The following is a 72,089-nucleotide window of genomic DNA, read 5'->3' on the forward strand; positions in this document are numbered from 1 at the left end:
ATTTCTTAATGAAACGTGGTTGAATGATGGTATCAGTAATACTATTCTCAATGAAAGTTCACCACAAGACTTTATTTATTTAAATAAGTGTCGTACTTGCAGGAAAGGTGGTGTAGTTGCTGCCATTTTTAAATCAATATTTCAGTGCAAAGAAATAATATTTGGGGATTTTATCTCCTTTGAATATATGTCATTCTTACTGAAGGGTGATTCAAGAGTTCTGTTTTTAGTCGTTTATAGACCCCCAAAATATTCTGGAGAATTCATGGATGAGTTTGCTGAACTGCTGTCAGTTGTATGCACTGAATACAACTTTTTAATAATAACAGGTGACTTAAATATTCATGTAGACAATAACATGGACAATACTGCCAAAGAACTGTATGCTTTAATGGATACTTTTGGTCTTACACAACACGTGACTGGTCCGACACACACTCAAGGTCACACTTTGGATCTGGTTATCTCTAAAGGTGTTGATATCTCTGCTGTTGATGTAAGAGACTTAGCTCTATCTGATCATTTCTGTGTCTTTTTTGACCTAGAGACTGTAACATCCGTTCCCCCTAGTTATGTGTGTTTAAAGAAAAGGTACATAAATGAGAACACAAGTGCACAGTTTATGGAAGCCATAGCAATGACACCAACATTGAGTGCTGAGACAGTTGATGATCTTCTGGATGAGTATAATAGAAAAGTCTGTAATGTCATAGATGTGGTGGCTCCAATCAAAACTAAGAGAAAACCAAACACACAGAAAACACCTTGGAGGAGGACTGAGATAATGCAGAATTTGAAATCTGACTGTAGAAGAGCTGAGCGTAAATGGAGATCAACAAAACTCCAAATTCATCTAGAACTGTACAAAATAAGTCTGCGAAAATTCAATGATGGCTTGTTCAAAGCAAGGCAGCAATACTTTTCTGAAATTATTGCCAAAAATGTCAACAACTCTCGCACGTTGTTTTCTGTAATTGAAAAGCTCACAACCCCCCCAGATCAGATAGCCCCTGAATTACTGTCAGCTGGAAAATGCAATGAATTTGCTGTATATTTCAATGAAAAAATACAATCAATAAGGTCAAACATCCGAACAAACCAGCAAAATCACAAAAAGCTTGAACAGCTTCAACCACTGAGGGATGAGTCAACTACAATGTTAGAGTTTATTACAGTGAACCCAAAAACAATAGAGGAGACTGTTCAGCAGCTGAATCCATCAACGTGTTGCCTTGACACAATACCCTCAAACTTCTTTAAAACTGTTGTAAAGTCAATTGTCACTGATTAGTGTCAGATAATTAACTGATCATTCCAATCAGGCACCGTACCAAAATCCCTGAAAGTAGCTGCTGTGAAACCTCTGTTAAAAAAGAGAACACTGGATGCCTCTATACTGGCTAACTATAGACCAATCAGAACCTTCCATTCATGGCCAAGATCATTGAGAAGGTGGTCTTCAACCAACTGAGTCAATTCTTAACATTCAACAAAATATTTGATAAATTTCAGTCAGGTTTTCGTTCTCATCACAGCACTGAAACTGCTCTTATCAAAGTGATCAATGACATAAGGTTGAACACTGATTCAGGAAAAGTATCTGTTCTCATTCTGTTGGATCTAAGTGCTGCATTTGACACTGTAGATCATAAAATTTTGTTGCACAGATTGCAAACATGGGTTGGACTAAATGGAAAAGTAATTCAATGGTTTAAATCATACTTGAAGGAGCGAAGCTATTTTGTAAGCATTGGAAACTTTGAATCTGACAGATTACCAATGTCCTGTGGGGTTCCTCAGGGATCTGTTCTTGGACCTCTTCTGTTTAGCCTTTATATGCTTCCTTTAGGACACATTTTACACAACTGTAAGGTTGATTATCAGAGCTACGCAGATGACACAAAACTATATCTATCACTAAACCCAGATGACTATGGTCCCATTGAGGTGTTGTGTGACTGTTTAGAAAAAATAAACTGCTGGATGAGTGAAAACTTCCTTCAACTAAACCATGACAAGACGGAGGTGATTGTCTTTGGTAACAATGAAAAGAGGACTGCTGTCAGCAAGTATCTGAGTCTGGATCTTTAAAAGCTAAAGACCAAGTCAAAAACCTTGGTGTTCTGATTGACTCAGATCTGACATTCAGCATCAGATCAAATCTATCATAAAAACAGCCTTCTACCACCTAAAGAACCTCTCCAGAGTGAAAGGTTTAATGGCTCAGAAAGATCAGGAGAAAATGGTCCATGCTTTTATATCCAACAGACTGGACTATTGTAATGGTCTTCTGACAGGAATCCCCCAAAAGAGCATCAAACAGCTACAGCTGGTTCAGAACGCTGCAGCTCGGGTCTGAACCAGAACAAAGAGGTCAGAGTCTTTACACTGGCTCCCAGTCAGCCTCAGAATAGACTTTAAAGTTCTGCTGCTGGTGTATAAATCTGTGAATGGGTTTGGTCCAGAATACATCAGTGACATGTTAGTCAGGTATGAACCCAGCAGGTCTCTCAGATCTATGGACACAGATCAGATAGTGGAGCCCAGAGCTCACAGTAAACATGGTGATGCTGCTTTTAGTTGTTATGCTGCAAAGAAGTGGAACAAACTGCCAGCAGAGCTGAAGTCAGCATCACATGTGAACATTTTTAAATCAAAGTTAAAGGCACTTTTTTTCTCTACTGCATATGATTGAGAGAGAGATTTTTTGTCATGTTGTTGATGTAATGATGATTTTACTGATGACTTTAATTGATTTTACTGATGATTTTAATTGATTTTACTGATGATTTTAATTGATTTTACTGATGATTTTAAATGTTCTTATTGATTTTAAACAATTGAATGTTTTATCATGTAAAGCACATTGAGTTGCCTAGAGTATGAAATGCGCTATACAAATAAATTTGCCTTGCCTTGCCTTGAAATTAAATTCAAATCCTTTTGAATTTATTTTAATCAATAAATGTTATTTTTAATTAATTAAATTCTGTTTTAATTTATCAGATTTTATTTCAGTTGTAATTTTCTTTAGGTTGATTTTTAAGAATGGTTTGTGTTTAAATTCGGTTGTGTTGAATTTAATTACCTTAATTAAAACTGGTTTAACTTTTATTAAACTTATTTTAATTAATAAATCCTTCTTAAATGAGTTGCTTTCATTTAATTAACTTCCTATTCAATTTAATTGTTTTTAATCAAATTGATTTAATTTTAATCCCACTGGATTAATAATTTAGTAAAATGTGTATTTTACTTTAATCATTTATTTTATTTATTTAAACTCTGTTTTAGTTTAATTTTTTTTGTCAAATTGGTTTAAATCTTGCTAAACCTTGATTTTAGTGCGTCAATTGTATTTAAATGAGTTACCTTAGTTTTAATAAGATTACTTTTTAATGGCTTAACTTCTGTTTAGTTTATGAGCGTTGTGTGTGTGTGTGTGTGTGTTTCTGAGAGATGACAAAATCAGATCGAGCACATTTAAAACCACACGATTTCAGCAAAATGACGGTAAAGACAGCTGTGTCGGAGCACAGTTATCAAGCCAAACGTGTCTAGAAGACACGCTGTAACTTAAATGTATTAAAAAGGCCACACTGGGCAAGTGAGGTTAGCTGGATGCTAGCCGTTTAGTAGCAGGCTGCTGCTGCTATGCTGAGGCTCTCGTTAGCCTGTTATTAGCGAGCTCGCCACGAGGGGCAGTCGCGTCTCAAAGAGGGACAGGAAGGCCTGTCTTCGTCTAAGCACGGCGGTTTGACACACTTGCTTCCGGTTTCCGGAGCGTTCCACACATGTGTTCCAACCAAAATGAGCTAACATGAGCAAATACAACGATAGCTTGTCCGTTTTCAGGAAACGGAAAATTCAGACGACTTACACTTTGCTTGCGTCGGCAGATACTAGAGTTTCAGAGCTCTTCGGGGTAGCAAATTCCTAGTTTGCAGTGTCTCTGCGTATCTTTACGGGTTTTCACAATTCTGGCAACTTACTGTTTACCTTTCGGACGTCACAGTCACTGACGGTGCAGTGATAAAATTTCAACTTTTTCGGGACGGCGGCCTTTCATAACATTAGCGCTTTAAACACAAAGACACTGCGGCCTTAATTATTCAGTTTCTAAGCATTAGCGCGGCGGCTTTGCTTAAAATACAACATTGGTCGGGGCGCGGCGGCTTCCGACCCAATCTGGCAACACGGAGTGTTCAGTTTTTTAGACCGGCTTTTGATTTCAATGATTATTCATTAAAGCTGTGTTCATGGCTTCAGCTGTCCCATCTGGGGTGCCAAAATTAATATGTAGGAGGATGAGTTATTATTAATGGGTTATATAACTAAGAATATTAATTATGATTATTAATATTACTTCAAATTTTGCGGGGTGCCACTCCTTTTAACAGGAGAAATACGTCTAAGTTTTTAGACTAAACTCATCAATGTGAAACCAGGGAAAAGTGAATTCTAACAGCAACATCTACACCATAATCACAGCTTTAATGAATCAGAGGAATCAAAGATTATGTTTAACCTTTTATTCAAAAGTCAACAATTAACACAGTCAAAATATCAATTTAAATGGAATAATTAAATCATGATAAAAATGCATTTCTAGGCTAATAAAAGTGAGGATTATATGTAATAAAGTGAAATCACTATTCTAGGAGAATGCTAGTCGACTAAATATTGAATAAAAATGCAGGATACATATTCGAATAATAAGATCATAAAATCAAAGAATAAAATCATAAAGAGAGCTCATAAAACAAAGAGAGGAAGACAGACAGGGGAGACGAACAAACATGAATGAGATGAACTGTGTGCGGAGCATGTTGTGAGTGTGTGTAAGTTTGTAGTTATGGTAGTATGGATGTGATCTATTGTGGATGAAGTTGCTGATGAAAGTTCATTCAGGTACCTTGAAGATGATGTCAGGGTTGGACCTGGAGGTGCTGTTTTAAGCAATGCAGCAGGACGTGCCACCGTTGAGTTCTGTTGTTTCAACAGAGTGTAGCCCCTTCAGCCAATCCAGGCTTTTCTGGCCTTCACAGCTGGGTTAGAGAATGGCTCGTGGCTTACCCCAATGGGTCGCAGGCCGGGCTTCTTTCGGCTGTTACGCACGTCACTAGATGCAGGATTTGTCCGAACCAAGCAGCTGTTCATTCCAAAAATCTAACTGTTTCAACTAAAAATAAAATGAAATAAGTGAAAAGGTGGGAAGGGAAACGCATTGAGTATGAAACGCCAGCGTCCCAAAACTAAAGTTAGAAGCGGCTTTCTTCCTTTTAAAAGCTTATCTTTGGGACTTGCCTCCTAAGGAGGGAACTTCGTTGATTGGTTTAAAATTGCCAGCATCTCAGCTGGCTGCCTTTGGGTGTGTCTTGGGTGTGTGTGTATGTGAGACAAAGACAACAGGAGGGATGATTCCCAGATTTACACATAAACCATAATAATGAGTTCAGCATATTCAAATAATCTTTTCAACATCATATCTTGAAATATCATGTATTACGAAAGAGTTTGATACCAAACACGACTGGAAAATAGCCTAGGATCACTTTAGGAACCGGTTAATGAATTTTACTTGTAATTACTCATAAACATAAATGTCAAAAATCATGTTATGCCTCTTCTTAACTATATGGTTGCTGTAGATACCTCAAACTAACTTTTGTGATGTTTTCTGGTATTTTTAAGCACTTTTAAATGATAAACACTTTAAAATAGCATTCTGTTGGTTATTGAATTACATGAAATGAGTGGGATCGAACAGACAATATTTGCAATTTCAATTTCTGCAGGAACCCGTAACAATAATCCTTTCTTTTGTGACTTTCCAGTCAAGCACATGTTCTTTGTTCTCATTTGAGCAGGAGAGCTAGGGTTATTCCAACGTCCGGTGTGACCAGTGGTGTGGGTTCGGGAGGTGGCAACATCTGCAGGGGGTCAAAGGGTCATTGGGACAGTTCTTTGATCTTACAGCATCACAAAAGTATCTGTTTGTAAAGGGGGGAGAAGAGGGATGTTCATCCCCCGTGGGGAGTCGTAAAAAGAGTTTGTACTGAATACTTCAAAGAGTTGGGTCAGTCTTTTCGGCTACGGTATTGAGTTCAAAGGCCACATAGTGGGGTTAGCTATGCATCTCAAAGTTGCAGGGGCAGTTATCGTGTAAACAGATCGTGATAAAGAAACAGGCTCCTTGGTTAATTCCTGCTAGGAAGGGGGTCTTCACGCTTGATGTGGTTTGGTTCCCTACACCCAACACCCAACATCTCTCTTATTTCCTGCGATTTCACACAGGGTCAAATTTGTTGACTGAAAAGACCATCAGTGGCACTTTCACGCAACTAGACGTCTGTTGCTCATACGTGTGGCTGTTTCTTGGAGTTGCCTGTAAACTATGACAGCTACCCAGATTTTTGACACAAAATGAACAAAGTCTTAGAGAGCAATGTGTGGGTAATGGACATTGTTTAAAATAAGGAGAGTTCAAAACAGTCAACTGACACCAGTGCAGTATAATGATGACCAATAAAATTATAAACTGTGTGAAAGACGAAACATTTTTAAAAAGATTTAAATTCTTTTTCTCTTTTGTTTTTTTTAAATCTGAATGGATTTTAAAGACAACATACTGTGACATTGATGAGTATCAGGATTTTGTCGTGTTTACAGCTTCTCTGAAAGTTAAAAGAAATAGGAACTCTTTAGTTTATCCATTCAGATAAGCATGCAACCACTTTTTTATTTTATATATTTTTTTGGGGAAAAAAGCTTTGGTTCTGGTTGCTTATTTGTTGAGGAGTAATCCCCATCTAAGAGAACCTAAAGAAACTGAATTTCTCTGTTGCTCTGAAGGCTTGTGCTTCACAGCTCTGTGGAATATTCCAGCACATCTTCACCATGAGCCTGAGTCTGCAGAGGGTCCCTGTGCTGTGGAAGACATCCTGACGTTGCATCCCTAGTTCTTACTGCAGCCAGGAATGGCACTGTAGTTTTTCCAATCCCGGTCGCTGCTCTGGGTCGAAGGTCAGACACTGATTCATGAAATGGATACATTCTTGAGACAGAAAACTGTAGCCTTTGAGGATGTGACGTTGATGTTCAAAGAGTTCCTTCAGCAGGGTCCCTATCTGCCACACTGTGGTAAGCTCTGCGTCATTCTGTATCCCGTATAACACTTCAGGCGGAGCGCTGCTTAATGTACCATTATATTCACTATAGGGCTGAAACTTGACAAAGTCACTACAGCCAAAGTCAATGATCCGGATTGGGAGAGAATCTTCTTCCGGGGAAACCAAGACGTTCAGGTCCTTGATGTCCTGATGGAAGATCCCATTGTTGTGCATCAGCAGGGCTGCATCCACGAGTTGTTTCAAAATGCTCTTTGCCTTGTGCTCCGGGACCTGTCCCTCCTGCTGCTCAATGTACTTAGAGATGTCCATTGATTTCTTAGGAAGCTCCATCACGATCAGGACTTCCTCTTCTAGATCGTACACATCGATCAGGCCGATGATGCCACGGTTTTCATCACTGCTGTTGTAGAGTAGGCCGGCCGCCTGGGCCATGAGGATCACTTCGGACACGCACAGGTAGAAAGAGTTCTGGTAACGCACCCACATGTAGGTCACTTTTTCTTTAGGGATGTGCTTTACTGCCACCTGTGTTAAGTCTGAACGTCGTATTCCTGCATAGACGGTTCCAAAACTTCCTTCTCCGAGCACCTGGCATTCCTCATATTTGGCTTTGAACTCATTCTTTGAAAATTGAAAGTTGATGAAATTGTCTAACAATGGAATCATTGAAGTATGATTGGAGAAACGTTCACCGAAGTCGGGTGCTGCTGGTGGGACTGGTTCAGGTAAAGCCTTGGATTGGTTAGAAGATGTGGAAAGGAGCCTGTCCTCGTCATGTACGGGGATTGGAGGGTTGCTGGAGCTCTCCTTGGACCCAAAGCTTTGGGACTCCACTGCTCTGACTTTAGGTGAGGATCTTTTAGCTTTGACGTTTGGTCGATGTTTCCTCTTCTTATGGTCACCACTGTCCATGCAGCATCTCTTCTCAGGACTTTCCACCACTTCTTCCTCAGCCTTCCGTTTTTTGCTGCTCAGCGTTGGAACTTCATCTTGAACCTTTGTTTTTTTGCTGCACGACATTTTAACCAGATCTTCTTCATTCTTTCGTTTTTTTCTGCTGGGGGTTGGAACTTCTCCACTGCCTTTCTCCATGCCGACCACAGAAATGTGCTTCCTGATGGTCGGTGCCATTGATTTTTTTTTGTTCTTAGTTTTGTGCTTCATAGCATTCAGTTGTTGTAAAACTTCCGATTTGTGTGTCGTCCTCTGCAACGATTATTAAATTAGTGTCAAAAGAAGCCAATGTGTAAACGTTTGGTGAGATGAAAGGTGAATGTATGAGATCAAAGGAGGAACATGAGGTGAAATAGAATGTTGTGGGTTTGCTGCAGCGTTGCTATGGGAACGGAACTCATGTTCTATGCTCTGCTTGTGCATCACAGTCTTTATGATGTGTTTTTATGCAGAAAAATACACATTGTATTAAATTGTAATAAACCAGAAACTTAATAAATATACCATTGAAAATACAAAGTCATTATTAACCCTCAAATTGGGGAAATGTTATTTTTTGGTGATATAACTGCTGTCCCAAGGGCCTGAAAAATACAGTTTATTAAAATTTTGTGTTTTAACAAACATAAATAATATCAGCCCTCAAATTGGATTTGTTTACTGTTAATTCATGGTGTGACCAGAGGGGAGGCAGGGGTTCCCTTTTTGTGTGTTTAATGGTATATTGTGGGAAAACTTGACATAGAAATATTTTAATAATTGTTAACTACATACAGTATGTGTAGAACTGTACCATGATTTAGTGTTCGGTGCAGTGTTTACATTGGCTCCTACCTCATTTCTTTAATTCTCCTATATGTTTTGTCATGCTTTTCTCCACATTTTTTTTTTTTTTTATTATTTTGTTTATTAAAATGAACAACACAAGGTGTGTTTGCGCTACTTCTGACCTCTAATAGTGGACTCTTGTTTAGCATCTGAACAGCTGCACTATTTACTTATGAAACGAGACAAACATTGACACCGGTGTGTATAACATGCGTTCAAATATTCCCTCCTATCTCCTTTCCTATCCACTGTTCTTTAACCCCCAGAAGTGTTTAAGTGGTGGCCATGATAAAAGAGCGTTCATATTGTCTGAGGAAAGGAGGCGCGGCCGTAGGATTATTACGTCACCTAGTGGAAGTGCGTCGATCGTCAAAACAAACGTGATCACCTGTTCCTAACTCCTCTCCTAACACCTTTCCTTAACTCCGTGACGTTTTCCACGGGGTTAAGGAAAAGTGGATAGGAAAGGAGATAGGAGGGACGATTCGGACGCAGCCAATGTTTCCAGTCCTCACTCAGGATGACTGGAGATACTAAAACCCGGAAACATTTTGGAGACATAGGGTTAATTCTGCCCCGTACTGTATGCACAGGTTGTAATATCACCAAGTTTATCATTTTTTTTTTTTTTTTACCAGTGAGCAAGTATTTATTCCTGGTTATTGTTTTCTGGAGTTTAATAGGGCTTTATTTACCGGTGATTAGTTCACTGCATATTTACGTTTCTAAATATTGTTTTATTTTTGTGCATAACTTCTGTGATGAACATATACGTAGGCTACATCTGAATAAGGTTACCTTTTAAATCCTAATAATAATAATAATAATAATAATAAAATAAATAAATAAATAAATAACTGGTTTCCACACACACACACACACACACACACACACACACACACACACACACACGCACACACACACACACACACACACACACACACACACACACACACACACACACACAGTATTTATAATAAAAATATCCTAAATGAGTAAATTAAAACAAAAACGAAACAATATTTATATAAAAAGTACAGAAAACGACATTAGAAATGCACAAAAATATACAAAATGACTCCAAAAAATATACATTACAGAAAAATACACCAAACAACAACACAATAATAAAATTTACTCAAAATACACAAAACTAAATATTTATACACAAAACGACAACAGAATTGCACAAAACTACATGTATGTGTGTATATGTTTGTATTTGGATGTGTTTATGTAAATTTGTTTACAGACTGCCCATATGCCTCTAATCTCCTCTGTCCCTATGCTTCGATTACTATTATATATATATATACTGTATATATATATATTTATTATGCTTTTTGCCTTGTACACTAGGCTCCATATATGTACCCCCTTTTGCTTGAATTTTTTTTTTTCATTCTGTTCTTGCTTCTGAAGCTGATATTTATATTTACACAAAAGACAGAAACAAAACTTGAAAAGAAGAAAAATAAAATGTTTTTTCCCCTATGCTTTTATGCTTTCTCACAATCAGACAGGATGGATGAGCTAAGTGACTATCTAAGGTCTAATCAGAGGTAATACTAATAATGATGTAATAAGCTGTTGTTTAACATGTTGTTAATGTTGAACAATTTTAATACATTTCTTTGAGTAAATTAGAATAAATTATTGATAATTATTATGTTTTTTTGTGCATTGTTTGATCTTAAAACCACGTCCAATGATGATTATACAATGATGGAATATTTTGTCGTTTTAGATTAATGCCAAAGTCATACCATACATAACGGATGAACAACTGAAGGAATATTTACCTGCCTATGGTGACTGTGTAGCAGTTTTTGGATACTGCCGACGGAAGGAACCACAGCAAAGCAGTCGCAGGTCAAAGATTTTTTAAAGAGGGGAGTCTTTCTGATTTTGGCATTGATATAACTGACTTTCAGCAGAATCCTCTCGATGACAATATCTCAGTTTGGGAATTATACGAAAAGGTTAAGTTACCTTTGTTACGTTTCTACTTAACCACCAAGAAGAGAGAGGCAGTTGTAAACATAATTCTAACTGAGACAAGTGAGGCAACTGTGGAAGAGCAAGAAAAGTCACACAATGAACCTGATGTCCATCACCATTCTCCAGACGCATTGGACGTTGTGTTTGTTGAAAGCAGCACATTTTTAGGAGATACATATGAGAGTTATTCCCATGCTTATGCCAATGTCAACCTAACTGGTTCATTTATTCATGTGGATGTTTTAGATGATAGTGGTATTGTAACAATTCGGTCAGAAAATCTCTCTGGAATGGATTATGCAGGTATTCTTGATGATACTCTTCCACTCACTGAAGAACTGCTACATGAACCATTCAGTCAAAAAGAAGAAGTGAAGAAATTTGTTGTGCTTCACCGTGGGCAGATACTTGAAGAACTTATTCAAGTCTTTACTGAGGAAAACATTATTGAAAGTGACATCTGCTTCAAAGTTGTTCTTCCTGATGGAAAGCTTGAAAAGGTTGTAGATGATGGAGGTGTTTTGAGGGATGTGTTATCAGAGTTATGGATTGATTTCTATGAGCAGTGTACAATGGGAAACGAGTTCAAGATCCCCTACCTACGTCACGACTTTGGTAAAGCTGAATGGGAAAGCATTGGCTGGATAATTTCATTCGGCTGGCAAAAAGAGAAGCATCTACCAATAAAGCTTGCACCAGTACTACTTGAGCAAGCTGTTCTTGGGGTTGTGGAGAGTGATGTTGTGGATAGCTTTCTCAAGCATGTGTCTGAGTCTGAACTAATCATTTTTTAATCTTGCCATACAAATTTTGATGGTGTTGACCAAGAACAATTGTTGGAAATATTGGATAGTCACAGCTGCCGCAGGCTTCCAACAGCTGTGGACTTTGAGCAAATTTTAAGGGAATTGGCTCATCAAAAACTTATTCAGGAGCCATCTTTTGTAATTGAACGGTGGAGTAATATGCTTGCACCAGTACGATCAGAGTTGAAAGGGATTAGAGCTGCCTATGATGCACTACAGCCAACATCACGCAAGATCATAAAATCCCTTACTTACCCAAGTGCCCAGAATGCACAGGAGAAACAAATTATCAAGTATGTGAATGCGTATCTTCGAGAGCCCAACACCCAACATCTCTCTTATTTCCTGCGATTTTGCACAGGGTCAAATTTGTTGACTGAAAAGACCATCAGTGGCACTTTCACGCAACTAGACGTCTGTTGCTCATACGTGTGGCTGTTTCTTGGAGTTGCCTGTAAACTATGACAGCTACCCAGATTTTTGACACAAAATGAACAAAGTCTTAGAGAGCAATGTGTGGGTAATGGACATTGTTTAAAATAAGGAGAGTTCAAAACAGTCAACTGACACCAGTGCAGTATAATGATGACCAATAAAATTATAAACTGTGTGAAAGACGAAACATTTAAAAAAAGATTTAAATTCTTTTTCTCTTTTCTTTTTTTTTTAAATCTGAATGGGTTTTAAAGACAACATACTGTGACATTGATGAGTATCAGGATTTTGTCGTGTTTACAGCTTCTCTGAAAGTTAAAAGAAATAGGAACTCTTTAGTTTATCCATTCAGATAAGCATGCAACCACTTTTTTATTTTATATATTTTTTTGGGGAAAAAAGCTTTGGTTCTGGTTGCTTATTTGTTGAGGAGTAATCCCCATCTAAGAGAACCTAAAGAAACTGCATTTCTCTGTTGCTCTGAAGGCTTGTGCTTCACAGCTCTGTGGAATATTCCAGCACATCTTCACCATGAGCCTGAGTCTGCAGAGGGTCCCTGTGCTGTGGAAGACATCCTGACGTTGCATCCCTAGTTCTTACTGCAGCCAGGAATGGCACTGTAGTTTTTCCAATCCCGGTCGCTGCTCTGGGTCGAAGGTCAGACACTGATTCATGAAATGGATACATTCTTGAGACAGAAAACTGTAGCCTTTGAGGATGTGACGTTGATGTTCAAAGAGTTCCTTCAGCAGGGTCCCTATCTGCCACACTGTGGTAAGCTCTGCGTCATTCTGTATCCCGTATAACACTTCAGGCGGAGCGCTGCTTAATGTACCATTATATTCACTATAGGGCTGAAACTTGACAAAGTCACTACAGCCAAAGTCAATGATCCGGATTGGGAGAGAATCTTCTTCCGGGGAAACCAAGACGTTCAGGTCCTTGATGTCCTGATGGAAGATCCCATTGTTGTGCATCAGCAGGGCTGCATCCACGAGTTGTTTCAAGATGCTCTTTGCCTTGTGCTCCGTGACCTGTCCCTCCTGCTGCTCAATGTACTTAGAGATGTCCATTGATTTCTGAGGCCGCTCCATCACGATCAGGACTTCCTCTTCTAGATCGTACACATCGATCAGGCCGATGATGCCACGGTTTTCATCACTGCTGTTGTAGAGTAGGCCGGCCGCCTGGGCCATGAGGATCACTTCGGACACGCACAGGTAGAAAGAGTTCTGGTAACGCACCCACATGTAGGTCACTTTTTCTTTAGGGATGTGCTTTACTGCCACCTGTGTTAAGTCTGAACGTCGTATTCCTGCATAGACGGTTCCAAAACTTCCTTCTCCGAGCACCTGGCATTCCTCATATTTGGCTTTGAACTCATTCTTTGAAAATTGAAAGTTGATGAAATTGTCTAACAATGGAATCATTGAAGTATGATTGGAGAAACGTTCACCGAAGTCGGGTGCTGCTGGTGGGACTGGTTCAGGTAAAGCCTTGGATTGGTTAGAAGATGTGGAAAGGAGCCTGTCCTCGTCATGTACGGGGATTGGAGGGTTGCTGGAGCTCTCCTTGGACCCAAAGCTTTGGGACTCCACTGCTCTGACTTTAGGTGAGGATCTTTTAGCTTTGACGTTTGGTCGATGTTTCCTCTTCTTATGGTCACCACTGTCCATGCAGCATCTCTTCTCAGGACTTTCCACCACTTCTTCCTCAGCCTTCCGTTTTTTTGCTGTTCAGCGTTGGAACTTCATCTTGAACCTTTGTTTTTTTGCTGCACGACATTTTAACCAGATCTTCTTCATTCTTTCGTTTTTTTCTGCTGGGGGTTGGAACTTCTCCACTGCCTTTCTCCATGCCGACCACAGAAATGTGCTTCCTGATGGTCGGTGCCATTGATTTTTTTTTGTTCTTAGTTTTGTGCTTCATAGCATTCAGTTGTTGTAAAACTTCCGATTTGTGTGTCGTCCTCTGCAACGATTATTAAATTAGTGTCAAAAGAAGCCAATGTGTAAACGTTTGGTGAGATGAAAGGTGAATGTATGAGATCAAAGGAGGAACATGAGGTGAAATAGAATGTTGTGGGTTTGCTGCAGCGTTGCTATGTGAACGGAACTCATGTTCTATGCTCTGCTTGTGCATCACAGTCTTTATGATGTGTTTTTATGCAGAAAAATACACATTGTATTAAATTGTAATAAACCAGAAACTTAATAAATATACCATTGAAAATACAAAGTCATTATTAACCCTCAAATTGGGGAAATGTTATTTTTTGGTGATATAACTGCTGTTCCAAGGGCCTGAAAAATACAGTTTATTAAAATTTTGTGTTTTAACAAACATAAATAATATCAGCCCTCAAATTGGATTTGTTTACTGTTAATTCATGGTGTGACCAGAGGGGAGGCAGGGGTTCCCTTTTTGTGTGTTTAATGGTATATTGTGGGAAAACTTGACAGAAATATTTTAATAATTGTTAACTACATACAGTATGTGTAGAACTGTACCATGATTTAGTGTTCGGTGCAGTGTTTACATTGGCTCCTACCTCATTTCTTTAATTCTCCTATATGTTTTGTCATGCTTTTCTCCACATTTTTTTTTTTTTTATTATTTTGTTTATTAAAATGAACAACACAAGGTGTGTTTGCGCTACTTCTGACCTCTAATAGTGGACTCTTGTTTAGCATCTGAACAGCTGCACTATTTATTTATGAAACGAGACAAACATTGACACCGGTGTGTATAACATGCGTTCAAATATTCCCTCCTATCTCCTTTCCTATCCACTGTTCTTTAACCCCCAGAAGTGTTTAAGTGGTGGCCATGATAAAAGAGCGTTCATATTGTCTGAGGAAAGGAGGCGCGGCCGTAGGATTATTACGTCACCTAGTGGAAGTGCGTCGATCGTCAAAACAAACGTGATCACCTGTTCCTAACTCCTCTCCTAACACCTTTCCTTAACTCCGTGACGTTTTCCACGGGGTTAAGGAAAAGTGGATAGGAAAGGAGATAGGAGGGACGATTTGGACGCAGCCAATGTTTCCAGTCCTCACTCAGGATGACTGGAGATACTAAAACCCGGAAACATTTTGGAGACATAGGGTTAATTCTGCCCCGTACTGTATGCACAGGTTGTAATATCACCAAGTTTATCATTTTTTTTTTTTTTTTTTTTTTTTACCAGTGAGTAAGTATTTATTCCTGGTTATTGTTTTCTGGAGTTTAATAGGGCTTTATTTACCGGTGATTAGTTCACTGCATATTTACGTTTCTAAATATTGTTTTATTTTTGTGCATAACTTCTGTGATGAACATATACGTAGGCTACATCTGAATAAGGTTACCTTTTAAATCCTAATAATAATAATAATAAAAAAAATTAATAAATAAATAACTGGTTACACACACACACACACACACACACACACACACACACACACACACACACACACACACACACACACACACACACACACACACACACACACACACACAGTAATAAAAATAAAAATATACTAAATGAGTAAATTAAAACAAAAACGAAACAATATTTATACAAAAAGTACAGAAAACGACATTAGAAATGCACAAAAATATACAAAATGACTCCAAAAAATATACATTACAGAAAAATACACCAAACAACACAAATATGAAATTTACTCAAAATACACAAAACTAAATATTTATACACAAAACGACAACAGAATTGCACAAAACTACATAAAAAAAGATACAAAAATACACAAAATGACAACAGCATCACACTACAATGGCAACAAAAAACAATAATTATACAAAAAAAGCACATAAAGACAACAGAAAAAAAAATACACCAAACAAAAATATATATTAAAATGAGTTAAAAAACAAACAAACAAACACATTTATCATGTTCATGTCCCATATGATTAAACCAGAGAAATCACACACTAGTTTATTTTGCACCCACAAATAAAGCCCTTTATAACACTACAGAGTACAGAGTATGTACACCTCTATGTACATCCATCCTTCAAACACACTTATTTGGTCATAATTCACAACTCTACTTTTCACAGTCTGCATTTTGTCGTCACTACTTGCAGTGCAAGTTCTTTTTCTTTCTTTTTCTTCTTTAATCTAGCAGTTGTTTACGTTGCCATGGCTACGTTGCTAGGTGACGGCAGAGGGAAACCAGGCTGTGACTAAACGGGAAGGTTTGATCAAGTGAAGAAAAGCTGTTGTAGTTTAATGTGCTTTGCGCACATTTTCCTCTTCATCCTACTGCTGACGATGATGATGGTAAGTCAGATCTGCTAAGTGTAGCTAGCTGTCTATGCTAAGCTAAGCTAACATGTAGCATACAGGCTGCTAGTGAACGCTACCTCCTGCTGTGGTAAACTATTGTATTATATATGTATGTATATTAGGGCTGTGCACAGGGAAACAAGCAGGGAACATTTAAAACAAAGTTATTTAAGCCCTTGAAAGTGAGTTTAATCACCCAAATTGTTCTGGTTATCTATATATAGAAGAAAAAAATTAATAATAATTTAGTACTTGCTTTTCCAAATTTCAGATGTGAATTAAAACATACAAAAATAAAATGGGAAACTTCAGTCTTACAGTAGAATTCAGCTATTCCGTGTATTCTGCCTTCATAGGAGTTTTATCTTTTTATCTTTTTCTATTTATTAATTTAGAAAAAAGAAGGAATCGTACAATTCTTACTTTTTTAAATGAATTAATGAATTTTTTTTTTTTTAATAACAAAACATGCATGTGTGTCGCAAAAAGATTGAACTTGTTAACCTTTGATGACATCTGCAGACATGGCAAATACATAAATAGGTTAATTAATGAATATAAAAATATGGTATTAAAGACAAGAATAATTTAATTATTCATTGAATTCATTATTTATTTATTTGCAATTGTCATGGTTTTGTCCTTCATACATGTGGACGTTACTGTGACTCGTTCTGTTCTAGAACATGTGGATGATTGAATGGAAACAGTCGTTATTCCCTGATGGAATATGAAGGTGGTGCGTTCACTAACTGATGTTTATATAATAGCTGCTCCACATAGACTCAGGCTTGGTTACAGGTGGAGATAAACAGTCCCCAGCATGACACCATTAGCACAGCGTTGTTTTTTAACCAGCATCACCACCAGGTCAGCGGTTCCCAAACAGGGGTACGTGTACACCTAGGGGTACAGGAGTTCATTGCAGCGGGTACTCGGAAAGATTTAACAATTAATTTAAAAATAATAGGAAATATTCCTTGTTCCTTTTTAGGCTTTTTATTTTTCATTTTATTTGTTTTTTTATTAGACAAATTCACCACAAACTCACAGTAATATTGCTCTATAAAATAATGTATTTTCGTACAATTTATTGAAACAGGATTATTTTATGCTGTAGAGGCCATTTTATCACAGTTATAAAATAGGAGACAATAATTAGCTACATTATAAAAAGGAGACTGTATTTACTACTATTAAAGTATTCATATTTTAAATAAATTCCACATTAAATTCCACTCATTGTTTTGAATTTGGGAACCAATGTTATAAACACATTTAGAGGTTTAGGAGAGCCTGCTGTTGCAGAAATGAAAAAGCATAAGAAATTATAGAGAGATACTTATGATTTGACCTAAATGCTAAGTTGGTACACAGGATAAAAAGATTGAGAACCACTGCACTTGGTGATTAAATTTTTTTTGCCCTTTCTTTACCCATTTTTGACACTTTTTATCGAAATAAGTAACCTTTTGCTCAATAATTACCACTCGTTTATATATAAATATGAAGAGGGGGTACACATGATTTGACATAAATGCAAAGAGGGTACACGGTACAAAAAAAGATTGGGAACCAGTGGTGTAGTGGTCTTATAACATTCAAAATCCATTGATGTTATCTTTAATTAACTGAATGCAGCGTTTACCACATAAAACACATTTTTCTGTATTCTTAAAGCCATTATTATTCATTATAAATGTATCACCCTACGCCTCAAGAGAAATATTGTAGTCTTTATTATAATAAATAACGAGTTATTTTAACACAAGCACTGCTGTTTGGCTCAATGTAACAAAACACTCACGTCACTTTGGGTCAACATCATTTTACAACTTTTTTTATTGCTTATAAACGTCTTGTCTTAATTCATTCATTTTTAGCAACACTGCACAATGACTTCCACAGATGAAATGGTTTTATTTAGACCTGTATGTTCTATGATAATTATTTATTCATTAAATACAGTTTTGTAGAACTGCTCCTTGTTGACAGGTAGTCATGGTAACTCAGGGTAAGATCAAAGCTTCTTAGAATCTACAGTAGTAACTGTTCAAATGATTCTTAGAATCCACTAAAGTAGGTCTAAGACTGAAATCTTTCAAACAACCTGTAATCATTGACCAGCAGATGTCGTCAGTGAGCAACGTTTGTGACCAAAGTGAGTTTCTTGTAATATTGTAAACTTTAATGACTAATTCAGTGATATTCCTGTATTAAGTTAGTAAAAACTGCTTATTTAATAATATGATAATTATTTATTCATTGATAATCCCGTGTGAATGAGCTGATATTATAAAGTGCTTTGGAACTACTTTACTATTTAGTCAGAATGACATAATTTTGCCTTTAATATTGGGTGCAAGGTGGGTGTAGTGCAGTGGTTCCCAAACAGGGAACCACTTTTTAGACTAGACAAATTTACCACAAACTCACAGTAATATTGCTCTATAAAATAATATATTTTCCTATAATTTATTTAAACAGGATTATTTTATGCTGTAGAGGCCATTTTATCACAGTTATAAAAATAGGAGACAATAATTAGCTACATTATAAAAAGGAGACTGTATTTACTACTATTAAAGTATTCATATTTTAAATAAATTCCACATTAAATTCCACTCATTGTTTTGAATTTGGGAACCAATGTTATAAACACATTTAGAGGTTTAGGAGAGCCTGCTGTTCCAGAAATGAAAAAGCATAAGAAATTATAGAGAGATACTTATGATTTGACCTAAATGCTAAGTTGGTACACAGGATAAAAAGATTGAGAACCACTGCACTTGGTGATTAAATTTTTTTTGCCCTTTCTGTACCCATTTTTGACACTTTTTATCGAAATAAGTAACCTTTTGCTCAATAATTACCACTCGTTTATATATAAATATGAAGAGGGGGTACACATGATTTGACATAAATGCAAAGAGGGTACACGGTACAAAAAAAGATTGGGAACCAGTGGTGTAGTGGTCTTATAACATTCAAAATCCATTGATGTTATCTTTAATTAACTGAATGCAGCGTTTACCACATAAAACACATTTTTCTGTATTCTTAAAGCCATTATTATTCATTATAAATGTATCACCCTACGCCTCAAGAGAAATATTGTAGTCTTTATTATAATAAATAATGAGTTATTTTAACACAAGCACTGCTGTTTGGCTCAATGTAACAAAACACTCACGTCACTTTGGGTCAACATCATTTTACAACTTTTTTTATTGCTTATAAAAGTCTTGTCTTAATTCATTCATTTTTAGCAACACTGCACAATGACTTCCACAGATGAAATGGTTTTATTTAGACCTGTATGTTCTATGATAATTATTTATTCATTAAATACAGTTTTGTAGAACTGCTCCATGTTGACAGGTAGTCATGGTAACTCAGGGTAAGATCAAAGCTTCTTAGAATCTACAGTAGTAACTGTTCAAATGATTCTTAGAATCCACTAAAGTAGGTCTAAGACTGAAATCTTTCAAACAACCTGTAAACATTGACCAGCAGATGTCGTCAGTGAGCAACGTTTGTGACCAAAGTGAGTTTCTTGTAATATTGTAAACTTTAATGACTAATTCAGTGATATTCCTGTATTAAGTTAGTAAAAACTGCTTATTTAATAATATGATAATTATTTATTCATTGATAATCCCGTGTGAATGAGCTGATATTATAAAGTGCTTTGGAACTACTTTACTATTTAGTCAGAATGACATAATTTTGCCTTTAATATTGGGTGCAAGGTGGGTGTAGTGCAGTGGTTCCCAAACAGGGAACCACTTTTTAGACTAGACAAATTCACCACAAACTCACAGTAATATTGCTCTATAAAATAATATATTTTCCTATAATTTATTTAAACAGGATTATTTTATGCTCTAGAGGCCATTTTATCACAGTTATAAAATAGGAGACAATAATTAGCTACATTATAAAAAGGAGACTGTATTTACTACTATTAAAGTATTCATATTTTAAATAAATTCCACATTAAATTTCACTCATTGTTTTGAATTTGGGAACCAATGTTATAAACACATTTAGAGGTTTAGGAGAGCCTGCTGTTCCAGAAATGAAAAAGCATAAGAAATTATAGAGAGATACTTATGATTTGACCTAAATGCTAAGTTGGTACACAGGATAAAAAGATTGAGAACCACTGCACTTGGTGATTAATTTTTGCCCTTTCTTTACCCATTTTTGACACTTTTTATCGAAATAAGTAGCCTTTTGCTCAATAATTACCACTCGTTTATATATAAATATGAAGAGGGGGTACACATGATTTGACATAAATGCAAAGAGGGTACACGGTACAAAAAAAGATTGGGAACCAGTGGTGTAGTGGTCTTATAACATTCAAAATCCATTGATGTTATCTTTAATTAACTGAATGCAGCGTTTACCACATAAAACACATTTTTCTGTATTCTTAAAGCCATTATTATTCATTATAAATGTATCACCCTACGCCTCAAGAGAAATATTGTAGTCTTTATTATAATAAATAATGAGTTATTTTAACACAAGCACTGCTGTTTGGCTCAATGTAACAAAACACTCACGTCACTTTGGGTCAACATCATTTTACAACTTTTTTTATTGCTTATAAACGTCTTGTCTTAATTCATTCATCTTTAGCAACATTGCACAATGACTTCCACAGATGAAATGGTTTTATTTAGACCTGTATGTCTTATGATAATTATTTATTCATTAAATACAGCTTTGTAGAACTGCTCCATGTTGACAGGTAGTCATGGTAACTCAGGGTAAGATCAAAGCTTCTTAGAATCTACAGTAGTAACCGTTCAAATGATTCTTAGAATCCACTAAAGTAGGTCTAAGACTGAAATCTTTCAAACAACCTGTAAACATTGACCAGCAGATGTCGTCAGTGAGCAACGTTTGTGACCAAAGTGAGTTTCTTGTAATATTGTAAACTTTAATGACTAATTCAGTGATATTCCTGTATTAAGTTAGTAAAAACTGCTTATTTAATAATATGGTAATTATTTATTCATTGATAATCCTGTGTGAATGAGCTGATATTGTAAAGTGCTTTGGAACTACTTTACTATTTAGTCAGAATTACATAATTTTGCCTTTAATATTGGGTGCAAGGTGGGTGTAGTGCAGTGGTTCCCAAACAGGGAACCACTTTTTAGACTAGACAAATTCACCACAAACTCACAGTAATATTGCTCTATAAAATAATATATTTTCCTATAATTTATAAACACATTTGATTAAAAATGATTAAATTTTTATTTGCCCTTTCTTTAACCATTTTTGACACTTTTTATCGAAATAAGTAACCTTTTGCTCAATAATTACCACTCATTTCCTTTTATCCCTACATTTCGCCTCTTTTTGTTCCACGTTTTTGCTCTTTTTCAGTATTATTTGCCGCATTTTGCCCATTTATGCTACCTTCGGCGTTTCTTTTCTTCTTTTGCCACTCATGACTGGTTTTTGCCCATTTTAGGGTCAGTGTCATTGCTTTGGTCATTGAATTTTCCGTTCAGAAAACGTCATTGAAAAACTAAAACTTTTGGTTATTTGATTTTTGTTATCAAATTGAACAACTAAAATTTTAATTCAAGGCATATTTCTTTATTAGGGTCAAAAAGGGATAAACAAACATTTTAAAATCCGTTGATTTTCAGAAACAGAAATACCTGAGCACAAAAAAATAAAAAACAAAAAAAAAAGCTCTTTTTTCATGATGGTGAGACTGGAAGTTGTTCTTTCCAAAATAAGAGCATGTACATGAGGACACTGCTGTTTTTCTGACGCCAAAATACATGAACTGTCTCTATATTTTCCCTGCTGTTTAAAGTGTATTTGGAACCGTATTCTGAAATCAATTTTGAAATGGCAAAACAGTCATTTGCAGAAATCGCTGCAAATATATCACACCAAAGTCGGAATGGAAAAGATGTTTTTAGCAAAACTTGAGAGGAGATTTAGCACAGAAAATGGTTTAATTGACATTTTAAACAGCAGGGAAAATATAGAGATAATTTATATATTTTAGCACCAGAAAAGCATTAGATCAAAGGTCAGAGGGATAAACTCTCCATGGCTGATGGTGTAGGAAGCGAGTCTGACAGAGATTTAGATTATTTTACCCATTTGAGCGTTGATTCCTTAAAAGATTTTTTGCATAAATGTGGTACTGGTCTCCGAGGCAGAAAGACCGAGTTAGCTGCTAAAGCTAATGCTGCTAATGCTATTGCTGCACACAAGTTTTTTCCTGACTTTTCAAACTGTTTCAGCTGATGGCGTTATTCCAGTTCACTTATCGACCTGTCCATCTTGTGCACTTCCTTCAAATTTCTAAATGGAATTAAAATAATAGCCTAATAAAAATAATCATGGACCTGGTTTGTATTTGAAATGTACCTTTTCTAAGTGAGAACTCATACTGTCCTTTTCACACTCGGAAATCGCTCGTGTCCCATCATTAACAATAATAATACATTTCATTTATAAGTGCTTTTCAAAAACTCTGAAACACAGTTGTTAAACAAATACACAAGTCAGAAAAAGAAACCAACAACAACAATAAAGTTAATACAGTAAATACATAACGATCACAAGTTAAAAGCTTGTAGAAGGAGTGTGGAAGCTGAGGTCTGTCGCTTTGATAATGCTTCTCTCATCGGTTCGGTTTTATAAAAGTGCTCAGATATGTACATCATTCCCAGGTAGAGTCCTAATAATATGTGTAATAATCATAATATAAACACTAATGATCTCTGGAATAACATTACAAACACTGTTAGGTTGGAAATATCAACAGAGTGGACGAGCTTGTTTACGTTTATATCCCTCTGACCTATGACCCCCCAGGTCGCGGATGCACACTTCCTGAGTGTCAAAAGGCTTATTATGACTTGGTTTTCATATTTATGACTTTCTGTCTCATAATAATGACTTGCCGTGGTTATTTTTTTCTTTTAAATTGGTGGAAACGTGCTTCCATACATGCTCTAACTAACCCTTTGATTTAAAGGCACGGGTGCATTTCTCTAATGTGGCCAGTGGGGGGCAGCAAACAATTGTAATGTGGCTTAACTACTGAGGCCTGATTATTATCAAAGTTTGAATCGATTGATGCTCATTGGTCCCTTTATGAAACGCATCAGAGAGAGTCCTTGTCTCATTTAAAATGCTTAGTTGAAAACAGTGTTTTGATGATAATGGTTAAATAGCCGCCGTTTGTGACTGAGCGATAATACTGTGTCACTATTTGTTATTGAAATGAGTTCCTGGGTCTGATGGAGCACGCGGTGAGAACGCTCCAATTTATTCACATTCACAATAATAGCCTTCATTGGAGAGAAATTACATTTTGGATCACAATAAGTGGCCACTCGTGGTTAATTAACAAGGGTCTTTATTGCTGTAAAAGACCCCCAGCCAACCCTCATTGATAGCTAGGACAGTCTCCATCTGTTTGTGCTCGGCTCATTGTGTCTGATTGTCATTTCCCTCTACAACATGAGATGGTCATACTTAATTTCCCCGTTATTACCTGTGCTGTTTGATGCACAGTTGGCTTTCATTGGCCATTGTTTCAGACAGAGAGAGAGAGAGAGAGAGAGCGCGTCCATGACATATTGTCACAAAGGCCTCATTTCATAGAGATGCAGGAGTGGACTCACAGCTTATTCTCTCCTCATGCCTCAAAGGGAGCCTTTTTTTCACACAATGCTACAGCCAAGTCTACACATTCACTGGCTTTCCTCTTTCACGCAAAAAAATAAATAAATCCTATTTAGACGACTCCATTCATCCCTCCTCACTATATTTCACTCCATCTCACAGCGAAACTTGCAAAAATGACTGTTGCATATTGTTTGTTTCGCTCTATTTTTCAATTTCACGTTCGAGTCAGAATGAATAGGAAGTCATTGTATGTCATAGTCATAATATTTTCTTCTTTTGTGTTCCGTATCTTTGGTGTGTGTTTTTGTAGCATCAGAGGCATCACGCCCAGCTGCATGTTGTGTATAAAGCATTCTTCAACTTGTTTGAGTCATTAGAGAGGCATCCTTTACTCTTTTGGCCTCATCCAAGTGAAGGACCCTACATTTTGGAACCCCCCCCCAATAGCAAAGCATTATAGCCACAGAATTAGACTCCCTCGTCCTCCGAGCTAGCACAACAAAGGGCCTCTCTGCTATTTATTTTAATGAGATCTTTTCATCACCATCAGAAAGAGCAATTCACTCTGAAAATTTTCCCGAGCCATTTCATAAGCTGAAAATTGCCATTTGTGAAACATTTCCTCACGAGATCTCCAACACACTGTCATTAGTGAGCCTTGAGGTGAAAACATGAAAATGATCTGTAAATACAGCCTCATAATCACTCTCACCTGCTCAATTTGAGTCGACTCTGATAAGCTTGAGCTCTCATTGTCTGATCACTCCATCATTGAAGAAATGGTGTAATGCCTCTTGTTCCTTTGACCCCCAAATGAAAGCCTTTGTGAAGCTCACGTATCTTTTACTCTTTATTTGAACGTGAAAATTAATCTATTACGCTTTTAATTTTATCAAGTAAAAATTATCTAATCACACCCTTACATGCATACATTTTCTTTTACTGTTATATGTTCTTCTTAATTACTCAGATTTAAAATATACTAACAGAGAGACATGTACAGTCATATTGATACCATTTCACATTTATTTTACTTTACACCTGAATATCAGCTCAGCATTTAGTGGAAAGTACTGTAGATTCCTAAAGAAAGGAGTTAAAATGAAAAACACAACAATAATAATAGAAAATGATATCCTTGATATCAAATGTAACCATGCCTGCAGTCAGTTATTGTTGTGGAACTCCTCCTAGGCTATTAAAGCAGCACTAATGACACGTATGTCATCAAATAGGGACAATGTCAAGGATGATTTGTCGACTTTATTTGGAGCCAAAATGTTGTCAAGGTCAAGGTCTTATCAAGTGTCAAAAACCAAAAATGTCCATATCTCTACAGATATTTATCATACAAGTTTGATGCTTACATTTATGAAAAGCTCATCTCAAGTGGAGTATTTTATTTAATCACACCAAAGCTGTACGACCTACCAGTAAAAAGATTGGTAGGGGTAAAAAACAAACAAACAAAAATTTTCTCTATAACTTGGCCACAAATTGAGATACAGTACTCAGACTGGTACCATTAAACAACATTTCCATTTCCTTTCAATGTGTGACCTTGATCTTCGCTCAAGGTCATATTTAAGGTCAAGGTCAGTCTTCAGTTTTTCCTACATTATGTAACTTGTCAACAAATCCAGATACATTTTTGCCAATTTTCAATTGCCAAATATGTATTCATCTCGCGAATACAAGTCTTGCCTAGTTATTTATTATTTTTCCTTGACATATTTATTTATTAATTTATTTCAAGCTGGGCAATAAAAAAAAGCAAAGACATTCTGTGCAAAGCAAATCTGTATCTGGTTCATGAAACGAGATACAAAAATAAAACGTAAATGCCCGAATTAGAGTGGGATGAAATCAAACTTATTTGAACCCACCCCAGTGTCAAAAAATGATATTAAAGAGAAAAAAAGCATTGATTTCTTGATTGCTTAAAAATAATACAAACTTAGATTCACATTGAGACAATCATATTACGACAGGTAATGGTTAAAAAAACAAACTAAAAAATACCACAGGGGTAAGACATCATAGGTACTGTGCATACAACAAAAATACAGTTTAACAATAATAAACATAATAGTTAGACCTCACACTCTCTGTGTGACCAGACATTTTGTTTATATAGAGATTTAAAGCGGTAAATGTTTCTCACATTGCCTGTTCAAGAGTGGGTTCAAGATATCTAGTCTTGTGTATGACACGCACCGCTCTTGTTTGTAAATAAAAAAGTAATTGTATAGAGGTTTTATAATTATTACCCCATATTTCAATGCAATATGTTAAGATATAGAATAATTAGGGAACAGTACAATGTGTGGAGTGAGTTTTGGTCAAGGACGTATTAATTATTGTAAAGCTTTTGGAGACTTTGGTTTGTAGGTGCCTGATATGTGACTGCTCCCTGTTTGAGAGATGTCCCACTGTTTTCTTTGCAACCCTATCCTAGTGTTTGTGCGCCTTCAACAGTCCGTGATTACTCGCTTCTATTTAAGGGAGAGTGAAGGTCCCTTAGGAGAGCTCTTAATCTCTGCTTTATTGTCTACAACCAAACTGCAGAGTTGGAACTGTCTCCCCCTGCCGTCACAGATTTTATTTCGGGCCACAGCTGTTTTTACCCTCTTTCTGTAAACAAAAGAGGTTTACGTCGACATCTTTAACTTTTCTTGTTTTTTTTTTGGAGCATCAAAAGCAACACAAGTTGTCATTTTGACTGAAAAAGCTACTAAATGATCTAAAAAGCAGCTAAATTACCTAAAAATCAGGCTGAATGTTTCACTCCAATAGAAAACAATGGGATGTTTACAGGCAGTGGGGCCGTGTGACATCATCAATCACATGATTTCCAGATGGAGGAACACAGGCTCTAAAAGTCCCATTTTTACAAGGAAATTAAAAGAATATGGTGCATAAGAATGTGTTTTGTTCAGCATACATCTTCTAATATGGGCATTTTAAAAAATTTAAGTCAAACTTGTAAAATTAGTGGAGGATCCCTTTAAGCAGGAATATTGCAGCCCCCTCTTGTAATACCTCTGTTCACCTGGTTATCTGTTTTTGTTGTTGTTGCATGATTGAATTATTTATTCAAGAAGGAACTATGTTGTTTGATAATAACAAGGTAAAAGTCGTCCTCAAGGCTTATGAACGCATATATTTAAAAAACAATTGAAAATCATACCATTTTTTCTATTTCTTCTGTTACAGCTCGATGATGAATATTCTGATCCACAACCTGAATGAAGACCCCTGCATCCAACAGTATTCAAAGAGGCCATAGATATATAATCAACACTAACCCCAGTTTTGTGGTGATAAACCAGGACTCAGATCACCCGTATTACTTACACCCACCGAACACCCCGACTGGTGCAGAAACATCTCTGCATGATCATAGACTGCTTCTGTCAGCACAGTCTGAGTGTTTGAGGACAGACGGCATTTCTGCTCACAATGGAAGCCAGAGCACTTTGCAGAACAGAGAAGAGTTTATCTGTGAATGTGTTTGTGGGAATCTTACCAGGCATCTGGAGATGTCTCAGGATTTTCAAGCTACGCAGATACCAGAACATCAGAAACAAGGAAGAGTCTTTATGAAGGAGCCAAAGAGCACAAAGTGTTTAAAGAACAGAAAAACAGGAAGTGTGATGGAGGATATCGTTGAACGCAACAAGAAAACACTGGGGCGGAAAACAACTCAGTCAGGTTCTTACATGGTGAAACATGCACTTAAAGAGGAGACGCTGCACGCTGTGAAAAAGGTGAGTACAAAGCAAAGTTTTCTCTTAAAACGCTTAAAGTAATCAAGGTTTAATCTTTTTAAAAAGTGTTTTTTATATTTATCGAAATGAACACTTTAGGCTTCTTTTTAAAAGGATCTTCCACTGTTTATACAAGTTAGGCCTAAAACCTTTGAAATGTACTTATTAGATCTATTCCTAACAAAACACATTATGTTCAATATTCATTTCATTGCTTTTTAAAAATGGGACAACTTAACAGTTTAAGAGACTATGTTCTGCCATCTTGAAATCATGTGATTGATGATGTCACACGGCCCCACTACCTGTAAACATCCCATAGTTTTCTATTGGAGTGAAACATTCAGCCTGATTTTTAGATCATTTAACAGCTTTTTCAGTCAAAATGACATCTTGTGCTGCTTTTGGTCGCTCTAAATCAGTGCTTCTCAAACTTTTTCGGCTCTTATTTCTGAATCCACGTATCCCCTTTGTCCGACAACAACATTTTGCTCAGAATATTATGAAAAAACAACTGTAGAGCATAATGATGGAATGAATGAGTGATAACACACAATTTAAAGAATCTCATTCTGTAAATAAGTCAAATGAAACAGTATTTAGTTTCTCCTGAATACATTTATTTCTATATATATTTTTTAATCATTTCCTGTCATCTCCCACCTGGTGTGGGTGTGAAGCCTGACCCTTGTATTTTCAGTTCATGTTCTAATCAAGATCATTTCCCTCATTATTATGTTATTTTTTTGTCAAATATTTCTATTGATGTTGAATGTTGTCATTTTTACTAAAAATAAACATAAAACGCCATATTTTTCATGTTTTTGATGTTTATATTTTACTCTCTCTCTCTCTGTAGTGTCATTGCGTACCCCCATTTGAAAAACACTGCTCTAAATAACCAAGAAAAGTTAAAGATGACAACGTAACACTCTTTACTTTACTGAGAGAGGATAAAAACAGTTATGACCAAAAATAAAATCTGTAACTGAAGGGGGCGACAGTTCCAACTCAGGGGTTTGGTAGTAGATTGTGAAGCAGAGAAGAAAAGCTCTCCCAAGGGACTAGTATGTGGCTGACGCTATGGTGGCTGAAGTTAGTGAGTAATTACAGACTGTTGAAGACACACAAACCATAAGAGTAGAAGTCCTTTTCACTGGGAATCTGTCAACAGCCCGTGATTACTCGCTTAATTTCAAGATGGTGGAACACAGGCTCTAAAACTGTAAAGTAGTCCCATTTTAAAAAGTTAATAAAACAAACATGGTGCATAATAATGTGTTTTGTTCGACAAAGATAGAAGAACATTTCAAATATTGTAAGAACAGTGGAGGATCCTTTTAAATATATTGCAATTCTAGGAGCTGACAGCAGGAGCTGCACTAGCATTATTAATAGTTCCTGGGCCGTCACTCTATTTCATAGCATTCTATTCTTCATTGGAATCCTAAAAGGTTTCTGAATCCTTTATCAACACCAAGTGAGCCATTATAGACAATGTGGAGCATTGAATCCACTGACAGTTGAATGTTTCTATTAATGATGCACATTAATGACATATTTTAGAGGTATTTTTGCTCTGTAGATTTTCTAGTTCTTGCAGATGCCAGTTACACAATAATGATGGTGTTTAAAAGGTCTTCAGGCCATTAAACTTTGGCAGGATGAATTTACTAAGTGTTTAAATGTCAGTTTGTTCATTTAGAAAAGAAACAAAGCCAAAGATTTGTATAATTACTGTTTGAATACATGTCACATGTTTTTAAATCTTTTTTCTTCAGCTCACTTTTCTCTTCATCATTGTTATTGGCGTCCAGTGTATGTGTCTTGTTATAATATCAAACAATAGAACCGGGAATATTCTACAACGTTTTACTTTGAGTCTGCAAAAATCTATTTGGCCAAGGAGCAGAGCTGCTTTTTTTCTGCTTTGTTGTCCACCTCATAAATAGACATGCCTGACGATGCAGCGCTTATTATTAGATGATGTGCACAACAAGAGCATCAGACACATGGTTACCAATGGGCTCTTAGACATCCCTGCACCTGGCACAGTGGCATAATTGGTCAGGATGGCCCACATACCCCATTTGTCAAGCCACAAGACTGTTTTGCTGGCTATAATATCCCCGAGCGCGTCACCCATCTGAGCCCCAGCCCTCAACAATGTCTCATATCATGACCATTTACATAGTCAAGAGCTGTTAGCTTTGTGCGATGGTAAACAGAGCCCGAGTCTTTCCCTCTCCTCAACCTTTGTGTTTTTTGTCGTCTTCACTCTGAATGCACTTATTAGTTTTCCATTGCCCTGTCTCCCATAAGACATGTCTACTTTAATGGGGGACACGGGCATAAAGGAAGGGCCCGTAATTTACATAAGGTCTCTTCCATGTCAACTAGATTTGTCTTCAATTGGATGCATTATGGCAACGGTGTATTGTATTATCAAAACCCATTAAAACTGGGAGAAACACAAGTATGAAATAAAGATGAAAACAACACTTAGCGACGAGACAACGTTGTATGGTAACAGTCAGGGTTTGGGGAATTACAATTACATCTATAGTTATCCATGTTCAATTGCCACTCAATTACCATTACTAACGTTTAATTACAATGAATCCCAATTACTGAGCCTAAAATAAATAACCCCATAAAATGTAACTTTCCTCTTGTGTTAGCTTTCTGTTAGCATCTCTTATGAGCTTTAAAATACACATATTGTCTAAACTCTCCAATGTGTTTTTCATCTCTTGGTTACCTTATTAGGCTCCATTATCCATCAAAATATTGGTAAAAATATTTTTTGGTGTGGGATCTGAGCCTTTTTTGTGTCTGTATACCACTAGATTTCAATTTTTTTTTTAAAAAAGGTAAAATGATCCTCAAGAGAACTGACAGACGGTGGGAAAAGTTGATAAAAAACACATTTTTTGTAATTGTTAATTGTGTGTATGCCATAGAACTGTTACATGGTTCCTCAGGTTTGCGTTTAATTAAATTGTATGAAAGAAAATACAGAATTTCCATGCCAGTTACAATTACAAAGTCAATTATCTGAACTCAATTACAATTTCAACAGCAACTGATATTTTTCCCAATTACAATTGCATCATAAATGTGATAATTTATCAATTACACAATTACAATTATAATTGACTCCATTCCTGGTAACAGTTATGCTGGTAAATGTGTTCTGACAGGACAAAACCACAGCACTGTACCAATAATTATCAACAACAGCTTTTCTGTCTTTGGAGTTGGAGTAAGTTTGGCAAATATAAAATGACTACATTTTAGATGTAGACAGTGTGTGGCAGAGTCTGTGAAATAATATGTGTAAGACATAATAGAAATGTCATTGTCCATTATGTCCCATTATGAACAAAATTAACTGTCTCTTTAAAATGATTTACACCATTTTCTCATCACATCGTGACTTCAGGTAAACAAAATAGCAGGTTTGGGTTCAATTATAATTGTATCTGCATAATTGGTAATTCATTACAGTTGTGATGTATTTGTAATTGTCATAAGAATATATTCTATAAATGTATGTATATATTCCACAAAAACTGTCATTTCCAATTTGATAAATGTAAAACTAGGCAACCATGTTTTTATTACAATGTTTCAGTCCAGGTTTACCTGTCAGTTCTCTACTAGGATCAGTTTACCATTAAAAAAAGCCTAACAATGTAACCAAGAGATGAAAAACAACTTGAATGATAGATAATTTATTTTAGTGTATTTTACAGCTGATTTAAGACATAAGTTATCATATGAGATGCTAACAGAAAGCTAACACAAGGAGGAAGGTTACGCTTTCATATGATTATTTATTAAAGGCTCAGTGATTGTGATTGGTTTAGAACTTTAGTAATTGAGAACATAATTGTAATTGAATTTCAGGTGAAAAATAATAACTGTAATAATTTTGTAATTGGAAAAAATGCAGATAGCTGTAATTGTAATGAGTTGTAATTGTAATTTAAAGATGTAATTGACCCCATCCTTGCAGAATAGCATTGATATGTTAATCATAGCACTTGTGTTGGCTGTATATTATATTATTATAAGGTGAACAGCTTTGCTAGCGATGGCTCTGCTACTGCAGTGAACCAGTGACGGTTATAGACGCTGGAGCTAATTAATACATGTGGAGAGGGAAGTGTGATGGAACAGTAGGATGGAATAGACAAGCTGCTGGAAAGCTTCACGGTCCATAATAAACAGTGTTTTTTTTTCATTTTAATCGTGGAACAACAAATAGTGAAGGTGGTAATAATGCTATTGATGACTCTTGTTTATGTTTAACATATAGACAGAGGTGAAAGTAACTGATTACAAAGTACTCACGTTTCTGTAATTGAGTTGCTTTTATCGGTACTTGTAATTTTTTGAGTATGTTTCTAAATCAATAATTTTACTTGTACTTCAGTGCGTTTTAAATGAAGTAAAGTAACTAGTTACATTTCTGCACTTAACCATTACTGAGTAAATCGTTTTTTTGTTTTAAAATGATCAACAGACATTGTGAAACTACTAAAAAATGAAATGACCAGACAACAATCAAATGTAATCACATCATAGCCGACCAATCAGATTAAACATAATGTACGGCACCAAAACATCATTAAATGCTGGTTATTTTTTCAGATTTAGATTTCATAAATGTTTTATTTTGAATTGAATTCATTGGCGTTATTTTGTTTAAAAAAGAATTGTACATTTTGACAAACCTTTTATTTTCTACAGATGCCTTTGTGAGAAATAAATTAAGTTCCAATTGTTGTAGATTTGGTCTTTAGGTTTATACATGAGATGTTTACTGTATGTAAGGGACCCGTACCAAGATTTATTACCAAACAAATTTGTGATAGTAACTTTCATTTTGAGTATTATTTAATTGAGCTATTTTTTACTTGAGTATTTTATGTATGACTTACTTGTACTTGTACTTGGGTAGAATCTCAATCAAGTACCAGTACTTCTACTTGACCTTCTCTATTAAGGGTGTAATAAAATAATTGATTCAGTGATATATAAAAATTCTCAGGCTCTAAGTATAGATACATTTATGAACTCTGAAAGTGAGAAAAATAAGCTCCATTTATTGCTGTTTTGGTGCCGTACATTATGTTTAATCTGATTGGTCGGCTATGATGTGATACATTTGATTGTTGTCTGGTCATTTTATTGTTTGTAGTTTCACAATGTCCGTTGATCATTTTTAAAAAATATATAATTTACTGCTTAAAGTAAGGAGTGTCGAAATGTAACAGATTACTTTACTTCTTTTAGATCGTACTTAAGTAAAATTACTGATTTAGAAATATACTCAAAGTACAAGTACCAATAAAAGCAACATTACAGTAATGTGAGTACCTATAATCAGTTACTTTCATCAATATATTGGGATTTATCATATTGTAAAATGCAAAAATTGTTCATTGGACTTATATATAGCACTTGAGCAGTGTCTTGCTCAAGGACACTTTGACACATAGTTAGGCACTGGGATCAGAAGACAACCCTCTACCACCACAGTCGTATCGTATCGTCAGATTCATGGCATCGTACACCCCTACTCTGTATAAAACTATTCTAGAATGGAAGAGTTGAAGATGACAAAGACAAAACAATTCATGTTTCAACTGCTTCTCCACCACCTCATCATTATCACTTTACAAATACCAGACTTTCATGTTCAAATCAGCTTCTCATATCAAATGAAGCCATTACGGGCCAGTTGTTATTTTGCACTCTTTGTAGTCTTTGGAGAAAATCAGCATCTTTTGATAATTACACTCGTTATTAAATGTACACAATCTCCTAATGCAACAAATGTTTTGCTGCGCCAAGTGGCTGAGTGGCAGAAGCAATGATTGGCTCCATGGAGTCGCGGGGCCTCCTTTGATAAAAACAGAAGTAGTAGATCAATCTTGTGCTATTGCACTCAACCCTCAGAGTCCCTTCTCCGCTCGCAGGCCCTCACTTCAAAGCTTGGGTAACATAATGTACAATCTTTTAATAGCTTTAGACCAAAGATCTGGGGAGCTCTCTGCCACTGTATTCCCTGGCTCAGTCTAAACACCTAATCAAGATTACCTGGGCCAACCACAATAGCGGCTAAATGCAATTCAAGATCCACAGGCCCTTTGAAGTCTTCATTGCAGAAAGCAGATGTTTCCCCGGTACAGGAGGTAATACGGCGAGTAGCAATTGCCGGACTTTGTTGTGACATATTCTTGCAGAGAAGCAATTATGAGCCCAGTTTAGTAAAAAAGAAAGGTATTACACAGCTTACTGGGCTCCAAATGCAATACATACAGGGTCATTTCTGCCAACTGATTGGGATTTTTATAATGGCTGTCGGTGAGGCCAAAAGGAGGTTTTATCTCTCTCTGTTATCTGTAACAGCGTCCAGTTTAATAGAATGTCTGGTTTTTCAAACTTGGAGCGTTTAGCTCGAAGTTATTGTAGGCAGGGATGGGGTCAATTACTTTTTTCAGTTAAAATTACGTTTCCAATTACCCATGTTTAATTATGATTAAAGTTATCAGCATGTTTTCCAATTCCAATTAAATTACAATTTTTTTTATCCTAAGAAAGTCACTTACAATTACGTTCAATCATTACAATGAATCACAATTACTGAGCCTGAAATAAATAACCTAATAAAAGTTAACCTTCGCCTTGTGCTAGCTTCCTGTTAGCATCTCTAATGCTAACAGGTCCTAAATCAGCTGTAAAATACATTAAAAACAAATATCTATCTATCTATTGGTTACCTTGTTAGACTTCCTAATCAATGAAAATATAGCTTTTTATATTTATGGTGTGGGAGTCTTTTTTATGTCAGTATACTCCTAGATTACATTTTTTTAAATGGTAAAATGTGGGAAAGCTTGATATGAAACATATTTTAATAATTAACTACATATGCGTAGAACTGTACATAGAATTGTAACATGGTTCCACAATTTTGCACTAAATTATAATTGTAAATTTTTATAGAATTTTCATGGCAATTACAAAGTCAATTATCTGAACTCAATTACAAATTATTTACGATTACGACAGCAAAAGATTTTTAAAATGACATTTATAATTAAGCCATAATTGTAATTCATTATCAATCATATGATTACAATTTTAATTGACCCCAACCCTGATTGTAGGTAACAGGAAAATATAAAAAATATCTCGCATGTTAGACATTTAAACAGGCAGTAAACAGTTTTAGTCAAATGAAGGTTTCCTATATTAAAACAATAAAGGTTTTGGAAGTTATTGTGCTCTGCTAAAATGTAACTAACACTTTGTTGAATATTGACACAAACAGTCCCCACTTATTTATTGTGACCTATTGAAGCTGACAGAATTAGTGACATTTAGAGAAAAGTCTCCGCTTCGTCAATGGAATCGATTCACTCGTACTCCGTCACGCTGGGGAGTTAACAAAATGATTTTCATTATATGTTTAACACAATATTCCTGGCCTCCAAACGGCTCCAGACACATTGAATTAAACGCTGCATTGATGCGATATGAAGTAGCTGTGACTATATGAAAGAAAGTAACAGCCAAACCACACAATAATTCAGCATATTAAACGTTTCTGTTTGTGATTTTTGTGAAGGTTTGTGCAGCTCTTGAGGAGACGTTGCATCCAGCAGGTCAAGAGGACGTTTCTGTTCCTATGCTCAGACTGCAACAGAAAACACAGCAGATGCAGATACGTTCAAGTGCAGAAACCAAGGTATGTTCACCTTCCTTCATTGTGTCTTTGAAGTCATGAAGGAAAAAAAAAGTCTATGTATATAAAATAACACAACTTATAAAAAGGTCATAAGAATATTTCCCCAGTGATGGACTTAACAGCTGGAGATACACCAGCAGACCCTGAAAAGGAAAAAATGGGCTAGAAAATAATAGTATTGATGGAATAATTCCTCTATTGTAATAGTTAACCTGGTGCTTGCTAATTTCAACCCATTGGATGCATGAGACAATCATATGTTCTGCTAAATAAACGTGAGGATTATGGAGGGAAATGCTAAAGCCCTTCTACCCTCTGTAAAGAATGTTTCTTCTTACCTCAGTTGTTATTGCCGTTATATTCCCGGGAATTGATTCAGAGTTGATCTTGTTCTCCGAATCATTCTAAGGAATCAGTGACACATAGGAGAAAGTTTTTTGATATCTCCCCGATAAATTATCAACATTGCGTCATTCCATGTTGTTTAAAAAAAAATAATTCACGACACCCCACACACTTTGGTCTAAAAAAATTGTGTCGATTTGTGTGCATCTTTATTTTTCTTCCATTTTCAGCTTCCAATATCTCATCAACTACAGCACATCGGTAACATATAGTAATACATCCTATCTGGTGGACGTGTCAGCCCCTTAAATTAAGTCAAATAAATTACATTAAGACTTTAGTCGACTAAAATGTAAAGCATAAAAGTTTATGCATTTTTTAAAGATTCAATTACAATCGATAAACCTGATATTGGATGTTATTAATGTTTGTAAACACATACAGATTTGATGTGACCAATGTGTAAAACAACATTAGTCAATAAAGACATCAATAGATTGTGATATTGTTTTCATCAATATGTATTTTTTATAAATCAGTCATAGTCTAGTTATTGTATATAACTGATACAAGCGATCAGCAGACCCCTCTGAGGAAGACTGCAGTTCTGCAGTCGAAACATGTCAGGAGGTCAAAGTACACCTCCTAACAAAAAGTGGTTAGAATAAATGAAACCTTAGCATATTATTAAAAATATGTAGTCAATGAAAACTATAATGGACATTTTTAGTTGACAAAACAAACAGTTGTTATTAAGAGATGATTTAACAAACGTTTCCTTTGTTCATATATAGACGCCATCATCCTTGTTGTTGAGAGACAGAAAGGTACCAAAGCCCCGCCCCTTCACATTTGGTATCATTGGAAAGTCCTGAATGTCCTCTCTAGCTGACAAAATGAGTAAACTCAGTAGTATGTAGGGTAGTGAGGAGGATTCTGAGTACCAATATGAGTTCTCGTGACAATTTTGCATCGCACAAGCTTCAGTTTGCCTTATAATTGTCAAATCTCACAAACCCTAAAGTATTTCCACTTTGCTGACATTGTTCTTTAATAATCAACCTGCCTAAGTGATGAATCTAAACTCATTGGTTGAGGCTATGATCAAGTTGGTGTTATCAGACTGTGATAACATCTGTTTAGCATTTGTGGGCAGCAGGACTAGTTACATGAATGACTGAAAACTCCACTGTTATCACACATCACATTAATGCAGGGGTTCTCAACCTTTTCAGCCCCCCAAAATAAAGGTCCCAGAGAGTGGGGACCCCCACTGTAGCTGAAGGTGGTTGAACACAGACATGAACATTGAAGAACAGTCATGTGGAGACAGGACCATCTATAAGGCGGAATAAAGGGGAGAGATTTTGGGGTCCATCCATAAAGTCAGTAAAATGATGGTCTATTGTTCTATGAATCTGTGATAACCACATTTATTTATTCATCTGAACAATATCCACTGTTATCCAGGAACGTTTATTATTATTATAGTCATCTTAAAGATGGAAATCCTGTTTTAAATTAGAAATAAAATGGGTTAAAAGTGGCCAAAAATGGACTGAAAAATTGTTTTAATCGGGCAAATAATGAGCATGGCAAATTGTGAATGTGATGAAATTGATAAATTTAAGCAACTATGGTGAAAAGAGGTTAAAAGTGACAATAATGTGTCAACATATGTGACATTAGGTGGAAAAAGTGGTGGAAAGGGTTTATAAGTGCTGAAAATGTCTTAAAAGTGGAAAAATGTGCAGAAAAAGCATTGAAATTTGATGTAGAAGTGGCAGAAATGGGAGTAATGTAGCAAAAATGCATTAAAAGGAGCAAAATATGGCAAGAAAAAGTGATGAAAAATAGGTTAAAATATGGTAAGGTTGGTGTAGTTGCAGAAAAAGGGTAAAAATAAGTACAAATGGGCTCAAATTCTTCAAAAAACATTATAGTTTCTTAAAGACGTCTGGCGACCCCCTCCCAGTGTCTCACAACCCCAAGGTTGAGAACCCCTACATTAATAGAACCATTAGTAACTACTTCTGTATAAATGAAAGCCAGATGACTTGATCTGCTTTCATAACATGCTCCATTCATATTTTTCCTCTGTTAATTGTTTTTTTTTAAACCATAGGTCCACCACCAAAGCAAAGGAAACGAAGAACAGCACAAGGAACAACCTGGCACGTCGTTTTCTGTCCTCGTGGATACAGCTGCACATGAAAGACCGAGTCGTGTTCCCTCGAAGATCCACGACAACGTCCACGTTAATACTCCCTCCCATCTCCTCCTTCCACCCAAACAAACAAGGCAGGATTCCATGATCAACCTCAAGTCCTTGAATGATCATAGTTCATGGAATTCCGTGCCCGACCTTGTTTTATGCTCAGAAAGTCAGCGTTTTAATCACAAAGTATCTCCTCATAAGTCACGGAACTGGCAACAGCCCAACAATCATGGTGGCCGCCCTGAAAAATGCCAAAGGTGAATCTTTTTTTTATTGTTTTTCAACTAAATTAGACCACACGGAAATGGCAGTAAGGTCATTCCATGACATTTCAAAAATGTGTTACATTTCTACCAATTGGTCGTTGAATATTCAATAAGGACACTATATAATTTAGTGAGGGGGGTATATGTCAATTTTTTTTGCGTCTTTATTTTTCTTCCATTTTCAGCTTCCAATATCTTCGAAACTACATCACATAGGAAACTGAAATTTGGTATAGTAATACAGCTCAACCAACTCCCTCCGTATATACAAGGATCTGCTATACATCCAATTCAAAACTGTTTATTGAAGACCTAAACATGTTCAAGCCTGAAATCCAGACAAACGTTTTCCCAACTTTGAGGAGCTAGCATGTTCACCACATAGGATGTATAGCAGATATTTTGTATATTCCGAGAGAGTTGGTGGATCTTTATTACTATGCCAAATTTCAGTTTCCTATGTGCTGTAGTTCCTGAGATATTGGAAGCTGAAAATGGAGGAAAAATTAGGATGCATGAATTTCAACACATACTGTACCTCCCTCACTAAATTGTCCATATCTCAAAAAGTAATAATTCAATCAAATTAAAATGTACAGTGTGTCTATTGAATAATCACAGAACAATTGGTAAAAATTTCAGAATTTTCTGAGACCGAAGTGCATGGGATGTCCTGAAAATGTGTTGAGATGACATGGAATGACCCATTACTATGTTTTGTAATTGAATAATAGAACCTAAAGTTACAAAACCAGTGTTGAAGTGCTTGTAGCTGGATGTGGAACTGATGGTTTTTCTTTGTTTCAGGGCGTTGGAAATGGAAAGGGAACACCAAAGGTGGAACCCAAATGATGAAACGTGTACACCACAGCACGTCATGACACCAGTGACGTCCTTATCTGAAAGCATGAGCTCCTTCACAGTGCTGCCTCCAATAGAAGACGTGAAAAGAGGAAGCTGTGATGATGATGATGCTCAGAGCACGGCTCAACCCATGCAGAGATGCAGCTCGGAGGGTTACCTGGTGAAGATGGAGAAACAAAGGCAGATTCAAGCAAGAGTCGCGCACAAGGTGAGTGTGACTGTGGGCCGGAAACAAAAAAAACATGGGGCACATTAATGCAGAACTTGGTTATTATCAAGATCTAACAATTCTTGTAAACGTGTCAATTAATATTGTGTAGCTGGAAATGTGAACGTCAACAGTGTATTTTTGCAAAGTAAATCCCCCAAAATATCAAAGAACAACACTTCCGTATCGGGTCATTTCATGTCATTTCAACAAGTGGCCCACACACTTTGGTTTAAAAAAAATCATAAATGTTTACCAATTGTTCTGTGATTATTCAATAAGGACACTATACATTTTAGTTTGATTGGATGAATACTTTTTGAGATATTGCTAGTTTAGTGAGGAGGGTATGTGTCGATTTTTCTTCCATTTTTAGCTTCCAATATCTCCGGAACTACATTACATAGGAAACTGAAATTTGGCATCATAATAGAGCTCCACCTACTCTCTCATAATATACAAAGAAAATCTGCTATACGCTGTCAACATCTGTCATTAGCATGAATAAAGTGTCACGAAGGCTGTCATTAAGATGTCATGAAGTGTTTTTTGGGTTAGGTGAAGGGATCTAGTGGGGTTAGGTAGTGTTATGGTTAAGATTAGTTGTTAGGGTTATGGTAGCGAACGACATTTAATGACACCTTATTCATGCTGATAACAGATGTCATGTCATAATGACAGCGTAATGTCAACTTTTATGTCTGAAACTTCAAGTAAAGTGTTACCCAATCATATGCCTCAGCTCCCTGCAATTTGATCAGCTTTGAGCGATGTATATACTGTTCACATCACTAATGATTAGCCAATTCGTGTACCCTAAGTTCTTTGGTTATTTAGTCTTAAAACCAAATAAAAAAGAACTAATTAAACGGAGTGGTTATTTTGTTTTACTGACTCAAAACCAAAACAGAAAAATCAAAAACCAGATAAGCAGCATTTTTCAGTTTTAAAATTACATCTTCTGTTTGTGTGATACTTTGATGTTTAAGGGAAACTAGGACGTGAGCTTCATGTTTTGATCTCACCACACAGAGTGACCCTCAGACGGGGGCGGACTACTATTCCAACACATAAGTCTCATTATTGATGAACTGGTGAATTATTAATACATGAATGAATCAAAACAAAAAATGGATGTTACGTAAAACATGTGATTAAAGGAACCATAGGTGGTGTAATGAATCTAATGGTGCTCCTCGTTTCTTGTGATCAACTTTCATGTGTGTGTTGACTGCTGCCATTAGAGGCTAGCGGTATTATAACATGCAAAATAAATATTTTTACTGCCCTCAAAAAAGCTTTAATTGTTTTTGCAAAAGTGTGAAATCGTAGAAGTTCTAACATCTATTGTTCCTCACACCAGCTTCACAGTCGATAGTCAGTCGCTACTTTATTTGGATACGATTTGGACCGTAACACAACTCGGTAAAGTTGGCAGATATTCACAGATTCGGACTTCCAGCATCAATAACTCTTTAACGAAATGTCATCAACACAAATTACGCATCTTTACCATCGGTGTGAGGTGCACAACAGAGTAAAAGTCCACACCCGTCTGTGGGTCCCTCTGTGTGGTGAGAATAAAACATAAAGCTCTCGTTCATAGTTTTCCCGTAAATATCCAAATATCACACAATCAGAATATTTGATTTTAAAACAGTAAAACGCTGCTTGTCTAATTTGAGATTTTTCTGTAATTCTGTTCAGTAAAACAAAATAACCACACCGTTTATTTGTTACTTTGATTTGTCTTTAAAACGGAATAGCCAAACAACGATTGGTTCTTGGGTGACAGTCTCTTAAATCTTAAAAAAATACTTTTGTTTTGCTATTTTCATTGGCCCATATCAGCATGTGGGAATGTAAGAAAATCTGATCTTTGTTTTGATTTATAGTATTATAAGGTTTCTCTTTCTTAGGATATAAAACTGTTTTTCTTTGTGCAACTTGTTAGTTTTTATTTTGGACCCCAACTTTGGGTTATTTCTCCGATTTTGAAAATCCTTTCCATGAGGCCATCGTAGCTTGCCTCTGTGTCTTATAATCATTTGTTGCCAATTGAATTATTAAGGAACAATTGGTAAAAATGTCAGAAGTCTTCAATGTGAAATGTGTTGAAATGACATGGAATGACCCTATAATTTATTCATTTGTGCACCAGCTTGTTAAACTGTGCTTAAACACGGCTCACTGCTTACAAAACACACTCAGAACATTTGAAATGATCAAATTTAAATCACAAAATAAGCGCGCACACATTCGGCAGTTTCACCTTACAAAAGTGACACATAAAGTCTTCCGTGAGTGGCATTCCTCGTTAATCCCCATGTGTACAAGAGGTTACACAAATAAATACCCCTTTGAAGTTCCAAATAATCCCTTCAGCTGTCTCCCCTCAGAGACGGGCTAATCCAGCCGGAGTGTTCTGGGGACTGACGACACAAAACATCAGGCTAATTGTCTAGCTTCACTAAGTTTCACCTAATTGTTATGGGATGATCACAATATAAGCCTCGGGCTGCCGGCCCTGAAAAGCCAATTGAAGATGTGTTAGAGAATAAGGTGATTAAATGGGAACAAGTCTGTAAAGCGCAGTGCTGCTGAAGATGTCCATTTGCATTTAATGATTTGGCCGTTGTTGTTGTTCTGGTTCGTCAGTCGACCAGTGCAGGTGGGTCATTAGGAGAAAGCGACTCACTCGTCTCTCTCTCTCTCTCCTTTCTCTTTGCTAACGGGGATGTTTTTATATGGAGTATTTTGATTAATCAAAGCATTGAGTTGTTGTTGGTTAGTGAATCAATGAGAAAAGCAGCAGCTGCTGAACACAAAGCTGCATTAACCAAACACAGTTTGGATTAAACAACACATCCTCGTACTGAGAGGACGGAACACATTAGCTTTCACATTCTCCCACAAACAAAGGTTGAAGAAGCCATTAGGCCAATGAAAAACGGCGAGGGCAGGGTGACGACAAGGAAGCTTCAAAACTGCTTTGAACAAAAAAGACTTCTCATCTGATCAGTAACCTTAACTTTATTCTGTTGAATGTTTGTTTTGTTCTGTTTTTACGTCATTTTCCAATCTATTTGTCCCCTTCTAACATGACCTAATGCCTTTCTTCTTTGTTCTCTTGATATCTGCTGTAGCTTTTAGGACTCAGAGCAAAAGAAGAAACACTGGTAGTTTTTTCTCTCAAGGATTCGAAATAAATGAAAGATAGAAATAAAAGTTTTCCATTTAGAAGTGACAGATTAAAAAACAATTTATGTATTAGAAACGTGTTACTCTTAAATGAATGTTTTTATAGATAAACCCTGTAAGGTAGTTTTTGTAGAGTTTTACAATCAAACAGTGACATTAAAGGGTGACGAGGGATAACAGATATGACGATTAGGTGCTTAGAGATAAATTCACGGTGGAGCCTTTCCTTCGTCTTCCTGTGATGCCCTCGACTTCCTATTCTTTGACCTAGCATGTCTCCCACCAGGTAAGCCTTCATGTCTGACAAGATTACAGCCTCGGTCTGTAAAACAGGCGGAGGTTAGAGTATCAGAAATTGTGAAAGAGGTCAAGCGGAAAGAGAAAAGTCGGCTTGTGAAGAAAAGTATCCTGTTGCGTCTTTACTGAGAAAAAGGCTGTGTTCGAAATGTCACCATCCATATTATCCACTACCAACGCAATGCGTATATACTGTCTACTATATACTATGAATATTATTAGGATGATGAGTAGTATACTTCCAAGTGTCCCAAGATGCAATTTGACCCTACAGTGTTAAAATCCTTGTTCGCGCTGAGACTAAATATCTCTGTTGATTCGCCACCTTTACTTTGAAAGTTCTGAAAACATTTGAAGTGAGAAAGTGACCAAGTAGAATATCAACATGTGCTCATTTGATCCATAAAACTCACGTAGACACATTTCAGAGATTTTCAGAGACCCTCCATTATGCTACTGACTAAACATCCTGTTAACTTCAAAACAAGAGCTTTATTTATAAAACTGTTAAAAACAAAGGGAAGACGAGAAGAGATGCTTTTATTTTGAAAAGGGGATGTTTAGCTTGAAGCTGGTCCCAGGACCATTTTACGTTCCACTCGCAATGCATCATGGGACGGTTGAGTATGTCCCCATATAGTATACCTACCCACTCAATCTTTTCATAATATCAAATGTGAACGCACTACATACTCATTATGACGTCAGACTTAGTATTAGTAGTACGTTAGTACGACATTTACAACATAGCCACTCACTAGCTGTGCATCCCGACGTGGAGCCACCCACGCACACACAACCCTGCAGACACTATAGCACACATCTGAATGCACACAGAGACAGACGGGGATACACACATGCAGTGTCTGTACATACACACATAGCTTTATTAAAACTCTGATAGACCAGAATCAGTCACTGAGGGCTGAGAGTGCAAGAAACACAAGCCCCTCCTCCCAGCTTTTATAGGAGTCACTCCAACATTTTACATCTAAAATACGCTAAATTGAAATACTTAGACTAAAATGCAAAGAGTGGGACTAGTATTAATAAACTACATTACTTCATACCACTATTTGAATATATGTATTCAGCAGGTTTTGGTATTTTGGGAAACGCGACTTCAGCGACTATAGTTGCTTAAATCGCCTGTGATGAGTCGCTTGCACATAGTCACGCTTTTTGCTCGCTTTGTTTCTTCATTGCTTCAGTGACGTGGGCAAAAACTCATCGCCGATTGGTTGTCGCGTCACTCGAAGTTGCTTAAAAAGTTTGAAATTTTAAAATTTGAGCAACTTGGTTTGAGTAAAGCGATCTAGTGGCTGTAATCATGTGAGTTGAGTCGCTTGAATGGAGGTTGCTTGACGTCCCGTCTCCCCTGTCCCTAGCTCACCATGCTAATGCTGTGCACGTGTAGCCCTATTTTCTCCTAAATTTTTGTTGTGCAAATGTGTTTTATGAAACTTGATCTGATGTAGATTTATTATTTTGGTTTTAGAATGAATGCTTAAAAGATGAATGGAGAATTCTCCTGTCGACTTACTAATCATATCTGTTTTTCCCCCTCAAGGATATATTTTATGTAGATTTTAACATGATTCAATTTTCCAACACAACACATACGGTACTTCTATCTATGGCTGTCTGATTAATGCAAAGTCTCACTTTGGCTCCGACAAAGTATTCAGTCTCACTAAGAGATGATAAGATCACATTTCCTTTTATATCAGAATAATATAGTTTTCTATTATATTAACTGAATTTCTACAAGTAATGACTTGCATACAAATAGTGTTGTTTGGAAATGTGAACTCTTCCAAGTATGTATATTTTGTAAATGCACAGAGGTACAAAGTGAGCATGTTTGGGCAATTTATTGTGGATCACCAGGGCTAATCCTATTAGTGAATGATATGTGTAAATGTTGATGGGCCCAGTGAAAGGCTGGCTGTGTTTGGTTTTTGTGCGGCTGCATGAAGAGGCTCTGCCAAGAGGATACACAGAGAAAAGAGTCTTAAAGGAGAAATGGTTTTGTTAATTAATTCCCCTTTTATCGTCTGTCTGTGTTCCCCCCCCCCCCCCCCCCCACCCTCTCTCACCCCAGCACCATGCTGAGAAAATGGAAGGACAGACGGTGCGTTTGAAAGGGGTTGACAACCAGAAGAAAAGGATAAGTAGGTTTCCCGTTACTGCTGCCAAAGGCTCGGACGGAAAAGACAAGAATGTTTCCAGGACAAAGGTGTGTGTCGTTTTCTCAACAGGGTAACATGGTTGGTGCTGTTTACCAGAGAAAGCTAATGGATGACTAATGTGTTCAAAACTGAAATAGGCCATGGTGTTAACGATTTGCTTTAATTTACCAAGTATTCACACAATGTTCATCCTCTCGAAAACCGGATTTCCGCTGGATGCACAACTGCTGCGTAACGTCTCTGTGTTCCGCTGTCCGTCAATCCTCACCACCTCTGTCTGTCGCTGGGTTTTCATTACTCTTGGGAATGTGCAAAATCTAAATACTTCAATAAAAACTGGTAATGGAAATACCTGAATTTCGAGAGAAAAAACCCCCACTCAAATAATGCTAAAAAATTAATTCTTTCATGAAGACATTTTTCAGACGTTTCCATAATGAAATATATTGCAAAAGCGCTATGGAAACACTTTTTCTGCAATATACGTCACAAGTAATAATGTACCCGATCCCGGTCACATGACCACTTTTCTTTGAGAGAACATGGTTCGGTACGTGTGGACAGAAGAGTAGATCGATACATTTCTTAGCATTAAACTTATAAATGATTAGTTAGCGAGTCGATCTGTTGCTCCAGCGCAGCTCTGTAGCTTCAATGTGCCGAGCCTTGCGGTTCACGTCCAGCACCGAGTCCGTGATCCTCTTCCTGGTCGCAACAGGGAAGCAACACAGTCACCCTCTGATTGCCACCCACACAGACAGAGACCACACCCACACAGACAGACATCACACCCACACAGACAGAGATCACACCCACATAGACAGAGATCACACCCACACAGATAGACATCACACCCACACAGATAGAGATCACACCCACACAGATAGAGATCACACCCACACAGATAGAGACCACACCCACACAGATAGAGACCACACCCACACAGATAGAGATCACACCCACACAGACAGAGATCACACCCACACAGATAGAGACCACACCCACACAGATAGAGATCACACCCACACGGACAGACATCACACCCACACGGATAGACATCACACCCACACAGATAGAGATCACACCCACACAGATAGAGATCACACCCACACAGACAGACATCACACCCACACAGATAGAGATCACACCCACACAGATAGAGATCACACCCACACAGATAGAGATCACACCCACACAGATAGAGATCACACCCACACAGACAGACATCACACCCACACAGATAGAGACCACACCCACACAGGTAAGTTGAGCACTTCCCTTCAACTTAGCGTTGCACGGTGATCTTTCCTTCCATCCATCCTGGCCCCGCTCGTCCTTAGCTACTGGTGCACATCCCGGTGAAGGCTGCTCTTTCACGCGTAATCCTTGTGCGTCCGTGTGCGTCCCCTCTTTACTGTTCCTCCTCTCTGCTTTTACTATCTTCTGCAGAGCGCTCCCGCAACTTTCCTTAATCAACTGTTCATTAATTCCTGTTATACTTTGTTGACATTTAGAAATATCACTTTTATTTTTGCAAAAATCTGTAAAAACACAGCTAGAGATACATACTGTTGCAGCAAGGACTCGGGAGATCTTGCTAATTCTTGCGCGATATAGCAAGTTGTAGTGAATACAAAGAGAAGCACAAAACCATACAAACAGATGATTGTGTCCTTGGAGAGGAGCAGAATGAAATAAACTCAGTCCCTTCCTTTAGATCTGAAGCTTTTGTTGAGATTATTGTGATTCAACCATGAATAAGATCGATATTTATATGTGAAATACGATCCACTGCCGCCCTGTCCAGGGTGTAGCTCCACCCCTTAGCAAGAGGAAATGGATGGAAATTTGATCTGCTTTGAACATGGAGTATTTTATTTTTTTAAATAAACCGGATGTTTTATTCTATGTCAGTGCACTACTTCCTATCCCACACAAGCTTATCTTTGCTGAATATATGCGTTGTTGCGCGTACGCAGAGTAGAAGTTCTGCGTATCTGTTGGAGGGTTAGGGACTGACAGGGTCGTTACTCAGCTGTGATGCACTGGAAATTGACACACGACTTTAATGGAACGTATCAGCGCCGTTGCTGTTACGAATCAGTTATGCATTCAGTGGAAAGTTTTCACACAGCTGTAAATAGGCTGAAACATTATGAAAAATAGTATAACATACATTTGCTTTAAGAAACGTCCAGTATGAATTGAGGCCCCCAGCTTTTCCAGTTCAAAAGTCATAGAATAGGAAAATGTTTTGTGCTCCATGGGTTAGTAATTATAAACTATGTGTCAGAATGATCAGATTTACATTTGGACATTAATACAGCTTTATGATGGAATAGAGGCAAAGTCCAGAAGTAGGAGGTGGAGTATGAAGCTCAAGGAAGAACTGCAGAAACACTCATTTATTCATCTTCTGACCCCCTTGTTTTTGTTCTGGGTCGCAGAGGTATGCGGTCCAGGTGGGATAGATGTGGGCCCCTTGCCCTCTTTGGACACCGTGTACCTCATACCTTACGATACCTCATTATTTAGATTTGTATTGAAGCAGGAAGACTTTAGACTAACTCACAAACAAAATTACAACATAATAATCGCACATTTCAGAATTAAAATAGTCTTTGTTTGCATTTAACAGCAGCTGTTTTCCGATAATTGTCTAATGCATAAATGTATTTTTTTCTCCATCTCAGGCTTTGGAATACGCCAAGACTATAGCCAAACCCACTCGCCAAACCAAACAAAGACAGAAGGAACAATCCAACAGACGAATAGAGCACGCTTTGTACCAGGAAGGAGTTGATACCTCTCAGCTTGCAACACTGGAATTTTATATAAAACGGCATGAAGAAGAAAAGAAGGCTGTTGCAATGTTTAGAAAAGCCTGATATTGAACCTAAAATGTAATTTATATAATCAAGGTAGTGGTAATTAAACTTTGATTTGCTTTTAACTGCTTTATCAGACAAGTCACTTAGTGGTTAGCACGTCCGCCTCACAGCAAGAAGGTCCTGGGTTCAAGCGCCAGGATGGACACTTGGGTCCTTTCTGTGTGGAATTTGCATGTTCTCCCTGTGCTTGCATTGGTTTTCTCTGTGTACTTGGGCTTCCTCCCGCAATCTAAAAACTGACTGTTCGGTTGATTAGAGTCTCTAAACTATGTAGAAGTGAGTGTGAGAGGTTTTATGTTTCCCTACGATGGACTGGTGCCCTGTCCAGGGTGTACCCCCACCTCACATCCAATGAGAGCTGGAGATAGGCACTAGCAGACCTGCACGACCCTGAAAAAAGGAGCAAGTGGGTCATGGATGGATGTCTGAAGTGAAATGGAAAATTATCATTCATTGTCTATTGCAGTGGTTCCCAAACTTTTTGTGCCCAAGGTACACCAAAGGACAAGTAAAGATCTGAAGGCACACCTATTGTACAAAATAGCCTTTATAACACACGTCATGTACAATATCTGTAAATGTGCAAAATTGTACAAAAATGTGCAAAATTGTGTGCGTGCGTGCGTGCGTGTGTATGTGCGTGTGTGTGCGTGTGTGTGTGCGTGTGTGTGTGTGTGTGTGTGTGCGTGTGTGTGCGTGTGTGTGTGTGTGCGTGTGTGCGTGTGTGTGTGTGTGCATGTGTGTGTGTGTGTGTGCGTGCGTGCGTGCGTGTGTGTGTGTGTGTGTGTGTGTGTGTGTGTGTGTGTGTGTGTGTGTGTGTGTGTGTGCATGCGTGTGTGTGTGGAGCAAATATCTCCCTGACGCGGTGTGAGTTCGACCTGAAACTTAATCAACGGGTTCCAAATGCCCCAAGTATGTGCATCTGTTATTTTGGAGTAATTTGGTGTAGCAAAACGTTAATTTTAAGATTGTGGCCCTCTCGGTAATGAGCGCGGTATTGAGCGCGCAACTTCCAGTTCGGAATTTATTACTGTGTCGCAGTTTGTTTGGGTTAAAAAAAAAAAGATCAATATTAAAAACGTTTCTGTATCGAATTGTAGATAATACTTTAATTTACTCATTCACTCGTAGTTTGAAGCTTTACTTTTTGTTTTGCGCCATTTGTGAAAAAATACATTTTTTATTTTATTTCTCTGAAAGACGATACATTGAAAAAGTGTTCTATGAACAGTGACACTATTTTAGTGCAACATTTCCGTAAATAAGTGTCAACATACCAATGTAAACAAATAAGTATCTCCAATAGTGCTTTATGTAAACAATAAATAGGGTCTTTCTTACCATTGACATCATTATAGTGCAATATTCCAGTAAACAATATATTGGTTCCTTCAACAAACAGCGACAAAATTTCTGTGAAGACCTACCTGTACATTTTAGTGAAAAAGTAGAAAAGGTTTTGGAAAAAAAAAAAATTCCCCCAAAAAAAAATTGATACTTAGCGCGAGCATATCGATAATCGATCGTACGAAAAAATATCGCGATATATTGCCGTATCGAGACATCGTCACACTCCTATTTCTGATTAAGCGCTACAATGGCTATGGAGTTTGGTCATCAGCGTCTCAAACATTTCACGGGAACACACACACACACACACACGCACGCAGGCACACACGCCCTCACCACACAAAAGGTATTTATAATAAATATATACTAAATGAGTAAAATAAAACAAAAAACTAAACAATATTTTCATAAAAAGCACACAAAATAACAACAGAAATACACAAAAAGGCTCCAAAAAAATACTTTACAGAACAATACACGAAACAACAAAAAATATGAAAATGACTCAAAATACACAAAACTAAATATTTATACAAAAAAACAACATTACAACAGAAATGAACAAAACTACACCAAAAAAGGATCCGAAAATACACATAATGACTTGAAAAAACATACATTACAGAAAAATACTCCAAACAAAAAAATGAGTAAATAAAACATAACACATTTATCATGTTCATGTCCCATAGAATTAAACCAGGGAAATCACACACGCTGTTTTATTTTGCACCAGCAAATAAAGCCCTTTATAACACTACAGTGTACAGAGTATGTACACCTCTTTGTACATCCAACCTTCAAACACATACTCATTTGTTCATAATTGACAACTCTACTTAAGCTCCTCCCACTATATGAATACATACTTCCAACTGGCACTGTACTAGAGGTATTCATAATAAAAATATACTAAATGAAAACTTAACAATATGTATACAAAAAGCACACAAAACAACATCGTAAATGCACAAAAATATACAAAAAGGCTCCAAAAACATACAAAAATTGTACATTACAGGAAAGTACACCAAACAACAGCAAAAATATGAAAATCACTCAAAATACACAAAGCAAAATATTTATACACAAAATAACAACAGAAATGCACAAAACTACACCAAAAAGCATACAAAAATACACACAATGACTCCAAAAAACACATTACAGAAAAATACACAAAAAGAAAAAAGTATAAAAATGAATAAAAACAAACACATTTATCATGCACATGTCCCATAGAATTAAACCAGGGAAATTGCTCACGCTATTTTACTTTGCACCTGCAAATATACCCATTTATAATGCTACAGAGTATGTTGTTATTATTATGCCCATAACTGACAACTCTACTTAAGCTCCCACTCTATGAATACATACTCCGACGGACACTGTACTAGTTTTTTTTCATTTTGATGATTACAACTGACGACTAATGAAAATCAGAAATTCCGTATCTCAGAAAACTAGAATATTACTTAAGACCGATACAAAAAAATATCTCTCTTCCTCCAGACTCTGGGACCTTGATCTCCAAAGAACATGCTAAATGTACTTTCATCAGAGAACATACAGTAACTATGGACCACTCAGCAGTAGTGCAGCCCACCTTGTGCAAGGTGTCAACGGTCGTCTTTTGGACAACTGTCACATCAGCAGTCTTCTCCATGATTGTGTAGCCTACTGAACTTGACTGAGAGCCCATTTAAAGGGGGGGGGGGTATCATGTTTTTTCATTCTATAGCATACTCAAATAACTATGCGACCGACATTTTTTGGGAAAATGCAGCAAATATAAAAAACAACTAAATTTCCCTCTGTAGCACACAGTTCATGACGCTTCAATTTTGTCTCTTTAAGAAACTCCAAGCTTGTCTGATGTGCCCATGAACACGCCCCCTTCATTACTCATACAAACATGCATGGACATTGTTTACTTCTGTTTTTCTGTGTGCTGTATGTGGCTACTTTCTACATTTTTGCTGCAATACATTAGAATGATTATCAAAGTGAGGAATGCGAACGTACAGGAGATCTCTTTCCTTTCACCGACACACACACGCACGCACACGCACACACACACGCACAAGCTTACCCGTGCTGCTGCTGGCTCTGAAGAAGTAGACCAGAGTAGGGATTGCATTGTTTTTGAAGGCATTTTTAAAAACTAAAGGCAGCAGCTGCTACGATGAGCAGAGTAAACCGATCGACACGCAGTTATCTCTTAGCTGTTTGCTGTGACTAGCTGTTTTGATGGAGCTGGAAGCGGGGGAGGGGTACGAGTTTTATTTACATTTTTATTTTTTATTTGAATGTGTACATTAATGAAGACAGACAACATAAGCCAGGGGTTTCATACAAAAGTATTTAAAATAAGGAAATTAAAAGCTAAATCCGTGGAGGTGGGTGCTGTGGGCTGAAGAAAGGAAGAGAACATAGGTGGGGCCTCGTCCCCAAGGCGGAGCCTCGTCCCCTCGAGCATAACAGCAGGAAAATGGCTGCTAGCAGGAGATTTAAAGATTACTAAAAAATACGTGAATCAATCTGAGGAAATTACACACTAGAATTATATAAAGCTCGGAAAAGTGATTTTTACATGATAACCCCCATTTACAGGCCTTTTCAGGTGTTTTGAGTTAATTAGTTGATTAGAATAGGGCACCAGGTGTCTTAAATATTGGACCTCTCCACAATATTCTAATTTTCTGAGATACTCATTTTGGGGTTGTCAGTAATAATCATCAACATTGTATATTGCAATAATAATCTGTTTTATTGTTCCAAATTCCATGTTTTCCACGTAAAGTTTTTTTATCTAATTTTTTTTTTTTTTTTAGAAATAATCATTTTTTCATAAAATATTAGTTTTTAACTCCTGTGAGAAAACAAAACAAATACTAATAAATAAAAATCTCATAATTAAAGAAAAATGTATGTTAAAAATAAAGTAAGATACGATTAAAAGGTTGATCTAAGTTGTAGTGACTTGGATTATTCTGACTGCTCCTTTTTAATTATTTATATGTCATATAAAGATGTATGAGAACAGCATTAATGTCACCCAATTGCAAATTCCACTCAGGGATCAATGATTTACTGAATGTGATCAGGTTTATTGATTAAGTTTTAATCAACTTAATATAAATTCACCTAATTTAAATGATCCTGATGACATCATTCCCGACCGTAATAATTAAACAACAACACATGGATGGTCTCATTCACAGCAACAAACGTTGTGTAGCACAGATGAGATGTTGTTACACACTCTGACATGATGTTCTCATGGAGCAGCGCTGCACGAACAACGGACGGAGCTTCACAGACACAGTAAAGTGGTGGCTGTGTATTTAGGAGTCAGTGATGATTTCAAGCTGCAATTTCAACCTTTTACATCTTTATTTAAGCATATTTATGAATAGTGAGGCCTACTGCAGCTTTTAGCTACAGTCGACCACAACCCAGACAATTCATTTTCACACTTTATAGTTTATTTGATTTAAATTTGCTTTATTTGATCCTTTTGATTAAGTGTTGTGCACACTTTTTTTTTTAAACAATGTTAAAATTATGTTTTGTTATCGTGAATAAATGTATTTCTATGAGCTACTAGAGAGGTGTCCTTAAAAGGAGGAAAAAGGGGTGGAGCCTGTTAAATCCTGTGCCAGCTCATCAGGCTCTATCATCTGCAGCCATGTAAGTTTAGCTTGTTTTTCTCAGTTTAAGTTTATGTTCATTTTGAGTTTATCTTTGTGTTGTTAATGAGTTTAGCCCAGAGAGCTTAAATGTGCTTTCATGGCTCATTTTGAGGGTCAGTTTTTTACAGGCCTGTTGAGTTCATGGTTTATGTTGTTTAGATTGTTTTGTGGAGGGTTAAAATTTTTGAGAATTTTATTGCTTGGTTCCTGACAGACACTATAAGCATATTTACAAGGATTCTAAATCAGTAATGTTTTTAAAAAGTTTGCTTCATTAATCAAGGGGTTTGAGACAATTTTTGCTAATTTTTCTTTCTTTTTTTTTTTTTTTGCAACTACACCAAACTTGCCATATTCTAACCTATTTTCATCACTTCTTCTTGCCATATTTTTGCTCCTTTTAATGCATTTTTGCTACATTATTCCCATTTCTGCCACTTCTCCATCAAATTTCAGTGCTTTTCCTGCACATGTTTTCCACTTTCAAGACTGCATGTTCAGCACTTATAAACCCTTTCAAACACTTTCTCCACCGAATGTTGAATATGTTGACCCATTATTTTCACTTTTAACCTCTTTACACCGTCTTTAATGCTTATTTTTTGCCAATTTAACCACATTCACGTTTGGTCATGTCCATTTTATACTAATTGTTCTTACTAATTGCTCCAATATTGACACTTTGAACCCTTCTAACCAATTTTTAGTGGCTCTAATTTGTAACTATTAACCATTTTCTGTGATTTTTAAAGTCCCATTTCACCACCTTTTCCACCATTTTTGGTCATTTTTAACCCATTTTATTTTATTTATCTTGGCTCTCAAGTAGCTTCTAAATTTTTTATTTTTAGCTTGTATCATGCAATGAATTCTAAATTGTGTATTAAAAAGGGTATATAAGTATTTGGAAGTTGTATTTGTATCCTAAAAATCAGACTGATACAATAATAAAATATAAATTAAAAGGGACAAAAAAACCCCAAAACTATAATTAACACTAGGAGGATTTCACCTTTAAAGAAAGACGATGTGGTTTGGCCAAAAATTGACAAAGTGCCAAATTTGGCCCTCTAAACTCAAAATTGCAGACTTCCTTTTGGATTTAGGTTATTGGTCCAAATTAAATTTTTGCTGGTCACGGTCCACTGCATATACCTACTGAATGCCATCCAGCTAGTTTATTTTATTTATTTATTTGATAGCGACATTGCACATTAATGAACATCAGTTTAAAACAAATGTAAATATGCCGGATTATAGCTACAAAGCTAGTTTTCATCCGTAGTCCCGAGGCAGGCAAATACATAAGAAATGACAACATACTATAGAATAATACAATACAACATAACACAATACAATACAATACAGGCAGCGCAGGGAAATGTTCAGAGTCTAGTGGTCACATGACTGGTTTCTTTTCAGCCGTAGTTTGATTTGGGTTTTAAAGCTGACCAGTGTAGGACTCTCCCGTATGTGCAGAGGGAGACTGTTCCAGATGTTAGTGGCCCTCACAGAGAGAGAGTTCTGTCCATGGGTAGTTCTTCTGAAGGGGACCTCACAGTCTCCTCTGTTCAAACCAGTCGAAAGTTACAAACACTAGGTGGTGCTAACGAGTCCTGAAATTACATCAAAGAATTACGTTATATTTCTCACCAACATATACCCTCCTGCCAAATTTGATTAAATTACGCTCCTGGGAATGGCCTCAAAATTCCAAGTAAAGTGCCAGAAAAAAAATATTAGTAATAAGAATAAGACGATTAAGAAGAATCAGGAACCGCCTTTAGTGCTCGGTAATCAGTGAGACCTCAAGTAGAAATAATTTAACATTGGGATTATCATGGACTGAGGTTATTGGTACAATTACTCCCCACCCAGCAAACTATAGTCGAAAAGTCAATGGAAAGATGTCTTTGCCACACATCTAAACAATGTCAAGATTTGTGAGAAAAGTGAAAAGTCGTCATTTTCTGGTCATTGTACTATGGACTCGAGATCAATTTTGTTAGAATTTTGGTAATTAATTAATAATACAATACATTTTTAAAATAATTTTGGTTTATGTTTGTGGGCTGTTATGTTTGAAGTTGATACAATACCTTTTTGTTTTTTTTGGCTAATTTGGTCCAAATTAGTCCAAATAAAACAGTGAAGAGACTTACTAGAGAAGTCCTAATTCCAATGACTGTTTTTGGGACCAAACTTGGACCAAATGTGGAAAATCTGGACCAAGTCGGACTGTCCAATAACAACCCAATTTCTATGACTATATTTGGGCTAAAATTGGACCAAGTTGGACGAGCCAATGACAACCTAATTTCAATGACTACCGGTATGTTGGGGCGAACCCCCCCTTCCCAATTTAAACAATTAAATAAGGGCTGAAATTGGACTAGGTTGGATGGTCCAATAATAACCAAATTTCAACCACTATATTGGGGCTAAATTTGGAGAAGTTTTGGCAGTCCAGAAAAACCTTCAATTTCAACAATTATTTTTGGGATAAATCGAGGCTAATATGGATAGACCAGATTTAGCCCTAAAAAGAACGTCTAAATGACATTGGGTGTTTGGTGGGTCATTTTCATGAAATATTGTCAAATGTCTTCATTTTTATTCATTAGTGTTTTTAAGGAAAAATCTCAAGTAAAAGTAAAATCACTTTGAAGAAGAGCTACTGTTACAGCCAAGATGTTTTTACTGTTTAAACACAAAACCCTCTCAAGCAGCTCATTTTACTAATTGAACCCTCAGATCATTATCAAAGCGCTATTTACCTCTGTGCAATATTTTAATTAGATTAGCGTCTCTATTTAACCCATCATGGGCTCTTTGAAGCCCCATGTTTTTAGTGTTAAATCCTCAGATGCGAGCAGGAAACAAACGGGCCATCCCTTTTTTAATTTAATGAGAACCCCTGCCTGTCCAGTCTGAATCTTCTTTCAGACCCACCTACTCATTTTAACCATTGAAATCCAGTTAATTGAAGGAGTCTTTCAGTGCAGTATAGATGAAGGGCCAAATTAGCATCCCTTTCTGTCCATTGGAGGCTGAAGGAGACCTGCAGCTCTCTTTGATGTGAGGAGAACGCTTTTAGAAGGCGGCAGGCTTCCTGAAAATGAGCTGATGGCCCTGCTATTAGGAGCAAATGCAGATGCGTCCATGTGTTGCAAAACGCTTAATCTTTTAATTGATCACCTTCTGCATGCCCTATTGTGCTGCAATTTCCCCCCTGATGCTCCCATTTTGAAGATGAGATAAATTACTTCTCACAAGGAAATATTACAAATAAGAATGGATTTCGTAATTCATTCTGGATCAGGGTGAATTATATATTGTAATTGCGTAATTGATAATTAATTACAATAATGATATTGTAAATCTAAAAATCTGTTGCTGTGGTAATTAAATTGTAACTGACTCCAGATATAGTCGACTTCGTAATTGTAACATTTAGCCATGAAAATTCTATAAAAATGATAAATTTATTTAACGCTAAACTGTGAAACCATGTTACAGTTACAGTTCTACACATATATAGTTAACAATTATTAAAATGTGTTTCATTTCAAGCTTTCCCACATTTTGCCATTAAACAAATATAAATCTATACTGACACTAAAAAGGCACCGACACCCACACCAAAAACATTAAAACCATTCTAATCATCATAATTCATGATCTATTTCATTGACTATGAAGCCTAACAAGGTAATCAATAGATGGGAAATACATTAGATCGTAGAAATTTTTTTTAATGTATTTTACAGCTGATTTAGGACCCGTTAGCATTACAGATGCTAACAGAAAGCTAACACAAGACGAAGGTTAACTTTTATTAGGTTATTTATTTCAGGCTCAGTAATTGTGATTAATTGTAATTGAGAATGTAATTGTAATTGACTTCCTGAGGACAATTTGTTTTTTGGGCAATTTTATTTTTTATTTCTTTTTTGACACTTTTTTCTTCTTCCGTTTTTCATGTTATATTGTCTGAGCTTAGAGGGCATTTAAAACAACAGGTGCATTTATTTCTTTAAAATAGAATGGATCATCTCATGGAATTTCCAAGTATCGATAATTCAGAAAAAAGAAATTGCAAAAAAAATAGAAAAAAATACAAAGAAAAACAGAAAAAAATGATTCAGAAAAATAGATGAAATCAAATTATTTCGAAAAACAGAAAAAAAAAAAAAATGACTCAGAAAAACAGAAGAAATAAATTATTTCGAAAAACAGAAAAAAAAAATCACACTGAAAAATACAAGAAAAAAAATGTGTTTGTGTGTGTAAAAAATAGCCCAACAAAAAAATTCTGGCGACCCCAAATTCACTTTTTTTTCTTCCTGAATTAGTTACACTGTTAGAAAAAGATCATACCCAGGATTAGTGACAGGTTGAACTGGCTCAGATATTTTTATACTTCATTTTATTTGAACTATATTTGAGAAAATGGAAGTATAGAATGGTTGTTTAAGATTATGTTTGTGTTTAAGTAATTGATATATTTTATCATATACTAGACATTTCAGGCGACCCCATTTAAAATTCCAGGCGACCCCACATGGGGTCACTGCCCCAAGGTTGAAAAACTCTGCCTTAATGGTGTCACAGAAAAGCCATCCCACTTTTTGGCCTATTCACATCACTTTGGAGAAATAATAATAATAATAATAATAATAATAATAATAATAATAATAATAATAGCAGCGCTTTTTTCGAATATAAAACATGAGTGTAATGTTACTTATTGTCTAATGTAATTTAACACATAATGTAATAAATCTAAGAAAAATCTATTGTTTATTTACTAATTCATTATTTATACTATTAGGTTCTAAATTAGTAATTTCCTAGACGATTAAAAACTACTGTATTGTGTAAAAAAAAATCCGTTGGTGTTTGTTAATTGAACAAAATGATTTTAATACTGTATACCACTTTACTTTCAAAGAGCTGAACGGAAACAAGTCTATAATGTTTAAAAAGACGCAACAATCGAATATATACCACTTTTTTTTATGTACATAGAGCAACAGAACAATAATCATATTATTAGAACAAAGCAATGTTACAAATATTCCAACCAAAAAATAAGCTAAACAGCAAAAAACATGATCGAAAGTAGACAGAATAAAAACAAAATTAGTACGAAAAAGTGCCAAAGTAAACAGTGAGTGCGTCTATTTTACAGATAAATGCTTATTTATAGCTTATTTATGAGGTTTGTAAAAAAGAAAAATTAAACGAAAAAGGGCGTAACGTTTCGAAATAAAAAAAGAATATATTTTGATTTACTACATTGCACGCTTTAAAAAACGATCTCATATTAACATTGTTTAGTTTGTTGTTTTTTTTATACTCAGTGTTGCGCCGATTTAACACTTTGAATAAAAGAAAGTCCGTGTTTTTTTTTTTTTTATAGTTATATACAGTTATTTACAGAGTGAAAAGAGTGGACTATAGTAAATGATCCGGTGAACAAACGTCGTCCTCTATGTCCACATCGTCTTCGTCTTCGTCCTGGTCCCGTTCCTCCAGCAGAAAAGAGACCGGTTCCAGAACCCGTTTCAGCTCCTCCGGTCCCCGCTCCGTCAGGTCGCTCTCACTGGAGTTCTCCCCGGACTCCCCCGGTGTTTTACGGTCATCCTGGGCTTTTCTCAGCTGCTTCTTATGCTTCATCCGGCGGTTCTGGAACCAGGTTTTCACCTGCAGTGGTGGAAAAAAAAGCCCCATTAAAAACGAATCAATAAAGCAATTAAAATACCACGACACGTGATCCATAATATTTTATAGCTGAAATGATTTATCCACAGCTATATGTAATATGTAATCATTTAAAATTCAATGATATAAGTAAGAACTATAACACATTTCTAACTAAAATAGAATAAAATAGAACGTATTGATCCCCAGAGGAGAAATTCACATTAGCACCAACACAATAATAAGATCAGAACAACAATTAATACTAACAGGATAATAGTGCATGTAGAAGACAATACAGTGATGAAAACAAAGACATATAAATTAAAAAAAGAAAGAACATCACTAGAAAAAGGCAATGCTAATTCTCATTCCGGTTTCAAAACATAGAAAAGGGTTTTTTAAAAGAAAGTCTGATATTAGTGAAAGGAAAAAAAAATCCTCTTTCTTCAACCTGCAACGGATGCAACAGCGCATTGGATCCTGATTGGATGATTGGAAAAGCTCCGACCATTAAAAGCTGTAGGAACGTTCATTAGTGTTGGTTGAATATCTGGCAATGTTTTCTATTTAATGCACATTCAGCGTTTTCAGTTTCCTGATTGGAGTCATTTTTAATGTTAAACTGTTGAGGAAAAACTTAAGTTATTTAATTTTCCTAAAATTATTACACAATTTTTACCCTCAATTAAATAGAAATTGAAATCAAAATCAATGGAAATTGAAGTGAAGACCATGTTGGGACTGATATGTATTACTTATTGCTTAGATATTGTCAGTGTCTTACATATTTTTGTATTTTATGTATACGTATAAGTGCAAACTAGGGCACAATAATGTTGAAATTATACTAAATTTCCTGCATAAAATGCGTGGCCCACTTTAGATCAAAGTGCTCCTTATTTGGCCCCTGAACTAAAATGAGTTTAATGTGATGTGAATTATATATATATATATATATATAGGTATATATATATATATATATATATGTGTGTGTGTGTGTGTTATTATGTAGAGTCCTCTCTAAAGCTGCATTTCTCACATTCACTTCACACTGAGACTCATTAATGCCAAAACATTGAGAACAGCCGCATATTATTGACAGAAATAAGCAATATTATAAATGTGATTGCATATGATTCAAATGCCACATTATAAACATTCATGTTAGAATAATAAGCATTAACACAGGAAGGAACTAAGGATTTGTGTATTATTGTTGTCGTTTTATATATATTTTTGAGTTGTTTTTTCAAATACATTTTTGTTTGTTTTGTGTGTGTTCAATACCTGGGTCTCGGACAGGCTGAGGGCCGTGGCCAGCTCCACTCTCTCCGGTGTGGACAGGTACCGTTGGACCTCAAAGCGCTTCTCCAGGCCGGAGAGCTGGGAGTCGGAGAACACGGTGCGGGCCTTCCTCCGTCTGCAGTGCTTCCCCGGTAGGTCCCCGTGGTGCTGGAACAGGGCCGGCATCTGCATCCCTGCACACAGCATCATGCTCTGGCTTTTATTTTGGAAGAAACTTTTCTTTTGACAGGCATGCTGAAATATAGATTTATGTTTTATAAACGATTATACATGTGTTTTCAACTAAATTTGGTTGATTCTACAAACAAACAAAATAAAAAGCAAGTGGTTGAGAACCCCTGGTCTAAGGCATCTCTCCTTGTCCCGCCTGTAAATGTGTGTGTATATATATGTATATAAATTATTTATACGTTTTCTATTTGTATATACTTGTATTATCTGTATTTTATTGTACATTTGTATTTTATTATTTTGTCCTGTAGGTGTGCACCTTTATTTAATCCCTATTTAATTAATAGTCTTTTATTAAATTATGTACGTTTTCTTTTCTTCCTTTTTATGTTTTAGTGTTTCTTCTTTTCTGGAGCATCTGTTAAAAAAAAGAAAAAAAAAAAAAATCTATTTCCCCTGGAGAAATAAAGTATATTATTCTGATATGATTCTCTAAAGATTTGATTTAAGATTCCGTTTGAACATTTCTTTATCATTTTGTGCAATAACTAAAGTGTAAACTCCTGTTTTTTCCTGACCATATCCAGATATTGTGGATCTTCTCCTCATCCTCACCTGAGGTGAAGAAGTACTGGTGATGCTCGGGCTTGTGCAGCGCGTGGTGCGGATGCGGGGCCAGGATGGGGTTGGGCATCAGCGGGTATCCGTACTCCAGCAGGGGCATCCTGGAGGCCAGGGGCCCGCAGAAAGGCGAGGGCAGCACATCTCTGAGCGGCTTGGGTTTGTGCAGCAGGATGTCCTCGATGAAGAACGACGTGGACCTCTGAGGAGCCGCAGACGCGTAATTCAGACTCATCATGGATGGATTTCTGATTGGTTCTAAAGCTTCATCAGCTTCTGATTCTCCTTTTCTTTCTTTCTTTCAGGGCCAGGATGGATCCTCAGACCATCATCGCACTGCTCCGTGTGCTCCACGACTTCCACAGGTACCGATTTTTAATCACAAACAGGGTTTAGAAAGTTGATCTGAGCTCTGGCCAATCAGAGGCTCAGCAGAGAGGAGGAGGCGTGTCTTGTGATTGGAGGATGAGGAGAATGAGGAGGAGACACTGTTACACTTAGTTTTACACACAGATCACCATTAAAACACATGTTAACAGAGCCATTGTTAGTCATTGATATGTTTATCATAAAGTAATGACAGTTATTAACCCTGTCAGCTCATTTAAAAACCAAACATTCAATGAAAGACTTTTGACTTGATTTGCATTTAATCTTCTATATCAGTGTTTCTCAAATGGGGTACGGGTAGCCCAGAAGGGCGGAGAGAGAGAGAGAGAATTATAAATGATAGACATAATACTATAGAAATAACTCTATTTAGCCACTAAATCATTGTTTTTCAACCTTGGGTTCGGGACCCCATGTGGTGTCACCTTGAGTTTAAATGGGGTACATTTTTTTATTATTAATTAAAAGGACACACAACCTTAAACAAGTGTATTCCTATACTTTCACTTCATCAAATATAAATTTAGTTAAACTAAAATGCAGTATATATATATATATATATATATATCTGAGCTCAAACATGAGCAAAAACTAAGTGCAGAAAGAAAGAAAAAAAAAAGCATCTTTAAGGTCGCCAGAAATTCTTGATATCAAAAGGGGGTCACAATCAAAAATAGGTTGGGAACCACTGTACTAAATATTGTTTATTTCCACTTATTGTGTGTGTGTGTGTGTGTGTGTGTGTGTGTGTGTGTGTGTGTGTGTGTGTGTGTGTGTGTGTGTGTGTGTGTGTGTGTGTGTGTGTGTGTGTGTGTGTGTGTGTGTGTACACTTTTGTGACTATTTTTTTATAGGGCCACATTTGGCCCCTGGGCCCTGCTTTTGACACATTCTATCTATCTAGTTATCTATCTCTATCAATCATTGATATTTTATTTGGTATATATAACATATTCACTAATGTGATACATATAATTTTCTGATAAATATCTCAGTGTGAGACTCCACTAGTCCTTGAGTATTATTACTTTTCTATTTGACTTGTATGAAACGCCTACATCATGTAATGAGTAATTATTGATGTGGTTTCTTGGTGCTCCTACAGTGTGATTGTGTGTCACCATGAATCCTGCTGCCTGCCACAGGTCTACCGTGTAATTCCACTCAAATTGGCAGTAATTGTGGCTATTAAAACCCGGCAGAGTCCAAGTGCCGCTCCTGGGCCCATTTATCAAAGAAAGCGGTGCGCAGTAATTTGTTGATACGGTGTTGTCATCACATTTCCAATCAGTCCGCTTAATGTGAAAGTGTCCTAATGCAGCCACAATTCACGCTGCAATGCTATTAGGCAATTAGGGCTCATATTAGAACGGAAGTAGTAATCCTCGGCCTGAGGAACAGGATTTCCATTTGATCAGGTGGGGGAAGAACAAATTAATTACATGAGAGGAGCCGTGCTGCATTCACTGTCAGATGTTTACACATTAAACATGTTCACATGAACATGTTGACACCTGTTGATCCTCTACATATATCTTCATATCTATATTTAATCTGAAATTAAGGTTTTCTCCTCCTCCAAATAGCAAAAAATCCTAATCAGTCTAGGAGCACCAAACATATTCATTTATGCTTTAAAATAATACATACACTGTTTGTCCTCTATGGGGTGTCAAATGTTAAAACTCACTGTTTCATAGCTGACAAATTATGAAGATTTAGTTCATTTTTCTTTCATTTGAGACAGAAATTCATGTAAAACAGCATGTTCTATATTAGTGTAGAAAATGTGTACACATGGAAAATAAATGTAAATGTTGAATCTAAATGTAAATGTTGAATCTAAATGTAAATGTTGAATCTAAATGTAAATGTTGAATCTAAATGTAAAAGTTCAATAAACGTAAATGTTAAATGTAAATATAAAATGTAAATGTAAAATCTAAATTTAAATGTAACATTTATTATTGGTTGCAAGTGTAAAACAAAATGTAAATGTAAATCTAAATGTTAAATGTAAATCTATATCTAAATGTCAAATTGGTCACCACGTGTAAATCTAAATGTTAAATGTAAATCTATATCTAAATGTCAAATTGGTCACCACGTGTAAAGCTAAATGTTAAACGTAAATCTATATCTAAATGTCAAATTGGTCACCACGTGTAAAGCTAAATGTTAACTGTAAATCTAAATGTTAAATCTCAATTTGAAACTTAAATTGGTCGCCAAGTGTAAAGCTAAATGTTAACTGTAAAGCTAAATGTTAACTGTAAAGCTAAATGTTAAATGTAAATCTAAATGTTAAATTGGTCGCCAAGTGTAAAGCTAAATGTTTTGAAATTATACAAAGTGGGCTGGTACGTGCCTTTTGATCACAAGGCCCAGCCCACATTTACATTTAAATTTAGATTTATTTTTCATGTGTACATATTTTTAACAATGATATAGAGAACATGCTGTTTTCCATGAATTTCTGTCTGAAATGAAAGAAAAAGTAGGTAAATGTTCAAAATATGTCTGCTATTAAACAGTGAGTGAGTTTTTACATACAGCACCCCATAGTCCTCATGGATTTAAGGAACAGCAAAGCTTTTATTTTAAAAGAGAAGAACTTATTAAAAGTAATGATGGAGAGAAGCTGTGAGGGAGCTTTTTATTCCACTCACCTGCAGCGTAACAACAAGTTTAAATGGAAAATAACAGAAAGTAAATGAAAGAAATGGCGATGAATTTGTCTTAAAGATCCTCCGTTAAGCAGCTTGTTGGGGCCATTTCATTAAGTCACACTTGGAGCCACTTGAAGTGGCACGTTTGCGTAAGATGTTTTTCAGCCTCTGCTCACTGAGCTCAAGCTGTGCTTATGTCACTGCAAGTGTCACTCATCGGCATGTAGGACTGTCCATTATTATTAATATTATCATTATTATTAGGATTACCCTTTCTAAACTACATCTTCAAGATATGATGTTTGTGTTTAAAGTATAAACAATGTAAATGTATAAAAAAAACATTCCAGGTGACCCCACTTCATGTGCAGTCGCCTGGAATTAAAATGGGGGTCACCTGAAATATCTAGTAGTAAAAGCTAAAAAATGACTGATTAAAATGTTTTATATATTTTTTTTAGCGCTGGGACTTTATCATCTTAATTGCAATTAATTAATTACAGAAAAATAACATATATATATATATATATATTTTTTTTTTTTAAAAAAATAATGCAGTTACATTTTTATTTATGTTGCACTCCCAACAGCGTGGAACCGTTCTCATTTCATGAGTTCCCAGTATACCCATTAAACTGATGCACAGACCACAACAAGAAACAGGAGAACCAGAGGAGAAGTCGTTGCTGTGCTTTGTGGACATTCATTTTAGTTTAAAATGGTAAATAAAAGCCCAGTTGTGTAAATTGTGCAAGAAAGAGTTTGTGAATCACTGGAGCTCTTCTAGCTGCAGCTAGCACCTCAGTGCTAAACATGTAGCAGCTAGCATGGACAACAATCCTTGTTTGAGCAGACAAAATGATCAAAAACTAAATTCATAGGAAAAAAAAATATTCTGGAGTCGCAAGAAATTTGTAATATAAAAATGGGGTCCCTACCTGAGGTTGAGAACCACTGGTTTACGGTGAGACGATGGAACAATCTCTTAAAGTGAGTTTTCATTTCTATAGAGAAGGATATGTTAGGTCAAGAAACGTGCTTCCTTATTTACAGTTTTTGGCTTTGGTGCTTTTCTCACATCACTATTAACATAGAGTCCATTCCTCAAAAGCAAGTATTCATGTCAATGAAACTGCAGTCTCATCAAAATGAGAAGTGATGACACCATTGTTTATGAACAAGAGTCAAATGGCTTTGTCATGTTTTCATTATGAAATGCAATGCAAGTGACACTACCTGAAAATGCTGCAGACAGCACTATACACTATACTTGTACAGTCATTTGAAAACTACAGTAAAGTTACACATTGCTGTAGTTCGGGGAGTAAGTGAGAACAAGACACTGATTACGTACGTTTCACATTTTTACTGTATATGCCTTTTGCAATTCTACAGCATAGTGCAAAAGAAAAATACACTACAGTCACTTATTTAGAACTAACATAAAAAAACACCCTTTTGGTAGAGCTGTGCACAAATATGAACAATATACTGTAACAGTACATATTGTAACTGAACATAGGTAAATCCTTCTGGCACATCCAGATGTTCCTGTGTGTCTGGCCTGATATTTTCATCTCCATCACAACGGATATCATCCCTTGTTTATTTCAGGAAACATTTCCAGGAAAAAATTATAAAGAAAGGTAAAAAATTTAGCTTGACAAAATTTGACAACAATTTTGTTTGGAATGACTCAAGCAATGAAATGAAGACTATTAGTTTTATTGGAACGACTATTCAGCATCTATATAGTTCATTTTGACTGACATGACATAAGCAAATGATAATGTTATAAAACAGCTCAGAATTGTATGAAAGTAACTGATAAATGTTCAAAAGCATTTATAATTTGTTCCAGGAAAGAGAAATTGCTACTATGATGTGAAACAAATGACTAAATGTTGTGGAGGTTGAACTAATAGTTATGAGAAAAACTGTAAAATACAGTTGGTTAGGCCATATTCTATTGGGCCACTATTATTATAACAAAACTAAACTATAAAAAAAAAAAATACATTGTGTAATTGAACTGGGCCAATATTGACTGTTTGTTTACGCGTGACTTTTGGAACACTTGGCAAACACCATCTGTAACATTTTGACACTTGTAACACATGCAATACCGCTTGAAACCACCAGTTGTCAATGGTTTTGAAGCGATGAACCAACCAACGTGAGGCCAACTTCACTTTCTTTTAAAAAATACCCAATAATCTTTGATATGCCACATGTATGATCAAATGTTTGTAATTTAGGAGAAAAATTAAAATAAAGCCAACATTTCTGAACACTGTGCTGCCATCATTCTGTAAAATCAGCCTCAGCTTTTTCCTTCGTGTGACGTTGTGGAGGGACTTGACTTCAGCAACCTGTTTCTGACATTAGGAGCTGGGCTTGGGTACCAGTGGGTAGGTGTGGTCCTCCCGAGTCTCTGGTTGTGGTGGAGTCTGAATTGTGCCTGCTGGAGGTGAAACGCATTCTTTTTGGAAACAGTAAAAAAAACCTACGAAAAATGGAACCAGGGGTTGTTGGTATAGCTAGTGAAACCTGTTCAATCATCATGCTATACAACAGCACTGTAATAAGATACTGATCGGATTATCTTTGCAGAGGAGAAGATTTAGAACTTGTGAACAATAGCTTAAAGAAAAAGGCCTTTTGTGTAAAAAACAAAAAGTTGATCACATGAAAACTGTTCAGTGTGATTTACAATACCGTCGTAGCCAAACAAATGCCAACCAGTCATTTATTTATAGGCCTATGGTAACACCCATGAAATCTCATTACGTGAGACTTCTCTGCAGTAAGATGGATGCTTTAAACCTCCTGCATTCCTTTGTTGTTTCACGTCTAATGTCTAAGTCTAATGTTTTCTCAGAGAGAAGTGGTCATGTGATCAGGTACGTCACGTCGCGTAAAAAGTTTTTAGTGATATTTGAGTGTTTTTGTTCCTGGTTTGTGTTGCGCTATTTAGATTTGACCATATCCAAGGGTAGATGAAACACAGCTACAGATAGATTAGCCTGGGGACCTATGAAGTTGTTATAGCAGATACAGATTACAGGTCAAACCTAGACCTGCATGGTTTAGGGGAACGGACGCCGCTGCCATGCACAGTTTGTCAAGAACTTTGTTGGAGGTGGGAAAAGCCATGGGCTCGCACGACAACCACTTCCTGTATAGAACAATGCTATGAAATGCCATCTTTGCCTTAGTCAAACTAATCAAGTACTCATCTATGTCAGTAGGTGGCAGTAAGTAGCATAAGCTTCACTCAGGCTTTGGAAAATAACGACTTGCTGCGTTAACAAAAAGCTTCTCTAATGTTCCTGATTATTACAGAGTAGAAGGATTAAACAGTGGCTGCACTCACGCACCAACACTGTCATTGTGTGGGAAGCACTTTCACCTCCACAGGCCCTGGTGCACGTACGTGTGCACGACTGGTGCTGCTGCATCCAGCCATCAGTTCATCAGTTGCTGTGGAAACAATCAGGAGGATGTTCCCCCACGCCAGCACAAAACAACCCACCACCCACAAAAGTGTACATCCTGCACCTGCAGACACACACACACACACACACACACACACACACACACACACACACACACACACACACACACACACACACACACACACACACACACACACACGAACAACACCATAAACACACGCACACAAACACCAAAACAGAAGCAAGAGCATTAGTAGGTAATGGAATAATAACTATTGTGTAATGAAATAATAAAACATTTATTATGCAGGCACACTCTCAGGCACACATGCATGCACACACAGAAACAAGAGCATTAGTGGTTAATGCAATAATATCTATTGTGAAATTAATAAAACATCCATTACGTAGCTATGCATGCATGCAGAATCATAGTCAGCTTTATTCACCATTGCACATGTTACAGAACAACAGAGCAAAGAGATTTAATTTCAGTTTCATCCCGTCCAAAAAAACATGAAAAGACAATCACATATAACATGGGAGGACAAGAACGGGAGAACTGTGGGTTGCAACAAGGGCGGAGCCCCATATTTAGATGAAAAGTGGGAGAACAACAGGAGGAGAGGTCAGGGGAAAAAGCAGGTTTTAGACTGAGTTCCATAGTGAGGAGGACAGTATAAAACTAGGAAAAAACCTCCTCAGGGTTCGTGCACCAAAAGCAAAACAACAAGAACAGATATCCTCGTCGAGAAGCGGACACACACACACACGCACGCATGCATGAACGCACGCGCACACACACACACACACACACAAACAAGATCATTACTAGTTAATGGAATAATAACTATTGTGTAATGAAATAATAAAACACGTATTACACAGCATGCACACCGGCACACACACACACGCACACACACACATGGATGCTTTGATACTTGAAACCTCTGTTGCTCATTGATTCATCTGCGTACAGTATCTCTCAGCCTTTGTCACTGAGAGCTGTCATGTTTTTTTTTTTTTCTTTGGTTATTTTTTTGCTATAGGTGGAGGATGATACCAAGATACGACTTGTTACATGAACGGGAGGCTCGTTGAAGAGCTCTGTGTGTATTCATTTCAAAAGCTGGGTACTTCCACTGGATCATATTTCCCTCTGAGCATCCTCTCAGTCAACTTTCAACATTCTGCCTCAATCTAAACCAACACACTTTTACGTTCCATTTGATCTGGAGTGTTCCACAAAACAATATTGCGTCAGTATTTTTAGCGTTGCACATGGTATCTCAAAAAATGTGGGGCCTTGAATGCAATGAAAGCTTTACTGTCAATCACCAAATCACATCGCTGCAGCTTTAAAACACAAACATCTTCACTGTTTTAAATGATAGAACATTGACATCGGGCATTGAAGTATAACACAGACCTTCACATTTCTTTTATCAAATTTTTCTTTTGATTGTGTATGTAATTTACACTAAAGGAAACATTCCACTATAAAACAAAGACTTTATTCTATGAGCATAATAATTTTTCATTTGAAACCAAATAACAAATATATTTGGCTTTGAATGAAAGTGTTTACATTTCTTTACTCTCAGTAAAGAAATAGCCAAACTGTTTGCTGTGCTCGGCATTATCTCACTTTAATGAACTCTCTTAAAAACCAAGCTGAAAATATAAAACGTGATTATTTAATAACATCAGATTTCAAGTGGGAAACCAACAGGATGTAAAGCTGCTGTGAGCCAATCAGAACCCACTATGTAACACTAACGGGCTTTACGGGGCGACCGGGGCTCAGTGGTGGTAGAGTTGGTCGTCCAATAATTGAAGGGTTGGGGGTTTGACTCCCACTCCAGCCGAGTCATTGTTGTTGTGTCCTTGGGCAAGGTACTTCACCTACATTGCCTCGTATGAATGTGATGTGAGTGTTGGTGGTTGTCAGAGGGACCGATGGATCCCCCTTGTGACCTCGCCTCTGTCAGTCTGCCCCAGGGCAGCTGTAGCTACAATAGTAGCTTGCCACCACTGTGTGTGGAGTGAAGGAATAATGCACATCAATGAAAAGCACTATATAAAATCCAATGCATTATTATTATTATTGTTATTATTATTATTATTATTATTATTATACATGAGGTTTTGTCAACCTTTTCAAGCCGTGGCCCCCAAAATAAAGGTCCCAGAGAGCGGGGGCCCCCACTGTAGCTGAAGGTGGTTGAACACAGACATGAACATTGAAGAACAGTCATGTGGAGACAGGACCATCTATAAGGGGGAATAAAGGGAGAGATTTTTGGGGTCCATCCATAAAGTCAGTAAAATGATGGTCCATTGTTCTATGAATCTGTGATAACCACATTTATTTATTCATCTGAATAATATCCACTGTTATCCAGGAATGTTTATTATTATTATTATAGTTATCTTAAAGATGGAAATCATGGTTTTAATCAGAAATAAAATGAGTTCAAAGTGAGCAAAAATGGAGAAAAAGGTGGTGAAATGAGATTTTAAAAACCACAGAAATTGGTTAGAAGTTGCAAATTAGAGTGGACAAAAATTGATAAAAAGGTTCAAAGTGTCAATATTGGAATAATTAGTTTAAACTTGCAAATTATGGGCATGACAAATCATGAATGTGGTTAAATTGCAAAAATAGTCATGAAATATGGTGAAAAGTGGTTAAAAATGTCAATAATGGGTCAACGTATGTGACATTAGGTGGAAAAGTGATGGAAAACATTTATATGTAAGTGCAGAAAATGTCTTGAAAGTGGAAAAAATGTGCAGAATAGGCATTGAAATGTGTTGGACAAGTGCCAGAAATGCATTAAAAGGAGCAAAAATATGGCAAGAAAATAGGTTAAAATATGGCACGTTTGGTATAATTGCAGACAAATTGTAAAAATAAGCAATAATGTGCTGAAATTGTTCAAAAATTCTTAGTTTCTCAAAGGCATTCGGCTTCATACTATCTAATGTGAACGGACTACATACTCATTTAGACGTCACACTTAGTATGAGTAGTACATTGGTATGACATTTACAATACGCATGCTAAAGCTATAGAGTGATGACCGCATTGATTAAATCCATACGAGTGCAAAAAGTCCACCCAGCACCATTCAATAGGTGAAAGTAACTGATTACTGTACTGAAGTTACTGTAATTCAATTTCTTTTATGGATACTTGTACTTTTTTGAGTATATTTCAAAATCAGTAATTTTACTTGTACTTAACTACATGTTTTAAATAATAAAAATAAATACATTCCTACACCCACACATTACAGAGTCAATAATGTCTTTGTTTTAAAATAATCAATGGACAAAAAATTAAATGACCAGAAAACAATCAAATGCATCACATCATAGCTGACCAATCAGATTAAACATAATGCATCACATCATAGCTGACCAATCAGATTAAACATAATGCATCACATCATAGCCGACCAATCAGATTAAACGTAATGTATCACATCATAGCCGACCAATCAGATTAAACGTAATGCATCACATCATAGCTGACCAATCAGATTAAACGTAATGCATCACATCATAGCCGACCAATCAGATTAAACGTAATGCATCACATCATAGCTGACCAATCAGATTAAACGTAATGCATCACATCATAGCCGACCAATCAGATTAAAAGTAACGCATCACATCATAGCTGACCAATCAGATTAAACGTAATGCATCACATCATAGCTGACCAATCAGATTAAACGTAATGCATCACATCATAGCTGACCAATCAGATTAAACGTAATGCATCACATCATAGCTGACCAATCAGATTAAACGTAATGCATCACATCATAGCTGACCAATCAGATTAAACGTAATGCATCACATCATAGCCGACCAATCAGATTAAACGTAATGCATCACATCATAGCCGACCAATCAGATTAAACGTAATGCATCACATCATAGCTGACCAATCAGATTAAACGTAATGCACGGCACCAAAACAGCATTAAATGGAGATTATTTTCTTAGTTTTTAAAGTTCATAAATGTATCTTTACTTTGAGCCTGATAACTTTTTTAAAATTGTTTTTAAATTTATTTTATTTTATACAAATGCTTTTGTGGAAAATAAATTAAGTTCTAATTGTGGTAGATTTGGTTTCTTCCTTTTTAAGTTTATACATGAGATGTTTGCTGTATGCAAGGGACGCGTACCAAGATTTATTACCAACAATAAACATGGGGGTGAAAGTAACTTTTACTTTGAGTAATATTTAATTGAGCTACTTGCACTTGAGTAATTTATGTATGACATACATGTACAGTACTTCTACTTGAGTAAGACATATCAGTACTCTTTATACCTCTGCTGAATTCATATGTCATTAGGTATGAAGTAATGTACTTTATTGATCTTAAGTATTTAAATTTTGCATTTTAGTTGTAAAATGTCAGTGACTTCCCTCTATGGGTTCATCGCCTATTATTATAATTGATTTTTTTCTATTGGCTGAGATTAGGTTTGGTAAAACTTGTGTTTTCTAACTTAAAAAACACATGCAGTCAAATGTAA

General features: G+C 36.4%; 3 protein-coding genes across 3 annotated transcripts; 1 reads left to right on the forward strand and 2 right to left on the reverse strand.

The window, feature by feature from the left end:
* Positions 1–12,753: 12,753 nt before the first annotated feature.
* Positions 12,754–13,833, reverse strand: LOC114475307 (serine/threonine-protein kinase pim-1-like). The gene has a single exon (XM_028465998.1). It carries the CDS (start codon positions 13,831–13,833, stop codon positions 12,754–12,756), a length of 1,080 nt encoding a protein of 359 aa, XP_028321799.1.
* Positions 13,834–19,943: 6,110 nt separating this feature from the next.
* jhy (junctional cadherin complex regulator) lies at positions 19,944–48,153 on the forward strand. Its single transcript, XM_028465999.1, has 7 exons — positions 19,944–20,000; positions 27,356–27,909; positions 35,555–35,674; positions 38,145–38,494; positions 39,311–39,575; positions 45,178–45,312; positions 47,959–48,153. Exons 2-7 carry the CDS (start codon positions 27,388–27,390, stop codon positions 48,151–48,153), a joined length of 1,587 nt encoding a protein of 528 aa, XP_028321800.1. The 5' UTR covers positions 19,944–20,000; positions 27,356–27,387.
* A 10,511-nt stretch (positions 48,154–58,664) lies between these two features.
* Positions 58,665–61,253, reverse strand: bsx (brain-specific homeobox). Its single transcript, XM_028467549.1, has 3 exons — positions 61,005–61,253; positions 60,201–60,391; positions 58,665–58,913 (listed from the first exon to the last, which is right to left on the reverse strand). Exons 1-3 carry the CDS (start codon positions 61,246–61,248, stop codon positions 58,665–58,667), a joined length of 684 nt encoding a protein of 227 aa, XP_028323350.1. The 5' UTR covers positions 61,249–61,253.
* Positions 61,254–72,089: the final 10,836 nt, after the last annotated feature.

This window comes from Gouania willdenowi, chromosome 14 (genome assembly GCF_900634775.1).
Source record: "Gouania willdenowi chromosome 14, fGouWil2.1, whole genome shotgun sequence".
NCBI classification, from domain to species: Eukaryota; Metazoa; Chordata; class Actinopteri; order Blenniiformes; family Gobiesocidae; genus Gouania; species Gouania willdenowi.

Coding starts and splice junctions, on each gene's coding strand:
- bsx (XM_028467549.1), bottom strand. CDS start 61,248: ATGATGAGTCTGAATTACGCGTCTGCGGCTCCTCAGAGGTCCACGTCG. Junction 60,392..61,004: donor CCAGTACTTCTTCACCTCAG/GTGAGGATGAGG, acceptor TGCTGTGTGCAG/GGATGCAGATGCCGGCCCTG. Junction 58,914..60,200: donor TCAGCCTGTCCGAGACCCAG/GTATTGAACACA, acceptor CCACCACTGCAG/GTGAAAACCTGGTTCCAGAA.
- LOC114475307 (XM_028465998.1), bottom strand. CDS start 13,833: ATGGACAGTGGTGACCATAAGAAGAGGAAACATCGACCAAACGTCAAA.
- jhy (XM_028465999.1), top strand. CDS start 27,388: ATGAAGACCCCTGCATCCAACAGTATTCAAAGAGGCCATAGATATATA. Junction 27,910..35,554: donor CGCTGCACGCTGTGAAAAAG/GTGAGTACAAAG, acceptor ATTTTTGTGAAG/GTTTGTGCAGCTCTTGAGGA. Junction 39,576..45,177: donor AAGCAAGAGTCGCGCACAAG/GTGAGTGTGACT, acceptor CTCTCACCCCAG/CACCATGCTGAGAAAATGGA.